The sequence below is a fragment of the Eretmochelys imbricata genome, chromosome 4 (genome assembly GCF_965152235.1).
Source record: "Eretmochelys imbricata isolate rEreImb1 chromosome 4, rEreImb1.hap1, whole genome shotgun sequence".
In the NCBI taxonomy this organism is placed as follows: Eukaryota; Metazoa; Chordata; order Testudines; family Cheloniidae; genus Eretmochelys; species Eretmochelys imbricata.
Genome location: NC_135575.1, coordinates 140,393,688 through 140,464,483, shown reverse-complemented (window position 1 = coordinate 140,464,483; position 70,796 = coordinate 140,393,688). Strand labels below are relative to the sequence as shown.

The 70,796-nt window shown below is 53.1% G+C and overlaps 1 protein-coding gene across 1 annotated transcript; it reads right to left on the bottom strand.

The window, feature by feature from the left end:
- Positions 1–16,492: 16,492 nt before the first annotated feature.
- On the bottom strand, positions 16,493–47,702 carry FBXO41 (F-box protein 41). Its single transcript, XM_077814703.1, has 12 exons — positions 46,984–47,702; positions 37,967–38,171; positions 36,982–37,061; positions 33,071–33,426; positions 30,352–30,593; positions 29,487–29,602; positions 27,952–28,104; positions 21,662–21,757; positions 19,970–20,088; positions 19,368–19,526; positions 17,956–18,071; positions 16,493–16,555 (listed from the first exon to the last, which is right to left on the bottom strand). Exons 1-12 carry the CDS (start codon positions 47,700–47,702, stop codon positions 16,493–16,495), a joined length of 2,424 nt encoding a protein of 807 aa, XP_077670829.1.
- Between the last annotated feature and the right edge of the window lie 23,094 nt (positions 47,703–70,796).

Here is a 70,796-nt window from a genome sequence, read left to right as displayed (position 1 = left end):
AGTTTGCGCAAACAGGACCTTCAGGAGCTGTGACGCGAGAAGAGGTCCCACAATCAGTGGCAAACCAAACCCACCACAAAGCTTTCACCAGAGCCCCCCCTCCAGCTTGGAAACCAGACCGATGTTCCTGCGAGCCGATCCAGCAGCAGGGGCTTGATTCTTCATCACTGAGGTCAAGGTGAGTCTTACCATTGTCTTCAATGGCAGCTGTATCAGGCCCTCGATTCCTGGAACTGGTCTGGCCACAAATAACTTATCTTGGTGCTTCAGCCCAAAGAAACCAGCTGCACGTTTGTTTTGAACCTCAAAATCAGTCTGGGTTTTGGCTGATGGTTCAGGCTGATTATGCTCATCTCTAAAATGCCCTGCAACTAGATAGGAGGGAACCTAACAGGAATGAATAAAGCTATGATTTTGTCACGGAGATCGTGGACGTCACGGAACCCGTGACTTCCAGCGACCTCCGTGACTTCAACCCGTGATGGTTGGGAGCTGCAGGGTCCCCCGCTGCCCACGGGGGCAGGGAGCTGCTGGCAATGCCTCTGGCATTCCCCGGAGCTCCAAGCTGCCACAGGCGGCAGGGTACCCCGCAGCTCCCAGCCGCCGCAGGCAACCCCACAGCTCCTGGCTTACATGGCAGGCGGGGGCACCCCACAGCTCCCGGTCCCCATGGACAGCGGGGACACCCCCGGAGCTGCAGGCAGCAGGGGTACCCCGCAGCCCCCAGCTGCTGCCTCAGGCAGATCCTAGCCCCTGCACAGCTTCCCCGCTGCAGGTGGTGTGGGGACCTGCCGATCCCTATTTTGTCACAGATATTTTTAGTAAAAGTCACGGACGGGTCACAGTGTCCGTAAATTTTTCCTTTTTACCCATGACCTGTCTCTGACTTTCACTAAAAATATGTGACAAAATCTTAGCCTTAGGAATGAATAATAAACAAAATACCCCCCAGGTCTTCAAGTGAATGGCGAATACCTGCATGACATAGAGAAACACAAGGAAATACAGCTACAAGATCTTTGGGACAGAGGCCATCGTTTTGCTATTTGTACAGCACCATGCACCATGAATCTGGTTCCATGACTAGGGCTCCAGCTCTCCCAATTTCATGGGCAGGCAGGTTAGAAGTTTAAGATAAAAAAAAAGTTTTTTATAAAACTGATCAAATTTGACACCAATAAACCATTTTATGATTTTTTTTTTACCTAGTTAAATTGGGACATTAGTAGCATTAAAATAGTTGATTAAAAACCAGTTCTTGCCTCTATTACTGATGCCAACCAAGATCATTACAAGCGAGGAAGGTACATTTGCTTTTTTACCTTTTGCCCTGTTTTTCGCTCAGTTGAAAACCAGGTTGGTCTGTTTCAATCAGTTCCACTCACTGGTTCTCTCACCCCCAGGCACAGTGCTGTCCGCTTTGGGTTGCAAATGCCATGGAAGGGGGGCAGGGATGCTCACATCCCAACAAAAACCTGTTTGCAGTGGGATTTATAAAAATAATCCATGTCACACAAACATGGCTATTGATGGGAAAGTTTGGATCCAAATCAACCTGATATGGGGCCCTGGAGGAGGCTGGTTGGTTGTAGCTGCCGACTCACCCTGTCAGCAGGTGTTAGGACACTGCATAACGCTGCTGAACTTCTGCTGACTTATGGGAGCAGATGTGGCTCCGTAACGTCAACCTAGAGCTGGTAATGGCTCTCTGGGCAGCGACGGTCTCCCCCCGCCCCAGGGTTTGTACCATGCCTACCGCAGTGGGGTCCTGGGCCACGTCCAGAACTCCTAGGCACTACGTTAATACAAATCATAAATAAAACAACAGCAGCAGGGAACAGGAACTGGGGAACTAAGATACGGTGGCCTGGCAGGGAAACCCTACGGAGAACATTAGGCTGAAGTTTATGTCGCGTTATTGTTTATGAGCTGACACACAACTCAAGCAGGGGGCAAGCATGGACACAGTGCAGAGTCCATGGGGTCTGCGGAGGAGAGAGCCAGGGCCCACACCATTTATTGATTATGACTAGAAAAGGTTCCCCCGGTCTCCTGCTGGTAATAGCTCACCTTAAGTGATCACTCTCCTTACAGTGTGTATGGTAACACCCATTGTTTCATGTTCTCTGTGTATATAAATCTCCCCACTGTATTTTCCACTGAATGCATCCGACGAAGTGAGCTGTAGCTCATGAAAGCTCATGCTCAAATAAATTGGTTAGTCTCTAAGGTGCCACAAGTCCTCCTTTTCTTTGTGCGGATACAGACCAACACGGCAGCTACTCTGAAACACACCATTTATATATCCCTTTAAATCCTCCCCTGCTGGAGTGGAAACCCAGACCCAACAGGAGGGGATAGTGGAGGAGAACAGGATGTGAGACTGACTGCAACAGGGGGGCTTGCCCCTCGGAGCTGGAGGGCATGGGGCCAGCCAAGCCTGATTACCCTGTGCTGCGCTAACCCCCTGATGGAGGATTCCCCTACAAAGGGCAGCAGGAAGCTGCAGAAGGGGGATGCTCAGGGATCAGAGATGGCTAGGAGTGAGCAGGCTCTAGCAGAGTCCTGGCTGCTAGGACTGAGACTCCAGCCAGGTAGACTCCAGCCTGGGTGTGGCCAGCCAAAGCCAGAAATGCCCCTGGAAGGAGGAAAAGAAACCTTTGTTTTGTGTGGACTCATGGCTGGACTTTGTTTTGGGATTTTGAGTTCTATTTGGTGTTGGTATTTCTGACTACAAAAAACCTAGGTGACATTATATTTGAGCAGTGGGGAAACTGAGGCAGGCTTCCAGTAGCACGACTGTCAGACATCAGGGGCGCTCTGGGGGCGGCTGGCTCTGTTATGCTGACTATAAATGCAAAGCGAAACAGACCGAACCTGCTTCATTGTTCAAACTGAATGAAACGCAAAAGGCAAACAGACAGAACAGACGGTGAAAAGCTCATGAGGTTTGCACGACTGCACTATTGCAGGGGCGGGGGGTGTCAGTAACACGGGCAGGGAATGGGTTAAGTATCGAGTTTTTAACCTTAACTGTGCCCCTTGATGCTGCATTTCCATCCAACAGCCCAAACTGGGGGGACAGTGAGCAGCAAAATTCAGTATGTGATTAAACCTTTGCATTGACAACGTAGCCTATCCGGTTACAGCTTTATTTCCTTCTTGTTAAACATGCTGGACAAAAGGAGGATCTGATTGGCCAAAAGTGTGGGGCTGATTGACCAGGCATCATAACCACTCACGGCTGGGCGTGTCTCTCGGCAGGTACATTGCCAGAGTGAAAGGGAAAGGTCGGGCAGCAGGACCCCGGGGAGGGGTGGGGGGCAGTTTTCAAGTGACAACCCGCCTTCTCTCGTGCTCAGCGCAAGTGGATGGGCACTCCACAGCTTTTCACTGCTACCCTCTCTCGCTGGCATTCCCTGGACATGGATCTGGGCCCGCACAGCTTGGGAGCGATGGATTCAGGGCAAAATCACCACTTAAGGAAAGCAGCTGCTGGCATGCACAGCGTTAGCTGGTACAGTGAGCCCGCAGCCTCTCCAATTCTCTGGTTTCATGCCACCAGTGGATATGCCAGTAGGCTCTGATGAATGCTACGGACTACAGGCCAAAACCTGTTGCCACTTCGGTGGGGTTGCAGCTGCTCAAATCCTGTCTAAATTTAGCCCTCTGTACCTCAGGGCCAGGAGACAGCCCTCCTCAGCCAGCCAAGAGAACTCATCGGATTGTCATAACAGAGCCAAACATTTTGGAGTAAAAGAACCTTAAAAACGAAGGTTGGCTCATGTTGCCACCTCCTCGCCTTCTCCCACTCCACAGAGCTCATTCCCATTGGCCCCAAACAATATGGCTCTCAGGCTAAACCTAAACGTACAGTTTCATAATCACTAACCAACCAACCATAATTAAAAAGAGAATGCCGCTTACCTTTGGCAAATGGCCTTAAAAACAAAACAAACAAACAAACAAACAAAAACCACCACCAAACTTCATGCATAACCTCAGAAAAAAATAGCCACCATAGACCTGATCAATGGGGCGGAGGTGGGTCTGACATAGCTCTGGGGTGAACAGTAGCTATAAATTACTCTCTCTAAGACAAAAACAAGTCTTTAGATTTTTTTAGCAAGCAAGGACCAAGATCTATGGGAAGCCAAAACAAAAAAATGACAGAGCTAGTGGCCACAGTAAAGGTACCCCGGATATGAGAAATAGAAGAAAGTCACCCCAGAATCTTGCAGGTCTACTGTCCATAAAGTGCTACTTTATATGTAAATACAGTGTATATGTCAATTGATACTCTATAGTCAGATCTCCCAGCTTTGGAAGGAAATTTCAAACTATCTTTGGATGGAAGAAAGGCAAATGCACCACCCGATACAGACGACATCTGCCAGGGATGGAAAGGGCTGCTCTTTTCCTAAGGGTCTCTATTTTGACTGGGTCTTCTGCTGCGCCCAGGGCTCCTGCATGTTCAAATGAAGAGCACAATGGGAGCTCGTCTGCAAGAGCTTTGTTAGGAGGAGGAGATGGAGAAAGAGACCGGCTGGCTCTGGTCACAGGCTACATGCTTTAACCAGATCAAATCCAGACTGTGGGGCTTGAGCCAAGCTCATTGGAGTCCCTGGGAGTCCTTCCTCTGACTCTGCTGGGCTTTGGATCAGGCCCATTGCTGGCACAGATGAAAGGTCCTGCCTATCCGATGGGTGTTTGCCAGCGCACCGTGAAGTGAGTTTGCTGAGCCTCGGCCAGCTCCCAGACGACATGTGGCCATCTCACACTGCAATCTGAGTGGAGGTCTTAGCAGAGAGACTATGCAAAGAGCTGACCCAAAACTTAGCCCCGAGGTGGGTCCCTCTGGCAGCAGGGTTGTGGCACATTGCCCCCTGGCACTTTGCCATGACTGCTGCCCACATGGTACCCAACGTGGGCCCAGGATTCCATACTGTGGGTCTGACAATCCAGCATTTAATTCTCTACCAAAAACCAAAATGAAAATAATAAAAAAAAAAAAAGTCCCACACTCAGCAAAATCTCCTCCGTCTTCCAGCAATGTCGTAATGTGTCGCAGGAAGACAGGATCCCAACAGAGCAATGCCTCACTCATTAAATTCGGGCCTGTGACCTCTGACTGCCATCCAGTGAACGCGCCTGGGAACACTCCTGCCTGGCACTTCTCCACAACAGTGGCTTGGAAATGCCTAGAGTAACTGATCAAGCTGATCTCCAGCTCAGCGGCTGGGGTTGAAATAGATTTTAGGGCCAGATGGTGCCATTAGCTCATCTGGTCTGTCCTCCTGTATAACACAGACCAGAGGATTCCACCCAGTTACCCCTGTATTAGCCAGGCATAAGTTATTGGGCTCACCAACTCTCTTCCAGAAAGCCATCTACACTTGATTTGAAGACCTCAAGAGATCATAGAATCATAGAATATCAGGGTTGGAAGGGACCTCAGGAGGTCATCTAGTCCAACCCCCTGCTCAAAAGCAGGACCCATCCCCAATTAAATCATCCCAGCCAGGGCTTTGTCAAGCCTGACCTTAAAAACTTCTAAGGAAGGAGATTCCACCACCTCCCTAGGCAACGCATTCCAGTGTTTCACCACCCTCCTAGTGAAAAAGTTTTTCCTAATATCCAACCTAAACCTCCCCCACTGCAACTTGAGACCATTACTCCTTGTCCTGTCCTCTTCTACCACTGAGAATAGTCTAGAACCATCCTCTCTGGAACCACCTCTCAGGTAGTGGAAAGCAGCTATCAAATCCCCCCTCATTCTTCTCTTCTGCAGACTAAATGACTAGATGAAGAATCCACTGCTTTCCTTGGCCATCTGTTCCAATGGCTGACCCCCCTCACTGTTAAAAACGTGTGCCTTGTTGCTAATTTGATTTGTCTGGTTTTATTTCCAGCCACTGTTCATGTTATGCCTTTCTCGGCTAGACTGAAGAGCCCTTTAGCACATGATGTGTTTTTTGCTTTCATTCCCGCCCCCCTATTTGCAGGCTCTTGTACATTAAGGCTTCTGTGCAATGGAAGATTATTCCCCAAACTCCTTTACTCATCAAGGGAAAAAAATATCAATGCTTTTCTATTGTCTTACATAATTAGGGAGCCCTGCCGGTCTAACGCCAGCCTTTGTACAATTCAAAGCCGTGCCTGAGTTTGATGTTACATAGCACTACACAAAGCAGAAGACACAGAGCTAGCGACTGGCAGCAGAACTGGGAACGTCAAGAAGCTGTTTAACCCCTTTGCAGAGCTGGTTGGTTTTGGGGGGGGGAGGCTTTTGAGGGAGCACTATGGTGGAGGTTGGGGGGGGTTTCTGGCAGTTAGTAGGGGGCAGCTCAAGGTTGTAACCTACTAATTGTAATGATAATTTGAAGCTATATAGCACTTTTCATCTGGAGATCTCAAAGCGTCATTATCCCCCCATTTATGAATGGGGAAACTGAGGTATAGTTTCTTGTATGGCAGTGAACTGTGGGCACTGAGGAAAGCTGAAGATAGGCAGATTGGCGAGTCTCATCAGCTGCTCCATATCAAATCGACAAGATCAGCAAGGAGGACGTTCATAGCTGAACCCAGCAACTGCCTCCATCAGCACTGGGTCAGGTTCAGAGGCTTTCTTGGTACAGCCATACTATTAGGAGGGAAGACCAATGAACTACGAAACCAAGAAAGGTTGCTACTTGGCTGGTGGCCACATGGAGGACCCCAAAAGCTTCAATGGCACGATAAGATTGCCAGTGATGGACACAGACTGAATATCCGCCCAGACCACCTTAAGGACCTAGCCAGAGATCGATCCAGATGGTGCTTGGATCTGCACAGGGATGACCTTCCTTTGGGATCCGCCTTGATGATGAAACTGAAGCTCAGAACAGGTCCGTGATTTGTCCAAGGTCCACAGCAGAGCAGGGGCCTAGAACCACTGCCACGGGATTCCCGGTCCTGCGTGCCCACCACGGGGCCACGTTGCCTCCTCGAGCAAATCCCAGCCCCCCTGCGCTACCTGTACCTGGAGCCCTTCCTGGATCCCCGCACTGCACAGCGTGGAGACCCGAGGTTAGCAGACAGCATGCGTCTTGCTGAAGAAAAGGTCTCTCCCTCTTTGGAGAATGTCGTGGCGGGTTTGCTTGCGGCCCTAGCAGGTCTCGGCCTCCCAGCTGTTGAGCTCTATAAACAGGCACGGATCAAAATAGGAGACAAAATCTCTGACCAAGTAGCTACGCGTTTCGGTGCGATCCGTGGGGTGCTGACTGTTCTCTCTGCAGCCAGGCGCTGACCCCGTGAGTATGAGCGAGCCACCTGCCTCAGCCTATTGTGCGGCTCTCCTGGGGACACTCCCCCAAGGCAGGAGGTGGGGTGCAGAGCCCAGGAGGGGAGGAATGATAGGGCTGAGTTCAGATGCTCACTCGAGCACCCGTTCCGTTCTGGAATAGACCAGACTGCAGGAAGAGCAGCCGCACAGCCTGAATGGCCAATCCTTTCCATGAGAAATATGAAACAGACACAGAGCAAGGCCCAAACCGCCCCTGGGGCTCAGATAGGAGCTCCTCAAAAGTGCAGACGGTTTGGATTGGGTGTCCTTGTTCAGTCTAGACATGGGTGCTTGTGTTGGCCCGCGCCAGAGTTCAGGTGTGTTTGCATGTGGCATTTTGGTCAGGCCCCGCTCCACACGAAAGCAACCCACAGGGTCCCTCGCACCACTGACACCTCATTAGGCACTGGCAGGCCCCCCAATTTCCAGAGCCGTCCGTTCCCACTGCAGCCAGACTCTGAACGCACCTGCACTCACTGGGACGCTCAGTTTCTGTAGCTCTCCATGGCCTCCTCACCTTCAGCAGGGATCTGAGAAGAGATTTACCTTCTCTCCTGACTTGCCACCTCTCATGAACTGCCCCGGAAGGAACTGACCAGTTCATCCTCTTAAAGAAGGTGGAAACCTGACCGTTCCTCTAAGCCCATGGCAGATCTGACAACATGCAATAGCTGATCTTCTTGCTGATGAGATCTCAGAAGCTACATGTGTTTCCATGAGAGCATCCCGGGTTTCAGCGTTACTCTGAAAATCCAGCCTGCTTCCCCCAGAGAAAAGAGTGCATCTACCCCACCCGTTAGCAAAAAGCTACCCGTTTCCCCCAGCTTTCCCCACAATAGCCCTCCTGTGGCTGGAGATTTACAGCTCAGTTTTTATTTAATCATCGAAGGGGTAGCCGTGTTAGTCTGTATGGAGACACACACTCCTCCAGGGTACGTGGGGAGGAGCGCTCTGGCAAGAATCCAGGAAGGAGAGAAACCTGCAGGCTTCCCGGTGCTGCCTTCAGTCCCCCCCATCCCCTGCAGTGTCTGGGGGGAAGGGAGAAGAGAGGAAGAGCACCTGCAAATCTCAGTTTCATTGTTACAGTTTAGGGCAAATTGACAAGGGTCTGTGTATTGCACAAGTTTGCCTGCCCCAGTCCTTTAGCGATTGGCCTTCTTGCTTCATTGCTCCCGTTCCTCAGCCTCCCTGTATTTCCCAGTCTCAAAGGGTGCTTTCTGCAGGTACGTTTTTTAGGGCTGGATTGCCAAAAAAAAAAAAAAAAAAAAAAGAGTGTGTACGTGTATATATGGGGGGAGGCGGGGAACCCTACCAAATTCACGGTCCACTTAGGTCAATTTCACTGTCATAGGATTGTAAACATCATAAAGGTCCCGATTTCAGTTCTTTAAATCTGACACGTCACGGTGTCGAACCTGTAGGGTTCCGACCCGAAAGGGAGCAGCGAGGATGGTGGTGGTGGGTTTGCAAAGTTCCTGTCCGGGGGCCCCGGTATTGCCACCCGTATTTCTGCTCTGCTGCTGGCAGCGGCACTGCCCTCAGGACCGGGCAGCCGGGGAGCGCCAGAAGTACGGGTGGCCTGGTGTGGTATTGGGCGGCTGCTGGCCCCAGCAGCCGCCGCTCCCCAGCCACCCAGCTCTGAAGGCAGGGCAGAGGGAAGGGTGGCCATACCGCAACCCTCAAACAGCCTTGCAACACCCCGCTTCCCCCACCCCTGGCCACCTCCGTTTGGGTCAGGACCCCCAGTTTGAGAAATGCTGGTCTCCTCTGTGAAACAGTGGAGGGTAAAAGTACACAAAAGACCAGATTTCATGGGCAAGACCAGATTTCACGGTCCGTGATGCATTTGTCACACACACACTCAGAGTGTATGGGCCCTCATGTACTCTGTCCCACCTGGCAGTCTGAGCACTTTGCTACACAAGTTTGGCTAGGACTCAGACCCGCAGCGTTAGGCCATGTCTACCCTAGCGAGCTGACGGTGGCAGGGCTGTACCGATGCAGCTGTGCCGTTCTCAGATGGCTCGTGCAGCCGCTCCTTCCCAACGGGAGAGAGCTCTCTCCTGGACATAATAAACCCACCTCCACGAGCAGCGGTAACTATGTCGGCGGGAGAAGCTCTCCCACTGACAGCCCTGGCTATACCGGTGCGTCTGTCAGTGTCACTTCTGTCGCTCAGCGGTGTTTGTGTCACACCCCTGAACGACATGAGTTATACTGACAGAAGTGGTAGGTTAGACGTGACCTTAGCTATTAACCTCGCCTACCCACTGTCAGGGAGTTGCTTTAAATCAGTGGATTGCACTGTACTCCCCGACCTTCCATTGCTCAAGTTGCAGGTGTAGGGTGTGGAGGAGACTCAGCGCTGGGTGGAGCTGTTTTTAGCCAAGTCCGAGATGGCCAGTCTAGACAGCTGCACAGGCTTGGCTGACTCAGCACTGAGACACCTGCTCTTCACCTTGGGAACTGGATGTGAACTTCAAATTCCCAGAAGCCAGAGACTTGATCGTAAGAATGGCCATGCTGGGTCAGACCCAGGGCGGGTGCAACCACTAGGCGAACTAGGCGGTTGCCTAGGGCGCCAAGTGGTTGGGGGCGGCCAAAAGCACGCTCCGGGGAGGCGGTGGAGCGGAGGTGAGCTGGGGCAGAGGGGCGCGGGGAGGGCCGCCTGCAGCAAGTAACGGGGGATGGGGGGGGAGTGGCACACAGGGGAACTGCTCCCCACCCCAGCTCACCCCTGCTCCGCCTCCTCCCCTGAGCATCGCCCCGCTCTGCTTCTCTCCCTCCCTTCCTTTGTCTGTTTTAAACCTGTTGCCTATTAATTTCATTTGGGGACCCCTAGTTTTTGTGTTGTGAGGCGTAAATAACACTTCCTTATTTACTTTCTCCACACCATTCATGATTTTATAGACCTCTGTCATATCCCCCCTTAGTCGTCTCTATTCTAAGATGAAAAGTCCCAGTCTTATTAACCTTTTTTCATATGGAAGCTGTTCCATACCTCTAATCACTTTTGTTGCCCTTCTCTGTACCTTTTCCAATTCCAATAGATCTTTTCTGAGATGGGGCGACCACATCTACAGGAACTGAAAACCACGCTCCTTGCAGGTTCCCCCTCCTTCTCCACCTTTCATCCCAACTCTGTCCTCTCCATTGAGGGAGCAGGGTGGGCCACATGTTTAGGGAGAAAAACACAACAAGCTGGAGTAGCAGGAGACAACCGGTCTTGTAGGTTTCCTGCCTTCCTGTAAGTGAAGCCTTGATGTAAGAAGCTGGGCCTTGCTATCTGTGAAATAGGCCCCACCCCTGTAAATAAGACCCCGCCCCTCATTACAAATAGTCCGTGAGGAACCGCAGACGAACACAAATCCTCCCTTGGAGTACGCAGCCAGAAGGGACCCCCTGCATCAGGATTGCTGACAGCTTAGGAATAATGTTGCACCACGTGGCTTGTGTCATGAGTGTCTGGGCCTCCATTCCTGGCCCTGCAAAGCCAAAGAGGCAAGGAAGGTGCCTCCCCCACAATCAAGGGTGGTTGTTTAGCATCATAGACAGAGCAGGTCTCCCCTGCCCTCACTAGGCGTCTTTCCCACGTTCCTCAGAGTCTGTGGCACCAGCCAGCAGGCGGGGGGCAAAGTGCCCCGTCTTCTCCCAGTCACAGGAGGGGAGGATTTTGCAGCTGGGGCTTGGTACAGTGGCTGCTCTGGGAAATGATGGTGGGTGAAAAGCCCTGACTGGCCATAAACAACTAGTAGCAGGAATCAAGAGCGTTCACACAAAGGGGTCTGGCTGGCCTGGAACCCAGTCCAATAACTAGACCCCTGCGCACTGCAGGTGGGGAGGGCAGCGCCCAGTTATTCTTCCCTAGCGGCGTGTCTAACCCCGAGCGCCCGGAGTCGGTCTGGAGAGTCACAGCCCCCAACGCTCCTCTTCCCTTGTTGCTCAATCCAGCAACTATGTACCACTCTCCACCCCCCGCCACTCCCACACGTGGGCTTGTCTACCCAGGGAAGCTCGGGTGTGAATTCGGTCAGTTTGCATCAGCCCACAAGTTCTGGGTTGGATAGTGAAAGTTCCACTGTACACAAGTCAAGGGTTCCCTGGCCCTTTCAAGCTGCACACGTATCCTGTGGAGCAACGGGCCCGAGATCTGAACTTTCCCAGAAAAGTCCCTTCAGCCACAAGGGAATTTATAGTCAATGGGGCTTTGACCTGAGGAAAGACTGCAGGGTAGAGGCTCAGACACGCAAGTGCAAGTTGATGGGGAAGTACACTTCCGGGACAAGAAATAGCCAACACTAAAGACACAGAGCTGATTCACTAGTGGCTGATAATCGCACCGTACACAGAACAGTTCCACATTACCCATCACTGTCTCAGCGTGCAGGAGTCTGCAAATCACTTCTGCACGGCAGGGGCACGGTAGCTGCCGCACGGACGTGTCATTACGCCTGCTTAGTGCCAGGAGGCACAATTGCCAAGGAACGGGACAGGCGAGGAGCCCCTTGACTGTCTCGCCATTGAGTCAGCAGAGGGGCAAGCAACAGGGTATTTGAAATGGGGAAAAACTAATCAGTGAATAGAAAAGGAGCACTTGTGGCACCTTAGAGACTAACCAATTTATTTGAGCATAAGCTTTTGTGAGCTACAGCTCACTTCATCGGATGCTCATGAAAGCTCATGCTCAAATAAATTGGTTAGTCTCTAAGGTGCCACAAGTACTCCTTTTCTTTTTGCGAATACAGACTAACACGGCTGTTACTCTGAAGCTAATCAGTGAATGTGACCATTGACTTTACCAACCCTGCCAGTGAAGACCAGGCACATCCCAGGACTTCTCTACACCCTATGTAGTTAGCATGCCCTTAAACACACGGATTGCCATGTCAGCCCACAACGCTGCTCTGTTTAGCACAATACCCTGCTTCTGACATTGATTAAACCTACACTTAACACGTCCGAGGAGGCGGGGACTTCCCAGCCCTTGGCCTCCCCCAAACACCCCTGCCCGCATGTGCAATACCACCCTAGGGCAGGGGGGAAGTGGATTTCTTACAGACCCCAGCGGGGGAGTCAGCTTATTTCCCAGCGTAGCCATTTGTTTGTGAAGATCCCCAGGGTGGAGCCATCCAAAGTGCTCAGCGCTGCAGAGTGCCTGGTGAAGGGCATGCCATGATGTGTTTAGCAAATGATCCTGTAAACCATGGGAAAAAGAGAGAGATGAAGAAAAATGACTTCCCAGGCGAGGAAGTGACTACGGTTAAACCTGGAGTTGCTTTGCCCCTCTGAGAATCAGGCCACTGACGCAGCTGCCTAAAGCCGTGAGTAAAACTAAGTTTGTGTATAAGTCTTTGTGAGATCAGGGTCTAACTCTGGATTTAGTAGCCTAGACCTTAGGTATCCGATTTTTGGCCTAAATGTTCAGAGCCAAGGAACAACTTGTCAGTGCTGACGGGAAATTCTCTTGTTTTCCCTGCCCTTGCAAATTCAGTTCAGCAGTTCACACACAAACTGCAATGGGATCTCTTTGCAGGTTTGGGGCACTCAGCTTCGGGGTTCCAAACTAGGCCCCCGTCTACCAATGGAAAGGCAGAATCGTGTCCTGCCGTGTCCCATTCTCTGACTCTTTCTCTGCCTCTGCAGCAGTGAGTCCCTCAGGCTAACTACACAAGCCGTAAGAAAAAGTGGCCTCTCTTTGAAGTATTTGTCCCATGCAACTCAGCAGATGATCAGTAATGATCCTTAGCTACTGGCTAGAGTGCTTTTTGACTTCAAAGCACTGCAGACATTACTGTAACTGATCAGAAGTTATATAAACAGTGTGGCTTACATTTCATTTTCTATGCCCAAAAGACTGGTTCATTTGGGGGTGCGTGCGTGTGCACATGTGGTTTTTGATTAAAGGATTTCCACAGAACACGAAGGCACAAGTCCGAAGAAGGACTTGAGCCCATGACCCGTTCGTTTTCTAGGTGGGGGAAGATGGCACAGCGAAGTAACAAATTCAAACTACAATGCACGGCCATGATTCACAAAAGCCAAGTGAGGGGTGGAAGGGATGTGTGTCACACACAGACGAACCACACGCCACTGCACCGGGATCCACAAGCAGAAAATACGATAAAAAAAAGCCTGACTTTTCAAAACCAGTAAATAACATTTTCAAAGAATTTTCGGCTCCCCTCCTCCCCCCCCTCCATCCAAACCAGGAAAGAAATTTGCCACAGAACATACCTAACTCTCCCGATGTCAGATGGGCAGGCTTCCCATGTGCTATTGGAAACAGCTTGAATAGTATTAGAGACAGAAAAATTGAGCTAGCAGCAGGAATCTTCAGTCTTCAGACGTGACTCTCAGACAGGATAGTCTTTAAGCATAGTGTATAAACATGCTGAGTATATAATTTTTCTTTCAAGTCTTCTTCGTTTTGTTTACAGAAATAAATACTTACTTTGCTTCTTTTAAGGTCATTCCCTAGTCTCTGCACAATGTCAGAAGGTGACATCTCAGTTTACAGGACTTGTAGCCACTAGTCTGACTTGTGTTAAAAGGTAGCAAAATGTGGCTTTTCGGAGGCTGTGTTGTTCTCCTTTCCCCTGTATTGTAGCTTCTCTCGTTATGCTGGTTGTGGCATCCTTTCCCCCCCTCTGCCTGTGGATTTGCTTAAAAGTCCTCGCTCATTTCCCCATATTCCTTCCCATGCAGAGAGGGCAGTGACAGAACTATAGACTTCAACAATATGGCCAATTGTTATTTTTCAAGAGGTCCAAGGTGACTACAAATCCTAGCATGCAAAGGTTCCAACTGGATGCCGCTAAGAGGCAGGATGGCACACTGCATGCTGGGACTGGTAATCTCCTCTTGTTGCCTCTCTGGCTCCATTTTATGCACATTAAGCGCAGCTCCCCTACTCCTGGAAAGCTACCATCAGCTTGCGAAGTTTGGGTGTCCCTGATCTAGAGTTGTGTGTTACAAAAGCAAACCCTAACTAACCCACCCTGCTTTCAGAGGAGACAAATTAAATCCAGCAGTGGGCTCGAGCCCCCTAACAGCTGGATCTGGATTTCAAACACCCTTAGTTAATGGGCGCTTCGACTGGGGAGTTCGGTTCAGCCCGTTACGAAGGGAGAGCCTGTTTGCAAAATTCAGAGCCGGATGTGGTTTTGGATTTCGAAAGCCTGCCCCTGAAGTGCAGGGGGTTTGTGTTGGAGTTACCAGGGGCGAGGTGGGTTGGATTAAGTGCTAGATTCCTCCCTCCCCACACAATTTTCTTCAGATTTGGGAACTTCTGAGATTGGTGCTCTCATAGCACATCAGTGTGTAGGAGGCTGTCCTGGATCCCACCCACTGCAAGAGGGCCAGCTTGTCCGGCTGGCTCAGAAGGCCTCCGACCATCTCTTCATTCCTACGAAGGGGAACCAGAGAAGGTGCCGTGCCTATTGGTCGCTTGACAAAGGGCGGATGGAGGAGGAAGGTGTTTGGAACCGCCACCGCCCCCCCGTCGTCCTGAGAGAGACCCAACTTCGGCCAAGTCCCACACCGGGTGGCTGATGGCTTCTTGATACCAGCAGCCCAGAGTGGACGATGAGCACCACCTCCACCATCCCGGTCAGCTAGTTTCTCTGCCTCCAGAAGGCAGGACAGGGGAAGAGCACTGTGGGCACGGCATGGTGCTTTCACCACTGGCTAGCACACCGTCTCTCTGTGGGGCAAGGAAGCAGGCTTCTCGATCACGGCTCAAGCGTTGATTGCAGTTGAGGGGGGGGCTGTTGCATCACCCCGGTGACGGCAGCGCTCCTATAGGCATCACCCTGTGGCATGGAAACCTGCTGGCTGCTTCTCTCTGGAAGTGGAGGGTAAAGAGACATAGACCCTCAAGAAGCCATTTCCTTTGGAGGGAGCGAGTTCTCCTGTCTGGTAATAAGATCAACTTTTGCAAAAAGAACAGGTTTGGTACAAACAGTGCCCATGCGTAATGAATACATCAAGGGCTGCCATCGCTGATCAAGGCAGGGGCTTTGTCACCGACAGAACTGTAGATCTTTGGAGATCAGAGTTTCAGCCAATGGATCTTACTTAAAGCTGGTTGGGGAGAGAGGTGCCATGGCAGAAGTCTGTCTGTATTCCGAGCAGCAACGTTGACTCTTCTCCTAGGCGCTAGCCCATCTCTGTGCCAACAGCGGGCAATTTACCCCAGAACGAGCTGCCTTGCGGAAGATGGACGCCTCGCCCTGGGAACGAGTCAGGGAATGCTTGTGAGTGCTTGTGAGGACACGTGATTCCCCTGATGAGACGGTTTATTGCCTTTGCAGGAAGGGAATTTGGCTTCCTTACTGGGTGAAGAGGAGACGAGGCTGGACTGGTGTCCTTGGCGGAGGAGTTCGCTCCATGTCGCCGGCTAGCTTCCCAAGGCGCCCCAAGGGTCACGAGCAAGAGGAGCTTTGTACTTTGTGGCTGAGGTGGCTGTGCTGTTGTGGCCGCTGGCTTGAGGGAGGCACTTACCCACGTTGGGTAAATTAAAAGAAAAGAGCGTAAAATGTACAGTAATGCTGGGCCGTGGGTCGCCCGGTGGCACTGCCCCCGCCCCCCTAAAATGGAGCTCGGATGGGAGTTGGGATTCAGTCGAGCCACACATCAAGAAAGGCTGTGCAGGGAGCTCCGACTTCCCCAGCGCTGTTTACCGATCCCGACGGCGCGACCCTCAACGTAGGGCCGGCGCGGGGCCTGGCTCTACCTCAGTCTTAGACTCATCCACTCAGGTGGCAAGGAGGGGGAAGCTGTGCTTGGCTGGGTCACGTGCCACGTCACTGAGATCCCCAGCTCCCGCTAAACGAAAGCGAGGCTCAAAGAAAGAAATGTCCCCAACACAAAGCTCCTTGGCAACAGGGTGTCCGGCCTAGTTCCTCAGGCAGAAAGAGAGCAGCCGAGCCCTCTCTGGCAGGTCGAGAAGCTACCTTTGTAGCACCGTCACGTCCGCGATATGTTACATACCCTGCCCCACCGAGGGAACGGGTCACTTCCAGTCACCAAGGCCTGCACGAGTTGTGTGCGTTGGCTGGCTCTTCTGTGGCTCCGGGTTTCAAACAAAGGGCGGACGGTGGGTTTGGTTTCACTGTCTCTGTTGCTCAGGTGGACGGAGGAGGACACACGTCGTTGTTCCCTGCAGGGCTAACAGCCTCCTTCCACCTTAATGTGTAAAATCTTTGAGAAGCCGGGTCTTTTCCTCAGGGCCTGGAAGAGAAGGGCGGGGAGGGTTAAATGCATGGACAGCAGAGCGTATGCATGCATTTGGCTAATACTAACGCAGAGCCAATTAATTGTATGGTGCTGTTCACCTGTAGCTCTCAAAGCACTACAAAGGAAGGGGAAATTCAGAGCAGGGGTAACTCCACTCACACCAATGCAGCTGACACCAGCTCAGAATTTGGCCCCATGGACTTTACTATGTAAGAAATATATTTTCAAGGGAAAGAGAATTAACTTAGACCCAATTTTCCCTCTGCAGCATGAAGGAACCTCATCCTTCCCCCAACCTCTTCCATTGCACTGGGCTCCAGGCCCTGGGTGGCACTGATAAGGACTGGACCCAAGTTGTAGCATCTCTGTTGACTTCCCCGGAGGAACGTTCAGTGTGACCGTTTGGAATTGTTACTCTTTGGTATTTGCCTCTGCAGCTCATTAGCACTAGGATGTAAATATTCAGATTCCCCAAGGAGAAACAGAGAATGAAGAAAAGAACCTAGAGAAAAAAGAAAAAGAAAACTCCCCCGAGAACACAGTGCGGGAGCCCACCTCTTTCACGGCAGGGTATGAATAATTCCCCTTGATTTACACAGCTGAACTAGACCCCTGCGGTACCAGAGCTGAAAGGCAAAACACCTGCACATCCAAATAAATCCTACCAGGGGAAGATCCTACCAAGCACTGGTGGCTTGCACAGGAGTGACCCTCAAGCCCTGCACTGCAATCAAATCATCTTCCCAAAGATCAGCCAGAGCTGGGGGCTGAAAGGTGGAAGGAAATCCTGGTTTGCCCTCCTCACCAGCCCTTGCGTTGGATCTCATCTAGGGGCAAGCACAAAACCCGGGGAAGAAGCCCAGCCCAGCAGAACATTACCTGCCCCATACATGCAATAAGCCATGTGCACCCCCAAGAACTGGCCCACAGGGACTCGCTTCTATGTTCTGCATGCTCAGATCCACAAGCACAGCTCCCTTGCACAAACAAATGCAGAGGAAAGAATGGGGCCCGTCTATTACACATTTCTTAACCGTGTTGCTAATAAGGCCTTAGATCACTGCTGCTAAAATCACTCTGGAAGTAAACAGCGCTTCCCCTTATGCTCCTAAGGCAGAGCAAAGGGGGTGAAAATGCCTCCTGAGTATCGCCCTGTGCAGGAGTCTGCCCAACTGGCATACAGCTGTCAGAAGGGCTCTCTGCTGGCCGTGTGCCCAGGCCCTGGTGTGCTGTGGCCAGCGAGTTGGGGCCATTCTGTGCTTTCCACTGCTGGGCGGGGGCCTTGGGAATTGGAGCAGCCCTCAGGCCTTGGTCAATGTCCTCAGTCTATTGACTTGGCGGAGCACAGGAATCTGTGCTCAGAGCCACCCAGGGACCAGCCTGGCTCCCTTTACCTGGAGTTTGTTCACCATCTCCTCAAACATCTTCCGGGCTTCGGGGCTGTTCGGCTCCTTGAAGTAGTCCATAATGCCCACCTGCACCACAATGGACTTAAGGTTCCGGCAGACACCTGGGGCAACAGAGAGACAGCCAGGGTGTGTGACGTGTGGGGAGCAGTGCCCGGCTGCCACACGGATCCCAGGGAGCAGGCTGTGATGGTCAGTATGGCCACAGGGACTTCTGGAGCACCGGCCCTATTCACAGTCAGTGGTACTCGTGCTCTGTCACAAGGGGGATCGAGTCTTTTAAGAAGGAATGGCCCAGCCCATCTGTGCCTCATTAATAGCCTCTGGATGGGGCCCGATAGGGGGCTGCTGGCTCTATAAAGAGCCAGAGAGGAATGGGAAGAAGCTGTGGCAGGGTGATGCCGCAGGCGAGTTGGGGACTTTTCAAGTCCAGGGAGGGCTGGGAGTGGCGTGGCAAAAGCAGGGAAGGTGAAGCAGGAAGGTTGGGATCCTCTCCCGAGAGAATCGCAGAGCAAAACACTCCAGGTGGGAAGGCTGGGGACGGGTTGAGGGGAGACGAGGCTCCCCTTCTGGGAGAAGCCCCAGCACTGAGTATTGTTGTGAATTATATATAAAGATATTAGACCCAGGAGGGGAATGTTTTAAAGATTCTGCACTGGTGGAGTTTATGTAAGAAGCTCTGGAGAGGGTAAACTGAGGCAGGGCACCTGCTGAGCAACTGCGGGCCATGAGGGGGTGGTCACGGTGTTACCTGCCTCAGGAGCGTTTGAAAACCCCACACTTGAGACAGAAAAGGCCCTCTATTGACCTGTCCTGTTCCCCTAGGTATTTATCCCAGGCCTGATCCTGCCCCTGAGAAGGTTTTCTCCTGTTGTCCACTCCAGTTTGTAATGACTCCAAAAATGGTGCACCCACCATGTCCCCAGCAGACTTTTATGCCTTTCATCGTTGGGAAGCGTTTCTGGATATTTCACCTACAATTTCATCCCAGGACGCCTGGCGAAACCGCCTCAACCATACTTCCCACCCTGCTGAGCTGGCCAAGGCTGGAAGTGATACACCCCACCTGCTTAACACTGCTGCGGATCTGTAGCAATGAAGATCTCCAGTCCTCATGCATGTGCAGAGGACCAGATTGTGACCTCCGTTACACCAGGGTAAATCTGGTGTCACTCCATGGACATCAGTAGAATGACTTCAGATTTCTACTGGTGTAAACGGAAGCAGAATCTGGCCCGCAGCCTAGGACACCAGCAAGGGGCTGCGACTGTCCACAGTGATTATTTAAACAGGATGTGTTGTGTTGTTTTGCCCGTTAGCTGCTCCGATGACAGTCCTGCAAGGGGGGCTGTGGCTGGGAGCTAAAGCGAGGCTCCGCGGTGCCGGCAGTCGCTACTCACTGTTGAAGTGCAGCAGGGCTTTGGGGGTGACTGGCGTGGAGGCCAGCACCAGCATCTCCAGGCCCTTCAGGCCCTCCCGACACACCTCCGCCGCCACCTCCTGGTTAATTTCCGTCACGTGGTCAAGTTCCAGCACCTCCAGCCGCATGCAATTCCGGGCTGGCGAGATGAAGAACGCAGGGTCAGCTGGGTCAGCGTTCCCGGAGTCGCAGCACGCAGCGGGGAGACGCAGCCTGGGGCAGGGCCTGGCCTGAAGCTGCCTGAACGTTTTGTGGTTGGGAACACGAAGGATCCGATGGGAAGGGAGGCGGGGCCTGTGTGTTGGCACATGGGGACCAGAGGCGGGACTTGTGTGGAGAGGAGGCGGGACCTATGTAACACTCTCTCTTAAGACTCGGTCCACATGTTTGAGACTCGCCCCGCCCCCAAGCTAAATGCCGCGAGTGGAAATTTTGTGGTGCCCAGGGGAATATCAGAGATCTCCCCCAATACGGACACATCTCCCGACATACATATCAGCATTCCCAGCACAGGAACACGTCCTGCGCCCATATCCCGTTCTACCTCCACTTCGCAGCATGAGTGAGTCGATTTGCATTTACCTAAAGAAGCCAGTCCCTGAATTCCACAGCCCGCGCCACCAACACCCAGCGCTCTTAAATGCGGCCAGCATCGGCCGATCATCTGAAGGCAGCGGTTGCTGAAACGTGTCGGCTGCTGGCTGCAGAGGAAAGGGGAGGAAATAAGGAATTGATAAATTATCCCAGTTACTGTAATGTCACTGAAACACAGTCCTCCGGCACTGGGAAGAGAACTCATGACCTTCTGCTTCAAAATTCAGGCTGCTACCTTTAAAGCTAAGGAAGTAATACTGGTCACAGTCTGTAGCAATAGGTCTTATACCCTGTGTGTGTTTGTCACACTAGAAGGCAATACACGCTCACAGGGTCTGGTGTTCCTTCCAGCAGAGGTCCTAAGTACTTCAGTGACCCATTTCTAAAGGTTTTGTCCACCTGCCCAGCCACTGAAAGAAGTCATTTCCACATGTCTTGATCTGGGTGTGCCCAGCGGCGTATTAACGCCTAGGCTGACAAGGCCTAGGCCTAGGGCGGCAAATTTGCAGGGGCAGCAAATTTATAATAGCAGCCAGAGCCTGCTTCCCCTGGTGCCGGTTCGTCCCCTCCGCCCCCAGCCGCGCCCCAACTCCACCCCTTCCCCGCCCCCTCCCTGCCCCTATTGGTCCCGTTCCCCAAATCCCCGCCCCAGCCCCGCCTCCTCTCCTGAGCGTGCTGTGTTTCCCCCCTTTCCCGCGTCCTTCGCGAAGCTGTTTCGTGCACAAGCACTGTCAGGGAGCAGGAAGAAGCAGGACCCGGCGGCGCGCTCAGGGGAGGAGGCAGAGTCAGAGCAGAGGTGAGCTAGGGGGGTGGGGGGACAATTATTTCTGGGCCTAGGGGTGGCAAAATCATTAATCTGCCACTGGGTGTGCCATAAGTCAGGTAGAGTTAGAGTACGTAATGGTATTGCCTAACATCTACTATGGCAAAAGAAAGGGAAGATTCTCAGCTGCACGGAAGAGAGGAGGTGAATAACCTGACCTAATTTCTACCTCCCCTGAACTGTGCTGTTATCTAAGTCATGCACCTATTAGCACTTCAAGATTTTTTTCTGTACTCTGCAGAGTGGGGAGACCTCCAGAATCTTAATGCCAGAAGATCACAGACTTTAAAAGTGAGAGAAATTACAGTCATCTATTAAACAGTGAGACTCAGCACCCTTCTCTAAACACACGAGCCCATCGGGGCTGCTATTACATAAGCGGCGAAGAGCTCTGGCAGCGGTCTGATGTTCAGGATTGGCCGTGCCCTTCATCGCGGATGCATCAGGGTCCTTTGCAACATTTGCATCGCTGTTAGATGCAGCTGCAGATTCCTAAGATGCTTTAGCCTTTATATCTAGAGACGGGGCCGAGCTCCCCATCCCAACATCCTCCGAGTTCGGGTCCGGGATTTTGGTTCAGCCCAGAGGGCCCAGCGACGACATTTGGATCTGGAACCCAACTTCTTCCAAGTCCAGGGGTGGAGTGGGGACGACGGGAAGAGGTGGGGGGTGGGGCCTTGGGGGAAGGGGTGGAGTGGGGGCGAGGCCTGGGGTTGAGCGGGCGTTGAGCACTGCTGGGGAAAATTAGAAGCCGGCTTGGGGGTCCACGGAAAATTTTAAATCAAAATGGGGGGGGGGTCCTCAGGTTGCTAACGTTTGAGAAGCGCTGAGCGGGCGATTCGGGGGGCTCCTCTTACCAAGGGTGCAGGGGTGCCACTTGCAGCGAGATGATGTCCCTGCAGCCTGCTCCCAGTGCCCAGATGACTTCATGCCCCACAGGGTCTGTGCAACTCCTGCAACAAGACAGAGAGCCTGCTTTAACCGTCCCCAGCAGGGACGCAGCCCAAGGGGTTCTTTGAAATCCTGCAGCGCCAAAGGGTGGAATTGCCTAACGTAGCGTCGGCTAATCTCCGTAGCCCTTGCGTCAGGGAGGGGTTCGTGTCTGGAAATCCAGGCCTGGAGAACAGCAGAGGGTTATTATTAATGCTCCATATTCTTTCTGGAAAAAAACAACAACCATCACCTCTTATTCTTCAGGCCATTTGCAGGAACCAAGTTCTTACCTTTTAATGGGAGAAGATGGGGAGGGGAGGGGGGACCATCAGGGTGACCAAAGTAAGTTCCACCTTACATTTAGCCTGTGCACGTGTGATACCACCAGAAGGAAAGAAAAGGAATTTAGCCCTGGCTTGAGTATTTCAGAGACTGAGAGCCCACGTCGAGGCATTGAGCCAGGAGCCAGCAGGAGTTGGGCATCTCACTCCCGTTTGTCTCTCCCTCCGAGTCGTACTAACGGTCACAGGTCTAGCCAAGCGCCCCTTCGTGGCTGCTCACTCACCAGACTGCAGCCGCTGGATCCTGTGTGTTTTAAGCCTCCAGGATCTGAACAGAGTCCAGTCAATGGCCCGGGCTTGGGGTCCCTAGGTGTACACTCTGTGTCCAGATCCTCTCTCCACCATCTGCTCCTGGGAGTTTAGACCTCTCTGTCCCCTTGCCCAGCCCCTAGAACCAGTGTTAACTTCTCAGACCCGCCCCCACCCAAGCTTAAACACCCCCTCAGCCAAAAGTCCAGGGGTGTGTGCCCTGCAATGTGCAGGCACAAGATCCCCAAAACACTCTTGCTCTTTACTTAAGCTTGAGAAATATGGAGCGAATCCAGGTCACGGAGAACACAACACACGTCCTGCCTGCAGCGCCCCCTCTCTAGCTCACCTGTCCCTTGGGAGCCCGTGGGGGACTGTCTCTATTCAGGTAGGCAGAGTTCCCCTGACTCATCAGGCTGCTCAGAAACTCCCCTCAGCTTGAGCTGGTGAAAATGGCCAGAGACGAAGACCCTGAATAGATCAGTTCCTTTCCAACTGCCTGCGTCTCTCTCTGAGACAGTCTTCCCCCTGCGACTCCTTTTACAATTGCCTGCTTTTGCCACCTTCACTTTGTCCTGCGTAGGGAGTTTCCACTGCCCAACCCCCCCGCCTGCTGATCAACTTGCCTGAAATGGTCTCTCAACTCAGGCATCCTCTTTAGCATAACTACTGTGTGCTCAGAGTACCACTGACAACTCTCCATTGTCAGCCCTGTACCACTGCCCACTGGCATTTCAGCCCAATATGGAGGTAAAAAGGCAACAGAGAAGATAATTAGCTCCCACATTCAAAACGAAGTTGGCAGTTTGGTAAAGATGCATAGAGAGTTCATAATCTCACACAGAATTAATAAATTATACAGAGTCCCCAAATCCCCATGCAATCCTTGGCTCTCTGAGCCTACCAGCAAGGGTGTTAATTAGCCCTAATGGGTTGGGTCTCTCTAGAGCGTACTCTAGGGTGACCACTCTCACGTTCCTGGAATACTGGACGTTCTGGCACTTGCGGGAACAGTGGGGACCTGCCCCTGCCTGCATGACCCGACCCCCGCCAGTGTGACCCCCGCCAGTGTGACATCCTATGCAGCATGTGTGTGAGGTCATGCCGGAGCAGATGAAGCAGTGTGCTATTCAAAATGGTGCCCTCCGGTCCAATACTGGTCAAAACTACGTCCGACAGGGGATAAACGTCTCTGAAAAAGGACTGTCCAGAGTGAAGCCGGACCATTAACCCAGACCAAATTCAAACCAGCAGCCTCCCATCGTGTTACCAACCCCCTGTGCCACCCAGTCCCACAGAGCAATGGAAACCCCTGAGGATCGAGTCCATCCTTCTAATTTTGAATGACCCAGTTCTAAACTTCAAGCGAACCTAAAAATAAGCCAATTGTGTTATCTTGAGCGCTCGTACGTCTCCCACAAAGCCGCCTGCTAAGATTCCCTTACGAGTTCGGCTCGTCCTTAATTAAAACATATGAGTCATGGTGACAGGTGAACATGCTGCCAAGCGCCTCGAGTGCACATGAATATTCGGGGCTGCTGGAGCCATTAAAAGTGAGGAAAGATGCAGCAGCAGATAAATTAAGCGACAGACTGTCATCTCGCATCCCACTCTCATTCATTTGTGGGCCCAGGCTCTGAATCAGGGTCTAACGCGTTTTGCACAATGGGAGCGGTGCCGGAAGAGGATCCAGAGGAAATGCAGCCAGCGCTGCCATCCCAGCGGGTTGGATGTAACATGTCTCCCTCGACAGCTGCATGTTAATGCTGGAAATACTTGTAAGCTTTTTGGAGCGAGAGCCGCCGCTTGCTACGTGTATGTGCAGCGCCGAGCACAATGGGGCCCCCATTTCAGTGGGGCCCTCTAGGTGCTACCCTAATACACAGAGATTATAATGGTACTAGAGGGCAATGGGGAGACTAGATAGCTCAGGGATTGGTAATGGGTTACACAGCCTTTCACTCCGAGCCCCAGGAGTTTGTATGTTGTGACCGAGGGGCAGTGTGGTTTGGTGGTGAGGCTGAAAACCCAGGTGTTCTTGGCTCTGGTTGCAGGTGACAGTGAGATAGCGAATGGTAAGGGGGGATTACCCCACACAACACACATGGCCATCTCCACCACAGGCGGGTCTTCTCTTTCCTGATCCAGAGAGATGCCGTCACCTAGACCAGACGAGGAAGAAACGAGATGACATCACCATCTCCATGGCTACATCCTGAGCTGGGAACCCAAGGTTCCTGCTTCACGCGGAGTCAATTTCCTTTCTCATCTTCCTCTTACTTTTTGTCCTCTCTTTGCCTTCTGTCTCATCAGAGCCCAGCTAAGCCAGCTGGGGAAGATCTAACCTCACAATAATTTGCTGCGACCAGCGTGGCAGACAAAAAGCTACCCCTAAGCAGCCGGGTCCTGGTGAAGAAAGCACCCTACAGACTGGGCAGACCAAAGGAAAGGAACCTGCCAGGCATATGCCAAAGCCAGAGTCCAGTACCGTGTGCTCTGTGCTGCTCTTAGCCTGCCAGCAACGAACTGCAACCCAGAGAAAGAAGCTGCCTTTTCCTCTCTTCCGTTTTCACATACATTTGACTTAAGAGGAGACAGCATCAGATGCCAGCAACAAAGCCTGAGAGCTGCAGCTCAGAACCAACTTCCTTTGCCCCCCAAACAGGGGAGCTGATGCCCTTCGAGCGATTGTCAAATTAGGAGGATTTTTCTCTTTAAAAGATTCTGCCCAAGTACCGGGAGAGGAAGGAAGGACAGGCCTGCAGGTCAGCCTGGCGCTCAGAACTCCTGCCTCTGTCCCGGACTTCCTGCGTGAACCTTGGGCAAATCACTTACTCTCTGTGTGGAACGTCAATACCCGACACCGCAGGGGTGTTGTGAAGAGAAATCCATTAACGGTTGTGGCGTGCTGTGGTACTGTATTAATGGGGCCATGTAAGTACCACACATAGAAAGAAGCAAGTTTATTACAATGGAGATTAACTGTTGAATGCTTTGACTGTCTTAAAATTCTCCCCTTATTTTCCTGTGGGTTCAATAGGTGTTTAAACTAATTCCTTGTTTCTTCGGAACAAGCCAACCCCAAGCCCTGGCCACTGGACCCCGAGCCCAATTCCTTTTAATGCTGGGGAAGAAAAAGGTAACACCAAAGGCCCTGGTTTTCCAGGGATGGTCCCTGATTTCAGTAAGAGCCGCAGATTTCTGATCATCAGGGCCATGTAGGGTCAATTTAGAAGCATCCTTAACTCACCCCCAATTGATCCTCCCCACACGCCCCATCCCCCAGCCAGGGTGGGAAGCAAAGAATGCAGCCTGCTTGTGAAGAGCAGCGAATAGCTCCTCTCAAAGGCAATCTCCTGGGTTGACTCCAACCTGCTTCAGTGTCGTTTATCGTGGTGGCCCCAACGCAGGGACAATCCCGCAGTGCCCCGGCAGGTAAATAGAGCCTCGCTCCCGACTGCTCCCCTGGTGACCCTGCCAAAGAGGAAGGCCTCTGCCAGCTTGCCCAGAAAGCACCTGCTCGTAGTTTGTCACTTCTCCAGCCTTGCCCTCGGCGGGTAGAGCCAGGAACCAGCATTAATACGGGCTGTGCTGGGCCTTATGCGGCCGTGCCAGGAGGGGAGAGCAGCAGAGGGGCTGGCTGGTGAGAGCACTGGGGGCTTCTCCCTGGGATCCTGACTGGGGCAGCGGTGACGGCTCATCCATCCTGTGTGTGCTGCCCCATGTCCCGCCAGCTCAGTGCAGCTTGTGCCTCACCTTGGCCTCCTCCCCCCACAAGCCGCTCCACCCTTCCTCCCCTGCCCCATCCCCATGCAACCTCCTCCTCCAGATCCCGTGGCCGGGGCAGGGCACTGGGTGGGCTCCATGCCCTCGTATCAGAGCAGACTCCTCCCCATCTGTAAGAACGCCCCTTCCTGAGACTGGCCCGCCGGGCAAGTGGTGACATCTCCTGCGGCTAGAGCCTTGCCCTGCCCTTTGCAGGCTGATCCTCCCTGGCGAGGTTTGTGCCCATCGAGAGGACAGGAGCCTGCAGCTGTTCTGTCAATTTGTCTGCTAAGCGCTAAGCAACCGTATGGCACTAGGGAAGCCAACAACCTACATCGTCATCCTCTAGCTCCCCTGGGGCTGGCCCTGTAAGAAATACTGGTGCTACACAGACCCCCCAGGCAGCTGTGGGCGCTAACTTCACCATGCCCGTTGGTAGGATTTGGAGCGCCTCTGTCCCCGTCCGCTCTCTGCACACTGCCAGTGAACACACTGCACCCAGGAAGCGCGGGTCTATGTGAACACGTGCTATAGGACCACAGAGAGGTTGGGCTGGAAGGGACCTTGAGAAGTCACCTAGTCCAGCCCCTTGCGCTGCGGCAGGACAAGGTAAGCCTAGGCCATATCGCTGACAGGGGTTTGTTCTTAAAAAGCCTCCAGTGATGGGGAGTCCACAACCTCCCTCGGAAGCCTGTTCCAGAGCTGAACTCCCCTTAGAGTCAGGAAGTTTTCCCCTCATAGCCAACCTAAATCTCCCTTGCTGCCGATTAAGCCCATTGCATCTTGTCCTGCCTTCAGTGGACATGGAGAACAACTGATCCCCATCCACACCACCAGCGCTCCCAGCCGCAGCAGGCCCTGCAAGGTACTCTGTCAGCTCCGAGGCCGGGGGACTGACCCCGGTCATCGTCGGCGGGATCAAACCTGGGATCTCTGAAGCTTAGTGTATGAGCCTCTACTCCATGAGCTCAAAGCCACATGGCTCTTAGCTAAGGCTGTAGCAGACTCATTAATCTCTCAATGGTCTAGGTGCCCCTAGAGGGGGAACAGAGCGACACACCAAACAGGCCTGGGTGACTCTGTGTCCACCCTCCCAGGGCTCTCCCTGGGTCAGGGACAATGCACCCATGGGTGGGGCGGTGCCCTGCTCTGCACACTGTGGATAAAGAGGCCAGGAAGCCTCGGTCTGTCGGTCTGGTACTAGACAGCATGCCCACAGCAGGAAGGACCTAGAATGCCATCCCTGTCTCTCAGACTGACAGGGCCCAGACATCTCCGATACTACCAAACCCTCAGCTCACAACCCCCCAGGAGAGTCTTTTCAGAGGCTCGTTGTCTGCTGCACCAGGAAGCATCCGGCACTTGAGAGAGGAACAAGGTTCGGAGAGCAACTAACAGATGGCCTGGCTTGGAGAGGTGGGGCTGCATAGGGGCGAGTGCCAGCTAATCCAGGGCACTAGAGCCTCCTGCCATTGACCAGCACAGGGCAGGGTAGTTTGCATCCCCAGATGTTTCGGGCTGGGTCTGTGTATCAGGGCCGGGGCCCAGTCCGACCCAGTCGCCCAGGAGAAGGTCCCACAGACCGGCCCTTGTTCTGGGGATTCTGGAGGCCTCAGGGGTCCCGGTCGGATTCCACGTGGTGTGGGCTGGCTCAGCTGTTCCCAGCTCCTGGCTACCTCCACCCCCGTCTGCATAAGAGCAGCAGGACAGACACCAAGCAGGAGCCTGAGGACTAAGCCCCCAAGTCCCAAGCAACGGCCCTTCCCATGCACACGCTCTGAGCGGCAGGCAGCCCGCCTGCCTCCCTCCAGCGTGTGCCCCATGGCGAGGTCCAGTGGGCCCAGGACTCGTGCACGTACCGATAGGTGACGGCTTGAAGCGCCCGGCAGTAGCAGCTGGCCAGCCAGAGGGAGCGGTCCGTCAGTATGTTGGGGCAGTGGGAAATCCGCAGGATGAGCAAGTTACCGCCCGTGGCCTTCAGCAAGGACTCCAGCCCGGCTTCGAGGCAGCCCCTGAGGAGATGGAACCAGCGGGGAAGGGGGAGAGAGAGCTCAGCGGCGCTCACTGTTACCCCTGCTCTCAAAGCTGGGCTAGACCCGGAGTCCTGGGACGAGGCCCAGCGTGGGAAACGTAGACCTGGAAGCCCAAGGCCAGGCCAGAGAGCAGCCGCTGGGAGGAAAGGTGTAGCCCCTTTCCTTGGGATGTTTCACCTGGGACTGAGCAAAAGCCACAGGGAGCAGCCCTGCCCTGGCCGGGGGCATGGACGAGGGTCCAGATCCTCAAAGGTATTCTGGTGCTGAACTCCCAGGGATTTCAATGGAAATTAGCTGCCGAAGTACCTTTGAGGAGCCGGGCCTAGACGACATAGCTCGCTCCCACCTGTGAGTGCAGCCATGCTGTGACGAAGGCCACCTCCTCGTCCTCAGCCTTGCTCGTCACGTTTGGTTCGGGTGGAGGGGGCCCAGGCCAGGCAACAGTACGTGGGTGCTCCCTCTCCCCCTCCCTTGCCCTGTCTGCCTGACCCAGACTCGCGGAATACCAAGGGCAGATCCAGACCCCATAGGAAGGGTCTCAAGCTCCCTGGATTAGTTTGGGTGACCGATTTGCTCCTTCTTCCTTCCCCTGCCTCATTGCAGGCTGTTTCTCCTCCATCCTCGCCTTTCCCGCTCCTCTTCTCCCGTCCCAAGACGTCCTGGAAGCAGGACACTAACACCCTCACCCCAGCTGGAGACAAACACTGCCAAGGTCTCATTGACCTCCGCTACACGGATCTAAGACTGGCCTTTAATGCACCTTCATCAAACCTGTCCCTCAGTCCTGCCTCCACCATCCCAGCCTGTCCCCGGCCAGCTCTGTGCCCTTCAAGCCCTGCTTTGTCCAGACAAATATTACAGCAAACATCCCGAGCTCCTGCCAGCGGGAGTTTCAGTCCTGCCCGGTGATGGAATATTAACGGGGGGGACCCTAGTATTTTTGATGAGTAGGGACGGTGTTTCTGATAGTGATAGCCAAAGCACTAAGGGAGGGGTTCTCAACCGCGGGTCAGGGCCACCCTGCCTGTTCTGTACCAGTCGGGGGTCCCATGGTGGTACTGGGATGGGAATGGGGGCTCTGGTATGGAAGAGGCTGAGATCCACCAGCACTAAGCAATCCCAGGGACAGGAACCAAAGCACTGATAACCGGGCTCTCTTCAGGGCAGGGGCCCTTGTAGCCAGGAAGCTATTAACGTTCTCCCAGTGGAGCGTTAAATGGAAAAGCCAGAGGTACAGAGACAACAGAGACATGGTTATTAAAAGGTCAGCGGTGCCGCCCCTGGGCTGGCAGACGAGATCCTTATGGAAACGGATGGATCGGCTTTGGAGGTGGAAAGGGAAGTGTCTCGCGGGGGCTCACCGGGTGCTTTTCATGTACTCCTCCTTGCTCTCCTTCTTCCCTCTCAGCCGCGGCTTGAGGTTCTGCAGCGTGAGGGAGTGCGTCTGGGTGCACCATTGTGACAGCATGCCCAGGAACTGCAGGGGGAAGCCAGACCCCCCCACCTCAGTTAGAAGGAGACACGCGCCGGGACAGGAGAGCCTGCAACCAGGAGAGACAGCGGTGGCCTCTCCCCCTGCCCCAGGGTGGGGATGGTGGGACCAGAGCACCACACATGTGCCCTCATGCCCAGGGTATGTCTACGCTGCAAGCAAACACCAGGTCACCCGTGGGGCAGCCCAGCGTGCCGGTTGCAAGGCTAAAAATATCAGCGTAGACATTCCCGGTCGGGCTGGAGCCCGGGCTCTGACACCCGGCGAGGGGGGAGATTCAGCCTGAGCCGGAACGTCTACACTGCTGTTTTGAACCCCGCAGCCCGAGGTCAGTTGACCCAGGCTCTGAGACTCGGTGCCGTGGGTTTTTCTTTGCAGCATGGACGTACCCATTGAGGTACACGCAGCTGCCATCACAGACCTCGGAGACAGGCCCAGAGGACAACACACACACACACGTGCATCTACATAGCGGCGCACACGCCAACCCAAGGCTTTTTTTGGTAAAAGAAAACGTTTCAGCTACTGAAAAAACCTGGTTTTCATTTATCAAAAAATGTCCATCCCGATTTCAACAGAAAACCTGGGCTCGGAAACAAAGGGCGGGGCTACGTCAGCTTCTAAGACATGGACCCCACATTGCTGCCCTCTCTGAGGTTTTCATAGGCCCGGCTCTGCCCCGGGGCGTTCCCTGTGGGGCCTGGCTGGAGCCCCACAGCTGGCTGGCCCTTTACCTTCGATGACACCCTGGCGTTCTCCAGCAGCACCCGGGTCCACACGGCAGGGTGGCGCGCCACGAACTTCCAGTCCTTGCAGACCTCAGCAGCCTTCAGCAGGGTCTTGGTGTCGAGGTAGGTGAAGATGCAGAAGAGAGCAGCTCGCATCTTGAGGATCTCCGGGCTGATCACCTCGTTGGAGCGGGACGGGCTGCCTCTCTCGGGCCGGACAGCCTTCCCGCCGCCCCCCTCGGACCTGGCTGTGTGACACACACCATCAGCGGGGGCATTGTGCGGGGAGAGGGAGACAATGCTGGGGGTGGGGGTGGAATTTGTGGGTAAAGTTTTCCCACGCTTTTAGCAGCTCCTGGTGCCTCAGCGTGCATTCAAAATAATAACCCTTCACCCTCCTCTAGCACCTTCCCTCCGGGGATCCTGGAACATTTTATAAACAACAACAGATGCCCCGGGAGTTTGGTCTGTATTGTTATTCCCATTTGAACAAGGGGGAAACTGAGGCACAGAGCGGTGCAGTGACTTGCCGAAGGTCAAAGAGAACGACGGAACCCAGGAGTCCTGAATCCCAGTCTGTCCCCTCCCCACCATGAATGGAATCAAGGAGTCCTGAGTCCCAGCCCCACCTCCTTCCCAGGAATAGAACCCAGGAGTCCTGAACCTCAGCAACCTCCAACCTCCCCACAAATGGAACCAGGAGTCCTGAATCCCAGTCAGGTCCCCACTCCCCCAGGAAAGGAACCCAGGAGTCCTGAATCCCTGTTGGCCCTCTCCTGCCCAAGGAATGGAACCAGGAGGCCACCTCCGTCCCCCCATGAAAGCAGCAGGGTATGCCAGCTGGTCCCTGCACTGCCCCACCAATGGGCCTCAACCTCAGCCAGGCCCACCCTGGGTTGCTGCGGCAGCCAACCAGCGTGCCAGTGGGGGGCAGATGTGCAGGCGGTTCTTGCAGAGCAGACCCCTCCCCTCGCAACTCATCTCACTCAAGCCGCGAGCAAGCTGGGCTGGGGTTCAGATCTGGGGTGCGGCCGTGAAATGCTCCCTCTCCTTTTAATGATCCCCCGGCCCGTCCTCCTCCTCCCTGGCAGAGCGGGCCTGGCTAGTGTGGGTACTGCACCAAGCACATCTCCCACTGACGGGAGACCCCAGGCCATTTCATAGGCACAAGGCAGCAGAATAAAGGGCCAAATCCAGACCTGGTGGAATCAATTGCAACTCCAGTGGCCTAAATGGGATGGGAGTGACAACTGTTTACATGAGCTCTGAATCTGGCCTTGTGGCTCAGCATTAGCTCTGGTGGCCTGGACCCCCCTCAATCGTCCCCAACACACTTTGGAGGTGCAAGAAAAAACATTCCTGATGCCCCGACTTGTAGTGTTTTAGATGCTCCATCGCCAGGGTGACCGAGTTCAACTCTCTGGCAGAATGGTGTTCAAAAAGCCAGGGCTCTGATTTACAATGCTAACACCTCACATTCACCGAGAGAGCCTCTCTCCTCCGGGAGAATCCTGCCCACGCTCTCTAGATCACTTCACTCAGCCCCGGCATGCAGCCAGCTCTAGGGCAGAACACAGCAGCTGCTTAGCAGCATGCCACTACAGTCAGGGACATCCAGTGTTAGGCAGGAGGTCAGACTAGATGATGGGGACGGACCGTTCTGGCCTGTGAAGATGTGAAGAAGAGCATTGTATCTTGCTGAAGCTGCAGGGGGAACTGAAGGAGGCAGAATGTAATTATGGGGATTTGCGTTGTTTTTATGGAAAGCACCACGGGACCTTTCACAACCACAAAGGGTTAGGAACATTGGCGTTGCTGGCCTGGATCCAGTCCAGGGTCCATCTAGATCACTATCTCCAACAGTCACCAGCTCCAGCTGCTTCAGAGGAAGGCGTAAGAACCCCACACAGCAGGTATGGGATAATTTGCCCCAAGAAAGGTCTTGTCCTGGTCTCTAATAGCCAGAGATTGGTTCAAGCCCTGAAGCAGGAGGTCTAATATCTCTTCCAGTGTTTTTATCATTCGTTATGCAAGGTCTGGACATTCCCAATAGCCATATCCCTCTTTGCAACTTGCTAAATTCTCGACTCTCTATCAATCAATGGGGTGACCTCAGCCAGAGACCACGTGCAGCCCAATCTCCCTTCTCTAGGGCAGGGATCATATTATAGACTTTTATCCTGTCTTCTCCTATTCGTCTCCTTTCTCAGGTAACAGTCCCATATTTTTCCAGGCCCTTGATCACCCTTCTCTGACCCCCTCTACCCCCAATTCTGCAATATCCGGTGTGAGATGGGGTGCTCAGCCCTGCACCCAGTCTCCAGATGAGGCCGCCCCATTGATTTGGAGAAAGGCATTCGAATATTTTCCATGATATTCTCCACCGCACTCCTGCTTCATGCTATTGCCTTGGTTGTGATTTTTGGCTGCAGTGGCACGTTGAGGAGAGGTTTTCACTGAGCTGCCCACAATGGTGCCCAGGCCCCTTACAAGAGTGGGTACAGTCCATTGCGTAGCTTAATGTGCATTACTTCAGAGCTCGGTTTTCCATCTCCCCCAGACGCCGGTACCTCCCCAACCTTCCCCAGGCTGGAAGTGCAGGGTTCAGCAGGAAGAGCGCCCCCTACTGAACTGCCACTGCCAGGGTTTCCCAGCCTAGTGTGGGTCAGGGTCGCCCCTATGTCCGGGCAGTGGGGTTCCCCTCACCACCAGGATGGAGACTCACCCGTCAGCTTGCAGCTGTTCAGGGGCCTTGCCAGGTTCGCCTCCGGTGGGATGCGGCGGTCTTGCTCCCACACCTCAGCCTCCGACTCGGTTGTCCTGGAGCCCACGTCCGAGATGTCCCCCTCCTCCCCCTCCGTGCTGTCACGGTAGGGCCGGCGGTGCCAGTTCTGAATGGCCTGCCTGCGGAGCCCCGAGCTGCGGGCCACCACGGGCCGCTCGAAGCTGCCGTCCACGCCCCGGCTCTGCCCGCTGTGGTAGGGGTGCCCGTCGGCATTCTCCTCCGGCTGGTACAGCTCGGCGCCGTCGCTCTCGTAGCAGCCTGAGCTCTGGGAGACGGCCTTCACCCGGCTGGAGGCCCTGCGGGGATACGCAGCCATGAGGCGGATGGTCTTTCCTACCTGGGAGGCAGCAGGGAACTGGATCCAGAGCAGAGCTCCAGGGACAGTGGGGTGGCCTCGCACCCTGTCATAAATATAAAGGGAAGAGTAACCACCTTTCTGTATACAGTGCTATAAAATCCCTCCTGGCCAGAGGCAAAACCCTTTCACCTGTAAAGGGTTAAGACGCTAAGGTAACCTCGCTGGCACCTGACCCAAAATGACCACTAAGAGGACAAGATACTTTCAAATCTGGAGGCGGGGAAAAAGCCTTTTGTCTGTCTGTGTGATACCTTTGCCGGGAACAGATCAAGGATGCAAGCCCTCCAACTCCTGTAAAGTTAGTAACTAATCTAGCTAGAAAATGCATTAGGTTTTCTTTGTTTTGACTTGTAAATTAGCTGTGCTGGAGGAAATGTGTATTCCTGTTTTTGTGTCTTTTTGTAACTTAAGGTTTTGCCTAGAGGGATTTTCTAGGTTTTGAATCTGACTGCCTGTAAGATTATCTTCCATTCTGATCTTACAGAGTTGTTCTCTTTTCTTTTTTTGTTCTTCTAATAAAGTTCTGATTTTTAAGAATCTGACTGGGTTTTTTGGGTCGTAAAATTCCAAGGCTGGTTTGTGCTTATCTTGTTTTTTCTCAAGCCTCCCCAGGAAAGGGGGCATAAGGGCTTGGGGGGATATTTTGGGGAAATAGGAAAACCTGTTCTTTGTCTAAATCACTTGGTGGTGGCAGCGTACTGTTCAAGGACAAGGCAAAGTTTGTGCCTTGGGAAAGTTTTTAACCTAAGCTGGTAAACATAAGCTTAGGGGGCCTTTCATGCGGCTCCCCACATCTGTATCCCAGAGTTCAGAGTGGGGAAGGAACCCTGACATACCCCAAACCCAAAAGCCCTGCTTACAGAAGAGCCCCCTGTTTATTTCAGGCACATGGCAGGGCCTCTGTATCTCGATGGTGAAGACGTTGCTCGGGGATAGCTCATCTGGAGCAGGCAGGGCTAGCAGTCCCCGTCAGACGCTCCCAGCCAGCAACTTCCCTGAGTTTCTAGGACGGTTTGCCTAAAGCTGCCCGACATTCCCCCACCTGGCGCTGGGGAGCCCCCAGGCCTACGAGGCAGCCGGCCCTTTGCAGCAGGTGGCGAGGGGGCCAGCCGATTAGCTGTAGAGAAGTCAGGCTCGGGGCCAGCCTGGGAGGCACGAACCTGGTTTAACTGGGACTTCATTGAAACAGAGGTTGTGCTGCATTCGGTTCCCCTAGTCCCCTGCCCCTGCCTCACAGGGCATGTCTCCACTGTGATCCCGGGGTGTGAGTGCAGCCCAGCTTTCATCTCCCCAGCCGGGGTCCTGGAGCAGGGAAGCCGTGGCAGCCCGCGCTTCAGCATGGGCCACCTGGATCCCTGGGTAGCTCCTGGTGGGGCTTGCCCATGCGGAAGGCTGCTGCCAGGAGCCGAGCTAGCTGGGCTCCATTGACACAAACGGCAGTCACAGTGCAGACAGACCCAGAGAGGGCGGCGGTGGGGTCTAGACAGCACTTCCCAGAAATGAGCCATTCGCAAAACAGGCAATGAGGGGAAAGGGGGCACCTGGCCAGTCCATACTGTGCGGCTCCAGGGAATTTGAGGGGGGAACCCAGAGGCTGGGATAAAGGGCTAAACTCCCCTCAATGCCGCCATGCTTACAGTGGCCAAACTTAAAGAGCTAGTGAGCCAAACGCATCTCTGGGGTGACGCCACTAAATCAAGGGAGTTACGTTAGGGATGAATCTACCTCCGTATGGCAAAAAGAGGCACGCCAGCTATTTGAATGTCCAGTAGCTTCCCGGATACGGACAACTCCCGGTTAACAACAACATTTCCCAGTGACTTTAATGTTAATGGGATTCGGATATCAGCGTGCTGCTTACGAGCGGCACTGTGTGGACGAAAGGCCCCAGCTGCAGGCAGGTTTGCAAGGCTGCAGCCGGCGAAAGAAGTGCTGGGATGTACCTCGCTTGCCTGCAACCCGCAAACATGCCTGCGGCCGGTGCTCCGCATGTCCTGGAGCTTCCTCAGGGGCTGCAGCCCCGCAAACCTGCCTGCGCACAGGACCACACAGGAGTTAAGGGGCTGCGAGCTGGGAGGGGAGGCTGTGGGCAAGGCAGTAGTGGGGAAGGGGACTGCTGCAGCCTGGGTGCCAGAGCTACATGGTATCTCTCCCTGCACTCTGCGGGATGTGCCCTGCCAGGAGGCTGCGCCCAGGGAAGGAAGTGCTGGGATGTGCTGATCCATGTCCCCCAGAGAGGGGCTACCGGGCAGCTCTGTGGGGCCCCTAGCTCCCCTGCTTCCTCTAGAAAGCCTGGGCATCTGGGCTGCAGCCCCTGTTGCTGCCCTGCCTGGATGCAGGTTGGCAGGGTGGCAGCCAGGGAGGGCACAGCCCAGCACTTCCTTCCCTGGCGGCAGCCTCGCAAACTTGCCTTCACTCACTGGCAGCTGTCAGATAATGGCAACTTTCTGCTGGTAACCGAGGGGTTGGTAATGAATGGAATCCACTGCATTTAAAAAGATCTGACCAGACGGTCAGTCCTAGAGCAAGAACCAGTGAACTGAGTGTCCTGTTCTCTCTCTCATTCCCGACACCTGAAACAATGGGAACCACCTCTCTTGCTGGCACCTGGGGTCACCTACTGAAAGCCCAGATCCCAGAGACCAGACCCAGCTGAGGTGTGTGCAGAAAAGTCTGCTCTTCCAGCTACACCATCACATTAAACCTTTCAGAGACACCACCCTGATTCAGATGCAACTTCAGCCTCACGTCTGGGTCAAATGCACCTTAACTGCTTGGAAACACGCTATCAAAAGAGGCCGGATGTCAAAACCTCCCTGTCCTGTTCTAGTAAAGATTTCTGACAGCCCAGTCTTATACCTTGGTGCCTCCCACAAGATCACAGGGAGAGAAGAGAAGAATCAACCCACCCACCTATCCCCATTTCAGATTTCCGACTTCAAAGCATTTGTACAACTCAGCATGGCAAACAGCTTGAGATCAGTTATACAGACATGTCCAGCTGTGACATTCCCACCCACCCACCAATGGACTGGGCAGACCTGCAGCCATCCAGGTCCAAGCTTGAAAGAAAAGGAAGGGCAGATCAAAAGGGAAAAACCGCCATCCTCCATGCTACTCTGACTGGCTGTGAACCCGGGAAGGCTCCGCACATACAAGGAAGCTGGGAAGCAGAATTTCAGGCTGTCGCAGAAGACAGTTTCTGGGTGGGCATTCGCCAGCCGCCGGCAGAGAATTCCCCTGGAAAGGAACCACAGGCTTCTTCCAAGCCCTAGTGACCACCAGCAAAACACACTCAGCCAGCCCCACCATCTGCTGCAGAGGATGTGAGCCAGAAGGTGCCCATGCCACGTGGGTGCACATTCATGGGCGTCGTGGGCACTGATCCGGCTCAGCCTGTTTGCTGCTGGGAGAAGCTCCCCCATGGCTGCAAGAGAGATGGGAAAAGGATACTGGGCGAAAGCCAAGGCCAAGGCGTATGGAGACTGCTTACCCGGTGCTCGAGGACGATCTCTGATTGGACTCCGCGTAGGAGCTGTGGGCAGCTGCCCCGGGGCCGGCGTGCCTGTCTCTCTGGGGCAAAAGGAAGGAAGAAAAGGAGACCAGACACTGAAAGCCTTTCCAACTCATTCAACTCGGGAAAAGCCTCCCCCAGGGGATACCCTGACTGACTGCGTGTGGACATACCATGCGCTGAGAGGTGACACTGGTGTAATGATGCCAGCATCAGCAGATCACCAGGGTGCAGTGCAGCATCTCCAGCAAAATAGCTCCTTGGCCAGCTGAGCCATGTGGGCAAGCAGGGTGGGTTCCAGCCCAGGCACAACTCCCAACACACCTTGGAGTCTGCTCCCCCGTCCAAAGATGCAGGATGAGACCAGCAAAACCTCCCATTTATACAGCGCCTTGCACTTGACAGGCTGGGCGTGACTTGCCCTTGAAATGGGGCCACTTCTGGGGTGGAATGTGCACGGCATTTTGCACTACCCAGAAAGGGGGGACTGACGAGTAAATTGGCCAAATAAAAATCCACACGTGTTTTTTTCTCAACGTAGAAGATGGTTCCCTAGGTTGGAAATTGGGGGTGGAGCCCGGGGCGAACAGCCCGGGTATAGGAAGAGCACTAGGGGAACTTTAATCATAGATTCGGCGGGATGGAAGGGACCTCAAGAGGCCAGCTAGTCCACTGCGCCAGGCTCCTCAAGTAGCGGTGGGGACAGGGGCTCTGCACTGAATCACTGGCCTCTCGGGAGCCACCCCCACCACCCGCCCGCAGAAACAGAATGTTTTCCAGGGCGGTCTCCCATCCAACCATTGCTCCCACTCAGTGTTGCTTAGCTTGCGATGCAAGCAGCCCTTACTACACAATAGCACAGATGAGAGAGAGAAGGCTGGCCAATGCGCCCATGGAGGAAGGTGGCTTCCCAGAGGGCCTGGCAAGCAATAGACGTAATTGGCATGACGCGAAGAGGAGATACCGGTCTGCTGGCGCCCTTGGAGCCGGGCACGCTGCACCTTCCCAGGCTGCCGTTGGGGGTGGTGCTGCAGCTTATGATCTGGAGCTGCTTCTCCGCCCGGTCGGCCCGGTCCAGGAGCTCCTCGATGAACTGCTGCAGCCGCACCTTGGCGTTGGCCTCGCGGGCCGCCGTCTCCTTGAGGAACTGGTCTATCTGGACGACCTCCCTGGCGCAGGGGAGACAGTGAGAGGCAGAGGTGAAAACGCCGAAAGGCCGCCCTTCCCCTGGCGGATCCCGCCTCCCTCTGCCACACGGCAGCTTGCAAAGCTCTGGGAGCCAGGGGAGTATCACCAGCCCTGTTTGAACAACCAGGAAACTGAGGCACAAATGTTAGTGGTCTGATTTCCAGAGATGCCACGCCCCTGCTGCCTCCCACCCTCGATCAGCCTCATCCCATCTCCCATAACCCCATCCCAACCCTGTTCCTTGGCCTACCCCACAATATAACCCTGCCCAGGATCCCACCCCACCCAATCTCCTCCCACCCTGATCCCCTTCAAGCTTCGCCCCACATGCCCTTGCACCTGTTCCAGTTCCCTGGGGTCTGGCTGGGAGAGGAGGGGGAAAGGGAAGGGGATAGTATATTGAGGTACATTTCCAAGGGATTTAAGCTGTACATCCCCAGTGCAGGAGTCACCCAGCTCTCTGGATTCTTCGGGCCTGAGGCTAAGAGGTACAGAGAAGTCAGGGCTCCTGCCGGCATTGGCAGGAGTCACAGGTGCTCAGTGCTTGAGTCTAAACGAACCAGCCAATCTCTTTGTCTGTGTGTCATGAGAATCCTCTCCCTCTGTGCTCAGCAGCAGTCGATCGTCCAGCCAGGGATGACGAGAGGCACCCAAGAGAGACCGCGTTAAGTGGGGACGAGCTGACCTGGAGTTGTCTCTCCTGAAATATATCCCTGTTCGCTCTCCACTCACCCGTTTAACATGACACCTTAATGGGGCTAATTCCACCGGCTGCTGTTCATCCTCCCACAGACTGGCCTTGCCAGGCCCATAGCACCAGGAATATACTGGCCAGCTTCACCTTCTGTGCCAGTTTCAGACAGGCAGGGAACACGGGGTGCACGTGAACCCCTGCATCTTAACCTGGAGCCAGCTCTGCCCTGCCAGTGACCTTAACCATCCCTCTGCAGGGTTTATCACCTATGGAAGAGCTGCTGTCACGCTATTTACCTTCTGACGGATTTAGGCGGAATATTTCAACCCCTGCTTTAGGGAAGGGAAGACCAAGGCACAAAGTGGTGAAATTACTTGCCCAGCAAGTCTCGGTTGGATGCAGGAATCCTGGTGCCTTGTCCTGTGTTGTAGCCATTAGCTCACCCAGGAGATCTGCAATGAAGCTGGAGGTGGGACCCAGAGCTCCTGGCAGACTGGATTTCTTGGGCTGGGTCATCTCGGCTCACTGAGATGCGTGGTGGGATTTATCGCACAGTGAATGTGCACAGCCGTTAGTTCTTCCTGCACCGAGGACTCTAGACGTACCGAGGAGACCAGTTATCTGCACCTCGCTTCCCCACAAGCCCTTCTTGTCGCGAAAGGGGCTCGTGTCCCCAGCTCACTTCATGCACCTCCAAAGCTCCCTGGCATATTTACCCCCTGGCCTCCTCTCCCCAACGGCACCTGGAGAACCGACGCTTCCCTGCAGCCTCTGAGTTAAAGCCCAGAGGCCACAGGGCTCTGGCGTTGGCAGCATTCAGCATTTTACTAGGCAAATGAGCTGCGTTGCTCCCCGTCAGCCTCCCTCCTCTCTGGGCAGCTGATTGAAGCTAGAGGACTGTCTGTGCTCACTTCCCAACCCCAGCCCCCCCATGCCCTCTCACCCGCTGCTGGCCTGAGAAAGGGGGCAGAGCAGAGACCAGGCTAGCTGGGAATGCCAAAGAGATCCAATGACAGGTTTCAGAGTAGCAGCCGTTTTAGTCTGTATTCGCAAAAAGAAAAGGAGGACTTGTGGCACCTTAGAGACTAACAAATTTATCTGAGCATAAGCTTTTGCGAGCTACAGCTCACTTCATCGGATCCAACTATTTCTAGCACAGAATGTGTCTCACGCCGCTCTGGGCAGAGCCAGGGACAGCCGAGTGGAACTGAGAGGGGATGGGAGCTCTCAGAGTTAAAGGGGGGCGGGGTTGTTGAATTTGAGAGACGTCCTGTCCTCCCTGCTCAGTTCCCAGGCCTGGAGGCTGAGGGCCCTTTGCTAGGCCACAATGGACAGCTGCAGAGCAAACAGCTCCCACAAGCAATGCGGATGGGCCTCACCTCCCAGCAGGGACCATTCGGACAGATGAGAGCTCACTCTCCATGGCCAATGTACCCCTTAGCCTCTCTGCTTTGATTCCCCACAAGGGGCCCATTGCCACAGGACCAGTTGTGTCAGGGAATTTTGCAATATGGACTGAGGTCCACCAAATTTTTTCCACCTAATGACCTCCCACTGAGTGCATCTCCGTGGGCAGACGGCAATTGTGGCTCGGAGGACCCTGCCGTAAGACCCCCGTGACGAACCGATCGCTGGACTTCCATCGAGCGCGGAAAGCGCTTCTCCCACCGCTGACCAGCGGCCAAGTCTGGGGTGGAACGCAGCAGCTGTTCGGCAGCACTGAGGAGAAGAGTAGCCCCTTCTCCAGCCGAAACTGCGGGGGAATCCAGATTGGAATTTGAGCAGGCTACGAGGGCCAACCCTCCCCCCGGGAAAAGGGGTGGTGTGGGCACCTGACGTGAGGGCAGCACCGCGCCCCCCTGTCCCCGAGCTGAGGGCGCCGGTTCAGCAGCCTCAGAGGGGAAGAGCGCTTCCGAGTGAATCACCAAGACCTGCGCTCTTGCGTTTCTTCCTGGCAGGTCTCCCGTCCATGCACGGACCAGTCAGAGGGAGGGCGGTTGTACCCCACCCTGCCTTCACCTTTCCCCTGTGAACACAGCCAGGAGACTTCTCCAGCCAGATCGGCTGTGTTGGGAGGGCTGAGTTGGGGGACATTCAGCATCAGATCGGTCCCTTCTGTCAACCGGCGGCACTTGGCTGGAACAGAGGGCTCGGAAAATGAGACCTGCTACTTCTCACTCATAGACTATCAGGGTTGGAAGGGACCTCAGGAGGTCATCTAGTCCAACCCCCTGCTCAAAGCAGGAGCACTCCCCCAATTTTTGCCCCAGATCCCTAAATGGCCCCCTCAAGGATTGAACTCATAACCCTGGGTTTAGGAGGCCAATGCTCAAACCGCTGAGCTATCATCTCATTATGAAGCAGCTCTGGTTGCTGAGCCCTGGATTCTGCTCCGTTTAATAGCAGAGCAACAGGAATCACAAGGGTCACTTCACACCTCGCCGATGGGGCCAGGGCAATGGGGAAGGCTGTGCACAGATGCTGCCTAATTGCCCCCTATGGGCCTGATCCTGCCCCCCTGCACTTTGGACCCTGGCTAGCTGTGTCCCTCACTCGCCAATACACAGAATCAGGGGCTTGGATCATCTGGGGCTCCGTCACTCCGGCAGCACGATGCCGTCACTGAGGTCACAAGCCTGCGGGAGCCAAGCCCGTCTCCGACACCCACTGCGCCAGCCCTGGCCGGAAATTCTGGCTCCAGGTAGAGGGTGAAAAGAGCAGCTGGAGCAGAGAACTCTGGAGATGCCAGGTTATGAAAATGCTACAGTCAAAATCCCCTGTTGCATCCACACCCACCCTCCCACCCACACACCCAGCATGATCTCCCGCAGCAACAGCCTCCCCGCACACGACAGCGGCCACTGGAGTCACGACTGGGCTTTGGGGTGATTCCTGGAAAAACACCGCAGCGTCGTTTTCACATCAGGGCTCGGAAGGGTCAGAAGGTTCGTGAAAAGCTACAGGGCATTTCCAGGCTCGGTCTCTGGGTCAAATCCAGCCTGGATCAGCAGTGCCGGCCATCGCGGGTGGACTCTGAATTGAATCAGTCTCAGTCCGGTTCCGAGGGGACCTGCTTCCCTCACCTGTGGAGGCAGAGCCAGGCCCTCTACCCCAGAGTGGGGCCAGCCTGGAATATCAGGGTTGGAAGGGACCTCAGGAGGTCACCTAGTCCAACCCCCTGCTCAAAGCAGGACCAATCCCCAACTAAATCATCCCAGCCAGGGCTTTGTCAAGCTGGGCCTTAAAAACTTCTAAGGAAGGAGATTCCACCACCTGCAAATGCCCCTCTAAATTAACTAAGCACAGATGGGAACTGAGCACTGGGATATGTTCTCATAGCCCCCCCCCAGCCTCCCCGTGCCCTTTAGTATCCACCTCATCTCCCTTTGGGGCTCGTTCCTTTTAGCTGCGCCTCCGAATCTTCCACGCCACGCAGCAGCCCTGCTGCAAAGGGAGTGGAGAGGCTCAGCGTCAGCCTGACGGGGTCTCTCCGAGCCAGATGCCGGGCTGGGGGTGTCTAGCTCAAGGCAGGGTGCGCCTGGCAAAATGCGGGTACTGGGGCAGAGGTTCTCTCTTAGTTCCGTGCTTGACCGGTGCCTAGCTCCGTGGGGTCCTGCTCCGCGGCCAGGGCTCCTACGCGCTACGGTCATGGATCGTTACAGGGTTTGGTGGCTCAGTGTTGAGTGGCCACATGGTGACGCCTGCCCCAGGACATCAGCCAGGAAGAGGCCTCCACCCGCGGAGGGCAGCTCTCTCTCTGCCAGCAGCAAAATGCTCCCGGAGCCAGGCTGTGCTGAAATGCGATCGCTAGGTCTATCCACAGCTCCCACTGCTGTCGCGGCTCAGGGCTTGAGCCACAGCCCATCCAAATCAGCTGGAGTTGCTCCCTCGCCCCCGTCGCATCCAAACGAAAGCTTCACCTCCGTCAGCCCCCCCCCCCCCCCCGGCCCTGCAGGCAGCAGCCTCCTGCTGTGACGCAAAGAGCCACGCCGTGATGTAAACAGCACCCTGCCCCGACGTGCATCTCGTCACGCAGCCAAGCACAAGTGCATTGTGACGCATGCCGCAACCCATCAGTGCATCGCGCCGCGAATAGCTTCCTGCCACAACTGTGCCTCCTGGCCTGACGGACGTGCTCCAGAGGACGTCCCCCGGGAGGGAGACTGGGGATCAGCCTTGGCGTTTGAAAGGAAATTTACAGTCAAATCCCAAAGCCCGGAAACAGACCAGCTTCATCTCAGGGTCTGGCTTAGTATCCAACACAATTACCTCTGTGTGCATAGATCACGGTAAAATATCCACTTGCCTCCCCAGCGCTGCACTGCAGAATCCTGGGAAAACTCGCCTGTGATGGGAGCTTTATGTAACAGGAAATGCACCGGCAGAAACACAGCACGTAAAGGCTCTCGCATCCCCTTTAGCAAAACAGGTTTTTGTCCCCCTCCGAATAAATACCTTCCTGGAGTCGTCACGCTAGACTAGCCAAGGGACCCTGGAGAGGAGCCTGCAGCTCAGACTGGAGCTAGATTCATAGATACGAAGGTCAGAAGGGACCATTATGATCAGCTAGTCAGACCTCCTGCGTGACGCAGGCCACAGAATCTCACCCACCCACTCCTGCCAAAAACCTCTCACCTAGATTGGATGCATTGGAGTGACGATACACAGGTGAGTAACCCCCCTGGACTTAATGGGACTCCTTAGATGTGCGTTTGCAGGATCAGGGCCAAGCAGTGAGGGCTTGCCACACGCTCCAAGATTATTAGTGGTGTTATTTATCATTTATTCTGCAATAGCAGCTAGGAGCCCCAGTAATGGGGTCCTGGTTCATTGTGCCAGGTGCTGTACATTTATATTGCTATTAGGCAGGTGTATTGCGGTAGTGCCTAGGAGCCCCACACCAGGACCCTATGGGGTGAGGTGCTGTACAAACACAGACCAAAAAGATGGTCTCTGTCCCCAAAAACTTACAGTCTAAGGATAAGGCCAGAGTCCCACGGGTTTGTATTTGGAGGTTGATGGGGTGAAATAGGGGAGAGACAAAGGGGATGGGAGGAAGAGGGAGCAGGGCTGTCATAATTATAGGTGATTATTAATTCGTATTATTTTTCTTTCCACCTAATCAAAGAACAGGGCCCCTTTCTGCGAGGTGCGGTACAAACCTCAGAGAAAGAGGCTCCCTGCCCCAAAGAGCCTGCAGAGTCTCCGAAAAAGAACTAGGCAAAGAACCAATGAACTCTTCAAGTGGGAGTGGATTAAAGATTGGAGGTTAAAAATGCACTCACAGTGCACCCGCAGTGTAAGTGGGGAAAAAAAGGGTCGGGGAGGGAAGGGCTGGCAAGCACAGAGCAGCTGGCAGAGAAAATAGCGGAATAGGTTAAGTCTAGCCAAAGGGGTTAATGGGAGAACCCAGAGCCAGTGATAAATGAGGAGGAGGTTGAAATGAATGACTTGAAACCGGCTAAGATGTCGAGCCCTTTTTCCAAATGCGTCATTCCCCCCCAAAAAGTAGGAGCAATTGGGAAGAATATTAATATTAATCAGGTCAGGAAATATTTGGAAAATGGGCCCATACAGTAACTTCTGGCCCAGCTGCCATGCGTCTTGGGGAAATAGTGGAGGAGCTCACTGCACTGCTGACAATTACTGGGGGGAAGGGACCAGAGGACGGGAAAATCAAAGGTAGCGTTGATATTCAAACAGTGGAAGAAGAGAGACCTTGATGATTACTGCCGCATCTGTCTACGTTTATCCTTAGTGAAGCGATTGAACAAATAACCATAGTAAAAACAGATCCCGAGTACACAGGATAAACAGACTGGCGAGCCATAAGCAGCATTGAGAGGTTACAAGGAATAAATCAAGCCCAACAACCTTGATTGGCTTTTTTTTATAGGATTACAAATTTATCAGAGGATGGGAATGCAGCCGATGTAACGTACTGGGATTTTAGTCAAACATTTTATACCTTGGCTTGTGAAATCTTACTTGAAAAATTAATTTAAGCTGGCAGGGATCTGAACACTGTTGCACGGATGGAAATTTGGCTGGAAGGCCATAAACAAAGGGTAATGATATATGGCAATGTAGCAGATTAAGGGCGGGATGTGAGAGTAGGGTACAGTAGTGGCTGACGTCCCATCTTATTTGACATCTCCATTAATGATGTGGAAGAGAGAGTAGATGTCACATTAGTTAAATCCACAGATGATCCTAAATGAGAGGCATTGTGACATCCGTAAGGACAAAGAACTAACACAAAAGGACCTACCAGGTTAGGTCCTCAGCTCGTGTAAATCAGTGTAGCTCCTCTGAAGTCAATGAAGTTACTTTGATTTTCACCAGCTGAGATCTGGCCCCTGGAGAAGCTGGAGACATGAACAGGAAATACAAGGGAATAGATCTGGGGGGGAAAATAATCCAAAGGACAGATCTTTGTTAGGAGGGTGAAATCTGGAAAGCAACTATGCTGAAGCAGCCCTCAGGTGGGAAGGGGAAAGCAGAACAGACCTGAGTTTATGATGCAGTACAGCAACACCCTCACAAATGGTGGACCCCTTGGCTCTATGCACAGAGACATCTCATTTCAGCACAGGGATGTCATTACAGCTAGTTGGAAATTTTTTGCCAGCGTTTGTATTTCAATGAAAACTGCCTTTCGGAAGAAATGGACATAGCGCAAGACAATGTCTAGCATTGGCAATGTTTTTTCAGGTTTTCACGGCAAACGTTTCAGATTCCGACAACTGAAAAGCAAAAGCAAATCAGGTTTGGCTTTATGTGTTTTCCGTTTTCCTCTGAAACGTCCACTGTTTTTCCATCACAATTTCGGTGCCACCAAATATGTTTCAGAAGAACGTAGCACTGGAAGGGGTCTCCTGGGCCATGAAGTCCAGTCCATGTTTTCCCAGGCAACCCTGTCATATCATCCCGTTTAGAAACTTACCAAGCACCGTCTTAACTCTCAATAGGTTCCCCCCACTGCCTGCTGCTATTGGGAGTCTGTTCCAGACCACCCTCCTCTGATGGCTAGAAACACTTTTCTAATTGCCAGCCTTCATCTACTCATGGCCAATTAATTCCCATTTGTTCTTGTGCCACCATTCTCCTTTAGCTGAAATACCTCTTCTCCCTCCCTGGTATGTATCGCTCTGTATTTCATTTTCTTCTACATTGTTCACAAGAAATAAAACATATTTCCCAACTAGCTCTAGAGGGAATACTTCTTGGCTGCAGGGGGCGCTGTGAGGAATATTGTATTGCATGGTGGGCATCATGATTCCCAAACCGGGGGGGGAGTTCAGAGAAGTGCAACAGAAACCATCAAGAGGCTGGAAGGACTGACTAAAGGGAAGAGATGAAACAGATCTAGTGTGGCTAAGCAATGATTCCGGGCAGGGGACTAGATAGCCCAGGACCTGCAAGACTCGAAACACGCAGAAGGGGAAGAAGATAGGGTGGTGCGAGGGCTATGACTGGGCTTATGGGAGGAAAACAGGAAGGCTTCAGTCAAGGAAGTCCTGCTTGTCAGGGAGATGGATCGAGCTGTGAAATAGCCTCAAAAGAGCGGAAGCCACATTGCTTGGGACATTTTAAAACTAAAGTGGACTGAACACTAGACAAGCTCCTCTAGTGGACCAACCCTGCATTGGCTGTGAGGTACAGGTTGGACGAGCTCTTTGGTCCTTTGCATCTCTAATATCCGAGCATCAGAGCCTTAGCTGGTTTAAACGGGCATAAAAAGAGGACTGGACATTTATATGGCTAACAAAGTATCCACAGTTATAATAGTTAATGCTAACAGTCTGGAAGGGGTATGAAGGCATTAAGTTTGGCTTTACCCATCGAGATCCAGAAGGTCTAGTATGACAAGTGCTACATTCTTCTATGGCACCGCTTATTGAGGAGCTGGCCTGTATTTCTGTGACAATGACACACACACACCCTGCGAGTGGAAACATACACACACACAGAATCACACATGAGCACAGAGACATGTGCACTGCTGCGGACACATGAGACCACACGGAAGCACATTAGTGTGTGCAAGGGAGCACACGCATGCCTCCCCCTGCAGAGAAGATGGGGCAGAGACTCACTGTTGTTTGCGGGTCAGCTCCTGTTCCTTCTGCACCAGGTCCTGCTTGAGGGAAGCCAGCATCTCCACGCTGACGTCCACCTGGCGGGAGAGCTCCGTCGCCCGGTCCTCCAGCTCCTGCTTCTCCCGGCTCAGCCTCACGCTCTCCTGCTTGGCCTTCTCCAGCTCCGAGCTCTTCCGGTCCAGTTCCACCTGCAGCCGGCCCACCTGCGAGGCGATCTTCTGCTCCACCTCTTCCGTCAGCTTCTCCAGCCGCTTGTCCACCTCCAGCTTCTCGAAGGCCCGGATCTTCAGGCGGGTCAGGCCTTCCTCATAGGCGGCGTCCACCGCGGCAGCAGCAGGAGGGGTGGTGGCCGAGCTCATGGCCTTGCGGGTGAAGATCTCAGTCAGCGGGATCTCGATCTCATGCACGTAGCGGGACGCAGAGGAAGAGGTGGGCTCCAGCTCGTCGGCCGAGATGAGGTCGCAGGCAAAGCGCTGCTCCTTGCCCTGGAAGGAGGTGCTCTCGAAGATCTCCCGGCGGGCAGCCGGGGTCAGCAGGGTGGCGTCGGACGCCAAGGGGAAGACGGTGGCATCGCAGATGCTGTTGGTCTTGGAGAGGACATAGAGGGTCTCATAGGTGTGGTTGTACTCCAGGTGGGCCCGCAGTGAGGAGAGGCTCCGGAAACGCTTGTGTTCCCCGCAGCGCGGACAGCGGTAGGGCAGGTCCAGAGAGGCCATCCCTCAGCCAGAGCCGCTCCGCCTGACGCGCGCCCCTCCGCAGGAAGCAAGCAGGGCCCCTGTCATGGTGCAGGCCAGGGGGCGGCGGGGGCACAGGGAGGGGTGCTGGCGCTGGGGGGAAGAGGGCACTGTGGGGCGGGGCGCTGGCTCCACAAGGGCATTTCCGGTTAAGGGCCGAGAGGCAGACTTGGCAAGCGGGTGGCCCCCCAGCCCGGTGAGCCTGAGGGAGGTCCGTGCACCATCGGGCGACGCCGGCGCCGGGCACTGAAAGAGAAAAACAATGCCAGCAGTTCATGGACAGTGCTTTCCTCTTCCCTTCCCCCAATCACTCCCCCCACAACCCCTCTTCTTCACCCCCACAGCTACCACTTCTTGTTCCTCTCCCTTCCTCCGGGACACCTTAGCTCTCCCGTTCCCACCAGTCCTCTCCCTCCCCAAACACCTGTCCTTCCTATTCCCTTGCCTCGGGATCTCTCTCCTTCCCCAGCTCCCCTCCTGGGTGGCTTTGCCCGCAATGTGTAAAGAGACAGCCCTCTCTCCCCCAGGCTGGAGGTTTTAAAGCCCCACTCTGTCTGAGCATGTTTGCCTGAGATGGTTTCCTAGAAGATCTGTTCTAGTCAAACCGGGAATTGTTCTCTGGCCCCCAGGAGGTCAGACTAGCTGACTGCAATAGCCCCTTCTGCCCTTGAGTTCAGCCAGCCAAACGTTCGCTCCCCGCCCGTGGGCATCAAACCCCTCCCTTGCGCCCGCCCCATCGGGGGGCTGCGGTGCCACTTACAGAAGGCAAAGACAGCAGGTTCAGATGTAGTCGCTAGAACCCGTGAGGCCAACATCCTGCTCCCAAGCACGAGACTCAGAAGAGGAACATGGTGGAGAAGAGAAGGGGGGAGGGATAGCTCAGTGGTTTGAGCATTGGCCTGCTAAACCCAGGGTTGTGAGTTCAATCCTTGAGGGGACCATTTAGGGATCTGGGCCAAAAATTGGGGATTGGGCCTGCTTTGAGCAGGGGGTTGGACTAGATGACCTCCTGAGGTCCCTTCCAACCCTGATATTCTGTGATTCTGAGAAAGATGGAAAGCCTTTGATAACAGTGCCCTGGGGAGAGGGGGGCGCTGTCTCAGGGTGAGCTCTGGCTCCACCAGATTCAACGCCAAGGATGAATTTGACCGAAGGTGATCCAGAGACGACCACCAGGCACCAACAAATCAAAATCTCTGGAGATCTGCAATGGAGGGCCCAAGAGAAGGGCTTTGGTGGTTCATAAAGTAAATCTCTGTCCCTCACCACAAAACCTGCACACAAGGTGCTGCAGCTGATGTGGGTCAAGATTGAGACATATTGATAGAGTAGGTTGTGTGGGGAGCATAGGGGCTGGAATGGCAGCGGGCTGAGAGTCAGGAGTAAGGGACATCGGAAGAGCTGTGGGGGGCACCCAGGAGGGGCTGCAGATCAGGAGGAAGGGGCATTGGCAGAGTTTTGGGTGGGGAGCCCAGGGCTGGGATAGCAAGGGGTTGTGGGTTTGGATTGAGGGGCATTGGCAGAGCTGTGTGTGAGAAATACACCATTTCCTAAGAATAATGAGGCAACTGTTACCACCCCCGCTGAGGATCTGTAAGGAAAGCATTATTTACCAAACTAAATGCTTCTTCCCTTTCGGATGAGGGATGAAAGGAAGGGAATTTAATCAAGTGTGAAATTGACATCTGCCTTGGGCAAATACACCAGGCCCCCCCTTGATCCTTGTTAACTAATGCTAGGGAAGCCTCAGTGTAGATAGCTATCCGAAACCAGTCAGAACTGATCACGCGCCGGCACTGGAAATGCATTCGTTATTCAGCTTGGCTTCTCCTGCATGGCTTCTTATTCTGGGCACCGGAGGGATTTTCTTTGTGACATCAGCCTTGAAATTAAGGATGGGAGTGACCTATTGGATCACTAGTCCATCCCCTTCAGCAGGACCGTCCCCTGCAAGTCTACTGTATGCTACCTTCTCGTGTGGAACTTCACCCAGTCCAGCTGCAAGCATCCCAAACAAATGGGACTTCCACCACTGCCACGGGAGGACTATTCCACTGCCTCATAGACATCAGAGCCAGGCTGTCCAGCTTCCTGCTCTCCAGCTGAAATTTCCCTGTGCTTGATTTCCCCCGCAATTGCCTGTCTCCCTTTCCCCTTCCATTGGGTGCACACAAGCCATAGTCCTTCTTTTGAGTCATCTGATCCTTTAGCTAAGTGCAAGATAAAAAAATACCCAACACCCTTGGTGAACATTGACCATTTATTCCCGCTGTTTGCTTGTCTGCCTCAGCCCATCCTGGCATCAGCCACTGGCCCCAGTTGACAAGGCAAACGCTGGCTCGTAGTAGTTGTTACATTTGCCTCTTTAGAAATGGGGTCCCTTGGTTACTTATTTAGCCCATGCTATTCCCGTACTGTAGTCTTCTCCTCCAGTGGCTAACGCCCTGACACACAAAGAGGCTGTATTCATGCACATGGGCATTGTATTATAATGAGGAAGACTCTAATATGTTGGAATGAATGGTAGCACACCTGAAAAGTCCTGGAGTGATAGCCCTGGAGACCAGAATCCTCCATTTCTGGTACAACATGGGCAGTGACAATGCCAACTCCCTGTGCACACACATAGCCCCTCACCCTGACATGGTGGGAACACCTCTAAGAGTCTGGAGAACTTGGTCTCCATGGGTCTTTGAGTCCTCTGCTGAGAGGGCCAGTGCCACACCCCAGTTTGACGTGAGCACCTGTCCCCTCTTTGGCTCTACAGAACGATACCTGCCAGGACATTGATTGTGGTACAGCCACAAACAAACCACGCAAACACCTGGTAGGCATTATCCTCCTTGTTCATCTGAAACCAAGCAGGACCTGCCCTGGATCTCAGTGCCCATCTGAGGGAAACCGTGCAAACAGAGGAACCTGACCTGACTGCCAAGGCTCGGTGGTGGTGGACACTGGGGAGCTGTTCCTCCGGCAAGGAGGGGACCCAAAAGCTGCTGCATGATCCCAGAGCCTGCCTGAGCTCTGGACACCGCTGTCCTCTTTAGAAATCCTACAAAATGGCTGAGCCTGGCCCAGGCCCTCTTGGTCTTGCCCACCTTAGATGCTGCTAGCCATAATAACTCCAATGGGGCTATTCGTGCCCCAGACTGTACGGGGAATTCCCATTACGCTCCATGAGAGGGATGTGTGTGGAACAAAAAAGGCTAGAGCCTGGCCCCTCGTGAACTAACACCTGCTCCCTGGGCAGGTCTAAATCAGTGCCCTGGGGTGGGGTCAGAGGTCACTATAGTGCTGGAGGGGCCATTTTATTGGATGAGAAGTAAAACTGAGAGCCTGACCCCTCGTGCTCATTAGATATCCTGCAGCACCTAGGAACAATAAGAATGATCAGACAAGGGCTTCGTCTGGTTCGGTATCCTGCCATTATGGCTAGATGCTTCAGAGGAAGGAGACAAAATATCCGTAACAGAATAACCTGACCAGATGAGAGGTTTCTTCCTAGTCCCCAGACAGTTGTGGCTTATGCCCTGAGGAATGAGGGTATGGCCGGGCAGCCGTTAGAATTTGCCTGCCTACGTAACCCTCCCTGCAGTTCTAACTGGATGCTATTCTTCCCTCCCTCCCCCCACCCCCCACCTTTATATAGTGTATACTGGTTCTCTGGGCTGTTAAACAGCTGTCATGTTCTGCCTCAGAGGAAGCTGCATTTTGGTGATGAATTAAATTCTTCTTCTCTCTCTCTCTCTCTCTCTCTGTGTATATTGCCTATGTTCTGCAGGCAGTCAGTAAGGACAAGGATGGTCTAGTGATCAGAATGCTAGCCTGGCAGTTGGAGACCAGTATTCCTTTTCCTGCTCTGCCACAGACATTCTGGGTGACCTTTGGCAAGTCACTAAAGGTAAAATTTTCAAAAGGGGTTCAGTCCCATTTTTAAATGTGACAGGCACGTAAGGCCCAGTTTCATCGATTCCAAGGCCAGAAGGGACCACTGTGATCATCTAGTCTGACCTCCTGTATAACACAGGCCAGAGAACTGCCCCACAATGATTCCTAGAGGGTATCTTTTAGGGAAAAGATCCAATCTTGATTTTAAAATGGTCAGTGATAGAGAATCCACCCCGACTGTTGGCAAGTTGCTCCAATGGTTAATTATTCTCACTATTAAAAATTTACACCTTATTTCCAGTCTGAAATTGTTTAGCTTCAACTTTTAGCCACTGGATTGTGTTAGACCTTTCTCTGCTAGATTGAAGAGCCCCTTATCAAATATTACTTTCCCATGGAGATACATATAGACTGTCATCAAGTAACCCCTTAACCTTCTCTTTGTTAAGCTAAATAAATTGAGCTCCTTGAGTGTCTCACTTGAAGGCAGGTTTTCTAATCCTCTAATCATTCTTGTGGCTCTTCTCTGACCCCTCTCCAATGTATCAGCATCCTTCTTGAATTGTGGGCGCCAGAACTGGATTTAGCATTCCAGAAGCACTTGTACCAGAGCCAAGTACTGAGGTAAAATAACTTCTCTACTTCTAGTCAAGAGCCCCCTGTTTATGTATCCCTGATCACATAAACTCTTTTGGCCACAACGTCACACTGGGAACTCGTGTTCGGCTGATTGTCTGCTATGACCCCCAAATCTTTTTCACAGGCATTGTTTCCCAGGGTAGGCTCCCCCATCCTGTAAGTATGGGCCACATTCTTTGCTCCTAGGTGTATACATTAACATTTGGCCATATCAAAACACACATTGTTTGCTTGCACCCAGATTACCATGTGATGCAGGGCACCCTGTATCAGTCACTTGCCCTCTTCATTATTTCCCACTTCCCCTATTTTTCTGTCATCTGCAAACTTTATCAGTGATGATTTTATGTTTTCTCCTAGGTCCTTGAAAAAGAAACATTAAATAGCAAAGGGCCAAGAACCAATCCCTGCAGGACCCCACTGGAAACTCACTTGCTCCATGACAATTCCATTTACAATGACATTTTGAGACCCATCAGTTAGCCAGTTTTTAATCCATTTCATGTGTGCCATGGTCCTTTTATATCGTTCTAGTTTTTTGAAACCAGATGTCAAGAGGTACCAGCTCCCACTGGGAATTAGGTGCCTAAATACCTCTGAGGATCTGGGCCTGAGGAACTTAAGTGCAGGGACTTTAAATGAAACTTAGACCCTAGTGGTGGGACTTGAAAATTTCACCTTGAGCCCCTCTGTGCTTCAGTCCCCCATCTGTACAATGGAGTTAATAGCCCTGCCCTGCCTTGGGGAGATACATACACTAATGATACTAGGGATACTATGATGATACCTTAGATGATCATAATGATCTGTTCTGGCCTTCAAATCCATGAACCTTACAAAGTTTGGGAGATGAGCTATCCAGACAGGGGGATATCAGGTTATCAACAGCCAGGTTCAGTGCACAGGGCCCATGATTGGATGTCAGGACTTCTGGGTTCTATTCCCAGTTCTACCGCTGGGTGGACCTCGGGTAAGTCACTACCCATCTCTGTGCCTCGGTTGCCCCATATGCAGAACATGCATCCCTTTGGAAAGTGCTCTGAGCGCTACTGATGAAGCCCGCCACGTAGGTGATGGGGATGGCGAGGACTCATACATTTCCTTCAGGATGGTTTTGAACACAGATTTTCCATAGGGGTCTTTCAGCCCCGCTCAGACGCATCCACCTGAAGGACAAAGCACAAGCCGGCCATTTCCTATACACTCCCCACACCACCTTCAGCCCCAGAAAACAGCCAGAGACTGTACCGGCTGTGTCTGCAGGGAGGCTTGTTATTAGAGGTGAGGGCTGAAACTCACAGAAGAAGCAGGTTGATTTGCCTGCAGGGCTGGGGAAGCGTTAAACCATTCTGACAAGCAGAAAACAATGTGCGTGGGCACGATGTGGAAATCTCAGGGGGCAACGGGTAGGCCCTGACAGGGAGCCAGCACAAACAGAGGGCTGCCCTCATTGTGCGTCTAACGTACAATTTACGTCTCTCCTCTCTGCGCGCTTCATCGTCCACCCACTGGGCTGGAGGGAATCTGGGAGTCAGGGGGTGCACAAAGGCCTGAAAGGACCATTTTGATCATTTAGCCTTACCATCTGCATAACGCAGGCCTGAGAACCTCCCCCAGAGATTCCTGTCTGAGCTATAATCACCATCGTTTCTGCTGCTAGGGCGGTCCCCAGGACTCAAACCCAGGACCTCTGCCGCCACAAGCAAGAGCCAGACCCCTAGGCCAGGCGTTAAAAGAAGCCCTAAACTCTCACACACAGTCAGGGGTATAGTGACATACACAACAGATGTTCTCAGGAGCTTGCTGAGGACAGGACTCAAATTCTCAGGCCTTGGGTATTGTTTAGGTTCAAGGACTGGAGCACATTGCCCTGAGGTACCTAGCGGCTCTAGTGAGGTATCCACTGAAGGCATTGGGGCCGCCTGCCATTGAAGGTTGCCCAATCTACGTTGGCCTACTGAGAAGCACCTGTCTCATCATGCAACCCCACTGGAATCCAAGACATTTCCCTGTGGTCTCATTCCAGGTTGAACTCTTTCGCGGGGCAGAACGGACTCAATCCCCACTCCCACTGGAGTCAGTGGCAAAACTCCCATTGACTAAAATGGAAGCAGGATCAGGCTGCAGACTAGGGTTCCATGCCAGAAGGAACAGTTCTCCTCAGGCCGGTTTTGCATTAGACCATGGTTCCTTCATTTTTTTAGCCGGCCTCCTGCCGCAGCCAATATCTGATGCTTCAGAAGAAGGCGATTTTCTCCTCGTCCGACTATAACGTTTGCCTGTGGGAACTCATCCCTGTGCAGAGGGCCAATGCACCAGTCCATTCACAGAGCTGGGCAGGACACGATTTGCTCATCTGACAAAATTCTTTGAGATATTCCAGGATATTGAAACATTTTTCCCACCTTGAATTGGGACAACAAGTAAAAAAATCTCAAAATTTTTTGTGAACCAACAAAAACTTGGATTCGGGCTCAATGGCAGAGGTGCTGACTTTTGTTTTTGCCGGTGGGTGATTCTCTCCACCTCCTCCCTGCCGTTTGAGTGGTGGGCGGGGCCTTAGGAGGAAGAGGCGGAGCAGGGGCAGGGCCTCAGGGCAGAGCGGGAGGTGCTGTCACAGTCCAGGTGCCGGGCCCACAAAAGATTAATCTGGCCCTGCAGGTGCTGAGAACCCTCTTCTTTTTCCAGGGGGCTCTTGAGCCCCGGAGCACCCACTGAGTCAGCTCCTATGGTCAATGCAAATGTTTCATTTTGATTTTGACCTTTTTTATTTTTAAAACCTTTTTCTCAGTCTAAATTCACTAACATCTCAAAATAAAAAGCAAGTTTGACTCAAAACCTCCAAAGCTTTTTTGTTTCAAAAACGCTAAAGCAGGGGCGTGTTTCAACGCTTTTGAAACTTCCCCCGCCCTCATATCTTTGTGAGTCGGGAGATTCGTTAAAGGCGACCCTGTTTCACGGAGAGTTTTGGTTCTGATGAATTGACATTTTTGGCACAATACGGTTCATCAAAAAAAATTCCCAGTCTGCTCTCTTGCATAGGTGCCAACTTTCTTCTTTCCAGGTGGGTACTCCACCACGAGGCCCCGCCTCTTCCCCCAAGGCCCCACCTCTTCCTGCCCTCACTCCGCCCCCTCTCCCCAGCGGCTCCCACCCGCTGGCAAACAGCTGATTGGAGGGTGGCTGGTGGGTGCAGAGCACTCACTATTTTTTGGTGTTTGCTCCAGCCCTGGAGCAAGCACGGAGTCAGTGCCTATGCTCCCTCGGCCCCAGTTTGAACTCAAGTGGGTTGGAGGAGGTGAAGAGTTTTGGTCTGGCATTCTCTGGCCTGTCCTAGGCAGGAGTTCAGACTAGAGGATCACAAAGGTTCCTTCTGGCCTTTGTGCATCCTTTGTTGCGAGGCATGAGTTTCACGTTCTACCCGCTTGTACAATGCTGTATTTGGGGGAGGGATTCCTTCTTGACCCCTGCTATGACCATCAGAGGCTTGACACAGGCTGATTACACCCACCAATGTTGCTGTTGACACTGAGCCCACCTGGAAGATCTCACACCTTCAAGAAGCAATCAGCCTCTGTGACGTTATTGACTTGAACTGGGACCATATAGAACATTGTTGCAACCAAGGTCCTGTAGTGGCACCAAATCTTGTATAAAGGGGGTCAAATAAGGTGTCTAAGATGAGGTTATGGTTTGCTGGTTCGGATTATGCTGTCTGTTTGCATGTATCATTTTTGTATTTAAAGATATAAGTATTGGCTCTATACTGTCTGTATTCCAAACTTTATGCGAAGAATTATCCATCAATGTATATTTCCAGAGCCCCTTTCTTCTAAAAAAAAAAAAAAAAAAAAAAAAAAAAAAAAAGCCAAAGCACTTTGCAAACTGACCAGAAATCACTCTGCCCTCCAAGGAAATGAAGCCTCATCCGGGGTGGAGCACAACCTGTCGTACATAAGGGTTTAGGACAGGGAGTGAAGGAGAAATGGCCAGATTCTCTGCTGCAGCGAAGGTGTGCTTAGCACTGCAGAGAGGGGAGTTGTCAGGGCGTTGGCTACAGATTCTCTATCCAGCCCCAGGCTGGAGCAACAGGGGTACAAGAGGTTCATGTACACTATAAAAGGAAGCAAGGCAGAGCGCTAGTTTGTTTCTATGTCCATATAACATTGCTGAATTACGTGCTACTCAGTTTGGCTGGCACAGGCCCAATTAGGGAAATCTATCTCATTGCGACCTCTCTCGGGGAAGCTACGATATTCGATTGCTCTGACAGCTGATTAGTAGGGATGGTGACTCTGCCTAATGGGGATGCCTGTGGGTGATTTTCTGGTACTAAGATCCACATGGGTCTCTCTTTTGTGCTTGCTCTTCCCTAACAGAAGATTTCAGACCCTACACAGTGGTCACACAATCTGGGAGTGGATGACCTACCGCCCCTCTGCCTAAGCTATTTCCTTCAATACTATTCTGCAGCAGGGAGTTCCAGAGGTTAATCATAGTGGTGTGACAGCGATTCCTAGAGTTAAGGTTGTACAAGCATTTCCATCTTAACCTTTGGGATTCCTTATGACCAGGTGTTACACATGCCCAGGCCTAAATTTTGGAAAATTTTACCTTTCAAGCTGAAATTCTTGGCGTATTTTTGACCAGCTGTAATGCTGTCAAACCTCCAGGGCAGGGTACAAGATAAGAAATTTTGGCAGGAAATCACCATCCCTGTGAACTGGCTAAGCATCCTGGTGAATGCTGGGTTTGATTGGACCAATTTATGGCCAGTGTGTTTTCTAGACAGAGTCTGCGCACTAGGCCCATAAAACGTGATACTAAGTAAAGCTTTTGTGAGCATACTCACCTGCTCAGGAAGTGCAAATATTGCGAGATTAGGAGCAGGGCAGCTGGTAAGGATTACAAGGAGAGGGGCTCCCTACTACAGAGCTTGCTGGATGTGAAAGATGGTGTCCAGCCAGAGAGCATGAAATCGCAGACTGTGGAGTTGGTTTTGGTTTTTGTTGTTGTAAACCTAGGTGTACGGAAAAGAGCCTGAAACATAAACCCTTGTATCACAGGCTTGAGGCCTGAACTAAAGTAGCGGTCAAAGCTTTGCTGACATAAAGCAGAGTCAGGTTGTGAGCAAGAGGCAGGCCCTGCTCACAGAATTTGGCAAGAGCAGGGGCTGATTTTGCAGAAATACACATTCCTAAGAAGTGCTTGGCACAGAACATTCATGCAAACAAATCCCAGAAAGGTGGTACCAGAACACCTGGAAACCAACACATTCCCCAAAGAGAACAGGAACACAGTGGCCTATCTTAAAGATAAGGTCAGGATGACAGCCTGATGGATGGAGATGTTTTGATCAAACCAACATGAACAAGATAATGGGTGGTGGTTAGCAATGTTAGAGGGTGGCACCTAGCCATGTCAGAGGGATGATACGTATCTTGTTTGTATCGATGTATAAAGAGGTATCTCAGAGGGAGTGTCTTTGCCTGGCCTAGGGGGGGAACAGAAAGTCCCGCCATTCACTGAGCTGGTCCATTGTTAGGGGCATACATGTCGTAGTGGTCCGGCAGAATCTGCAAGTTACTAGCACTGTGCTTAATTGGTAATAAACCTGGCCATTTGCCTTCATCCCTTAATGGATCTTGTGGTCATTGGACAGTTCAATAGAGGTCTGCTGTGCTAGCTACCTGCACAGAGCTGGGACAGCACACAGCGAGAACACACACGCAGCCATCCATGAAAAAACTCCATTAAGAGAATGCTAAGGCTGCAAGGGTGAGCATTCAAAGTCAGGAAAAGCCAAGGTGAAAGTTGCAGGCTCCCCCTTATTGTGGCCCCTCCTATTTTAGGGGTTTTCTCAGGTGCCCATCATCCTGGAATCTAAGTCTGTGGGGGGCGTGTTGAATGAAGGGATTGAACCCATGACTCTTGGGTGATGTGATGGCCAAAACCAACGGATCGTCCCCACCTGCGAAAATACCTGAGGGTTGGGAGCTTCAGTGGCACCCAAATCATTCCAGGGAGGATGGGGGGGAAGGTGGATTTGCCCCCCTTGGAATAGGCACGGGTTCTCCTCCCCCAGAAGCCACCGATCCCCCACAATCCACATGGCTCCTGGGGGATCTGCCAGATACCAGTGGCCGGCTCCTGGGAACCCTGTTTATGTCTTCCCGACAGCCCAGCTCCGCTGGAGGAGTGCGCCAAATGGCTGCAACATGGCGGTGGTGGAGTGGCTCTACAATGTGGGCACCTGGCCTTGCCCCACCTTAGCCACAGACTGAGAGGATTTGCCTGCCCGGGACAAGAGCTCTGGGGTGGGGTTGAGAACTGCGCCGAGGGTCCCCACAGCGTGGCAAATATTGCGGGAATGCCTGGGCACACTGGTGGCATCTCGCCACTGACGTCAACAAACCTGCCGCACCATAGCTCCAGGCTTTCTCCCTTGTGCCAGAGGCCAGGTCTTCTGAGGCTGCACTCCCGGATCTGCCAGCTGCTTTCCCTCAGGCACATGGCTTTGCCTTGTTCTCCATCCCAAATATCATCCACAGAGCAACGAGAGGGGGCCCGGCGCCGCGCGCCCCGTCACTGCTGGGCTCGTTATGCCGAGAGGTGCGGGTGATTGCGTGGCTCACATGGCTCTGTGAGACCGAAGGGGGCGGCGACACGCAGTCAACATCACTGTCGGGATAAGTCAACCACCGGCCCCCTGCCTATGACAAAAGGGGCTGTGAACCCACCCAGGAGGGCTTTTGTTGAGTGTTGTGGGCCTGTGTATGGGAAGGCAGAACACACAAAACTGAGGCCTGGTCTATACTTAAACGTAGGTGCTCAGGGGGGTGAACAATCCACACCCTTGAGTTCTGCAGCTCTTCAACCTAGACATGTGTAGATGCTTCCATCTACCTAGCTACTCTCTGGTGGCAAGGGGGAGCTCCTATATTGATGGAAAACCATGCCCATCACAGTAGGGTGTGTCTACACCATGGGGTGATGTCCTAGCTATGCTGCCACAGTCCCTGTACGATAGGCCTGGCCCGAGAGAGACTCGGCGGCAGGAAGAAAGCCAAGTAGCAATATGTATGCATGGTGTGATCCTGGGGGAACCCAGAGGAAGGTTCTAGCTAACGAGGCTTGGGGCAATCAGCAAAGAAGCTGTCCCCTGGGTTTTTCTGGGTCCTCCTGCATTTGGAGGAGCAGGACTTCGGACATTCCTTGTAAAAACCAAGGCTGCATCAGAGAAAATACTAGCCTCCATCCATTTCTACTTCCAGCCACAACAACCTACTAGACTTTACATTTTTGGTTAGCTGCTCAGCTCAGGAAGGGTAACCCTCTCATCAGCTGTAGTATCTAGAGACCCCAGCTGAGATCAGGGCCCCTTTGTGCTACAGCCACAGAGTAAGAGATGGTCCCTGTCCCGAGGGCTTCACAACCTAAACAGATAGGACTGGAAAAAGGTGGGAGAAAGAAAGCATTAGGATCCCCATTTTACAGATGGGGAACTGAGGCACAAAGATTCAATGAACTGGCCAAGATCACAGCAGGGTTTTGGAGAACTAGAGGGCATTCAGAGAGGGGTGACAAGAAAAAAATCAAGAGCTTGGGGAAACCCTCTTGTGAGGAAAGATCGAAAACACTGGGATTTGTTACTTTGAGACAAATAAGATGGAGACATGAGAAGAGCCTATACAATCATAGTCCAGCGAAGGGAGATCCGGAGCTTCTGTTCTCCCTGTCTCGCAAGAACAAGGGAACAGTCAAATACAATACAATAAAAAGTGGTCACATTCAAAACCGATCAAACACAGTGTGTAATTAGACTGCGGAACTCATTGCCACAAGGTGTAACTAAGGTCAGGAACTTAACCAGGTTCACAAAGGGACGGGACATTTATATGGATAACAACTCTGGATATTCTTGTTATAATTAACATTAACCATTTTGGAAGGGATATTAGACCTCATGCTTCCGGATTTAAGCCAATCTCTAGCTATTAGAGATCAGGGCGAGGCCTTATGTGGGGAGCAGATTATCCCACATCTGCCATTGTGGGTTTCTTACACCTTCCTCTGAGGCATCTGGTGCTGGACCCTATCAGAGCCAGGATAGTGGACTAGACGGACTTGGGCTCTGATCAAGTCAGGACATTCATCTGGCAAAGCCAGGATTTGGACCCAGACCTTCTGTGTCCCAGTCTGGTGCCTTAACCACAGATCTATCCTTCCTACTCAGAGCCTAATGAATATCCTCCAGAGACACCCACTGTACAGCACCTAACATAAACCCAACCAGCAATTAGGGAACGTTTCCAATATTAGAAACAAAACACAGGCAGACAAACAAGCCACAGACAACAGCAAAGAGACAGGCCTAGACTATCCCCCGATCCCAATTCCCCTAGACTTCAGAGTGCCCCAGATCCACACCCACATTTTGTGGCTTGAGCAACTCTCAACTTAATACCATTAAGCGGGGAAAAAACTCCCCCTCCGAACACCCAGCCTGGTGATCTGTATTGTATGGTTCATAATAAAGAAAAAAATTACAAGGAACCAGTTTTTCATCCTAACCCATTTTGGAGCCTTTATAGGGCTGGCTCAGTTGTTTATTATAGACAATAATATGCAGGAGCTAGACCCAAACAGCAGCTAAGAACAATCCATTCCCTTCCTCAGCCCTCCCCTACTTAAACTAACCCCTAGGCCCACCTCATCACAGATGGGGTAGCACTCACACATAACAGCTCCCGCGGCAGAGCTGGGCGCTCCCTTCCCACCTTACACGGAGTCACAAGAGATTTGCTTCCTCAGTGCAGCGTCCGTCGCCTAGAGGCACTGGGCCAGACCTGCCACCCGGTGCGTGAAGGACAACCTCAGCGGGCAGAACCCAGACTGCTGGGCGGTTGGAGATCCAGAGCCAGGGATATAGGACCCCCCAGGGACTGTGGTACCCAGGGAAGATGGATGGAAGTCAGTGGTATCTCTCCTGTGGTAAAGCCTTGCTCAGGTACAGCTGCCTCTGTACAGCTCAGGTACAAGCTGTACCCACAGGGACAAAGGATGGCAAGACGATTCCCCCGGAGACTCATGCAAGTCTTGAGCTTGCTGCCCAGTTCCGCTGCGAGCGCCCGATCCTTGCCCCAGCGCCCAGGCTGAGTAACCGGGTGCAATGCTCGAATCGCCACAGTGGCTGTAGAGCAAGAGCTTAGCCCCAGCCTGGCCTTCCTCCAGCGTGACCACCCCCCCACCCCCGGCTTCCGGTTCCAGGGTATGCAGAGCCCAAGGAAGGGATGCCAGTGGCCAGCCTCCGCTTCCCCGGCCCATGGTCAGTGGAACCTCATTAGCTCCATGGTGCATGCGAGGGTGGAGAGGGTTTTACCAGCTCGAAGGCACTCAGGACACATTGTGAATGAAGGTTTGTGCTTGATCCCTCCATATCCTGGGATGTCCCCTCCGTACTCCTGACCAGGATTTTGAGACAACCAAAGCCTCAGACAATCCACCCCAGATGTTACCCAGAGGCCAGGGTTTCAGGAGTTTAGCCAGGGCAACTTATCCAGTTGAAGTTTCCTTAGATCAGGGGCAGTCAATAGACGGACCGCCGGCCAAATCAGAACCACCAGATGCTTCTGAACGGACCCCAAAATCTTTTTTATTTCCTTATCATCATCATCATCATCATCGGTATTATTTTTTAATTATTTTCTCTGGAGTCTGGACCTTGACATACCTTGACCAAGGAATTTGGACCTTGACAAAAAATAAGTGCCTACCCCTGCCTTAGATGTATTTCTCAAGAGCCTGCAAAGTCCCTCCCAGACTGCTGACAACCCACTATTGCTAAGAAAGTCCCTGAGGCTCTGGAAAAACACCCGGCTACATGTTTATTCCCCCCTGGTGACTCCAGATCAAATGTACTCCTTTTCTAAGCCAGAAAAAGATCCTTCTAACTGCTGGTGCCAGCAGCACCCAGCACACCAAGGCCCTGCAAATCCCACCGAGCCCTCTCCACGGCCCACACCAGTGCCGGCAAGGAAGATTTTGCAACTGGAAATGGGCCAGCCAGTGTGCTGGGGATGCACAAGCCAGAACAGAATCCAGCTTCAGGAGCTTTGTGTGAGCAGGGCTGACCGGAGTGACAAAGTTGCCTGTGTCAGTCCAGTGAGCAGGCACGAGTGGAAGGTGCAGAAGGGGCCATGTCTTTCCAAACATGCCAGCGCTTCCACCTGGGCTCTGCCCCCAGTTCACAACTTCCAGCCGGCCAGGGAGCGAGGGGTGAGATGAAAACTCCCAAGGCACCAAATTCCATTCTGGATGTACACAGACTCTAAGCCCATGGCTCCCATTCATCAGCCTTCACTGCTTTCTCCTGCCTTCCTCTGCCCTGCACTTGTTTAACCAAGGGACGCCCTGGGGAGTCTAGCTTGTTAAATCGCCATAAGAACCTTTCACCGAAAAGCCGCTCTGCTGATGTGAGCTGCTCTCTCTCGCAACCCCCCATTTCATTAAAGCAATTGTTCAAGAACTCTATTAATCTCAGTCTCATCTTATTTACGGGCTCTCTCTCCTATGTTGCGGACACGTCTGTCTCCCAAACAGTTGCCCATGGTGATGGATAGATACAAGACCGGCTGCTTCCAAGCATAAGTTTCCATGTGACAACCTGAGTTTCATCGTTAATTTCGGGGGAAATGTACCTCAGTCCAAATTCTGGGGATACTGCTCTAAGTGATTTTACTTTGGCTCGGCGAATGCTTTGGGAAAATGGGATCAGCTCTCCCATAGAAGTCATGAGGCTTGGGAGATCCATTTTTAGCGAAAACCATCCAGGGAAAGAAATAGCCCTATAATTTATGCTGGAAGAATTTATAGCATGCCCCCTGATATTTGGAATTGTCCAAATTGGACACTTACATTCTGGTCCTTCACCAGCTTGATTTCATATTTTGGGGGAGTTACACAAATCAGCTATTCTGCATGGTAATATACACCTCTACCCTGATATAACACTGTCCTCGGGAGCCAAAAAAATCTTACCGTGTCATAGGTGAAACTGCGTTATAGCGAACTTGCTTTGATCCACCGGAGCGCGCAGCCTCCCCCGCCAGCGCTGCTTTACCATGTTATATCTGAATTCGTGTTATATCGGGCCGCGTTATATCAGGGTAGAGGTGTATTACTGTCACATGAGTTCCCGCTTGCTACAATCTGCTGGTGTGACTCCATGACACAGAATACACGGCCTATAACTTTATTTTAATACAGTCTTTCCTACTTCCGGATGCTCTTTGGCTTTAATAACCGTTACAGAATTCAGCATGAGGCTATGGACATTTTATGGCCCAGTTTGTAATCTCCATCAGCACCAATGGAGTCTTTATTGGTTTATGCTGGTGTAACTGGGAGCAGAATCTGGCTCGTTTCCTGTATCTCGAGAGACAACAAGATGCGAGTGCTATCCTCCTATGGGTGCAATGCACAGATACTCATCAGAAATGGAGATGTACATCTTGACCATAAAAACTGTCTCTTCATAACATGAATAATGCTCCGGATTTAATATAATCATGACGGGAGTCATTCCTGCCATTAACAGCATGGAAAATGCATTACCCTGTATGCATGCAGACTGACAGTCCCAGCTCACTACCCCAGGGATAAACTGGTCTGAAAACGAAATTAACACCCGTATTATTCTATCAGTTACACCTGAGTTTCACCACCGATTCGGCCTTAAAATCGGCTATGTTTTTAAATGAACCACCAGTGAAGCAGAGAATCATGCAAACCATCCATCTAGAAATGACTGCCTGGTTATTAATTATTATTATTATTTTTACAGGCAGAAGGGGGTGGAGGGGAAGGAAGAAAAGACCTTGGCTCATACATCCAGCATGCGATTGCTGCTGGTTACCCCGGCCCCTGTTTACCTCCATTTCTTCCCACCTTCTGGAGGCTCTTGCAAAAATCATGGTTCATTCCACCCCAGGGTAAAAATCACCCCAATGTCAGCACACAGGCAGGGTGTGTGCGCGCGCGCGCTGATCTAATCTGAAAATTAAATCCTCGCTCCTCAATCCGGTCTCCCTCTGGTGCATTTCTCCCGCACACGAAACGTGCCCATTTCCCACCCCCGCCGCCAAGACATTTTAAACCAGCTCCGGATCGGGGCGCCCCTTACCTGCTCGAGGGGGCGGGGGAGTGCAGAGCGGGGGCCCCCCGAATTCTCCCCGGGGAGCCGGGCTCGCGAGGCCAATGCCCGGGACGCTGCTCAATCCATACCTGGCCCCGGCTCCCCCAGAGAGGGCAGCAGCCGCCGGAGCCGAGAGAGGGTGGGACGGGGACCCGCCAGCGAGGGGACCGCTGGCCAGCGCGGTCCCCAGCCTTTGTCGGTCGGCGGGCGATGGAAGCCAGGCAGCATCCGAGGGGCTGCGGGGCCGGGCACACACCCACCCCCCGGAGGAGGAGGAGGAGGCGGGTGATTAATTCAGCAGCGCCCAGCTCGCTGCAGAGAAGCCTCCATTTCCAAGCCAGCAGCAGCCGCGGCAGCGTCGGGGCCGGGGAGACCCGGGGCCGGGGCAGCAAGAGCTCCGCGGTCGCCCCCGCATCCCAGCGGCCCCTCCGCGGGACCGGGCAGCCGGAGCCGGCCTCTCTGCCGCGTGTGCGGCTCTCCCCCGCCCGGCGGCCGGCCTCTGCCGTGCTCTGCCCCCGCCTGCTGCAGCGCGGTCCCACCCCCGGATCATCCTCCTCCCCCCTGCAGGGCCGCCCTCCCTGCCTCCCTCCGCCTTGAGATCCACGCTAGGGACCGTCGGCAAACGCGCCAGGCCATGCTCGGGGAAGGTGAAATCCCGCCCCCCCTTTGCGAGGTCCCTGGCGGGGCGGGCTGGGTGCAGGGCGGGATCCCCTGCAGCTCGGAACAGCCCCTGCCCGGTTCTTTTGTACTCGGCTCAGCTGCCAGTCATCCTGCTTTAAGTGTCTTGTTGCTCATTTATTTGCCGTGTGTCCCACTCGCTTGCCCAGGTGCGGCTTTGCCTGATTAAGCGACGCCTGGCCTCAGTGAAAGGCTGGGCGGTTAGGTCACAAGGGCGGTGTCAATAATGCAACTCCTCGCCTCTCCCAGCTCCGGGAACCGCTGCCCGGGGAAGGAAGGTGCCAGGGAAGGGTTAAGTGGCATTGTTGCACTGCAAAGGATAAGGTGTGTGCGGGGGCCCTCTGTTGGATGGAGGGTGGGAATGTGTGTCATAGGGCCCATATTGCTCTACCTTACTGGAGATTCTCCGGTGTATAGGAAATTATGGTGGTCATCTGCTGCAAGTCACACCGTAGCCAGGGCTCAGATCCTCCTGTACACAAGCACAGGAACCCTGGGACTTGAGCTAAGGAGAATCTTCCTTACTCTTAATCGTGTAGAGGCCTATGGGACACGGTTCTGGTTCCCTCCAGTAGACGGCAGCGAGACAAACACAGGTCACTACAGTGATACTATTTAACGCTTATATTGCCCTTCCCTCTCCCAAGCACTTCACAGACATTCATTTATTTTTGGTGCTTTTGATCCACAAAAGGGTTTTGCCACCACTAGGTCATTCACCCTCATCCACCCTGCAAAAGGCGATCAGCGTTATACACTCCTTTGGGCAAGTACCAGGTCTTTTCTATTTCAGTGTAAAGCATGGAGCACACCTACGATACAGTATAAATACATAATGAGGACAACAATGGTCATTTATAATTTCCACAGTGCACAGGAGACCTGGGACCTCATCCTGATTCTGCCACTGTGACCTTGGGCAAGTCACTTCTTCTCTCTCTTCTTTGGTGTCCCCGTCCCGCCTGTGTCTATTCAGACTGTCAACTCTGTGGGACTAGGTCTGTCTCTGACTGTGTCAGTCCAGCACCGGGCGTCCTGATCTCAGCTAGGGCTCCCAGATGCTGCTGTAATGCAAACAATCAACACCACAAACCCACAGAGGGAGCGTGGCTTGAGCAGCCTGCATAGGGTGATCACAATTCCATACGGAATTGAGGCCACAGACAGCTGCTCCACTCCCACCGGGGGGCGTCCTACATCAAGTCTGCTCTTTATTTTCAGAGGCCTCTTCTCCAGCAGAAGCTCACTTGGGATGTAATTGACATGGGGGTTTATATAGCGGAGGGACCGTCAACCCCTTTACACAAGCCGTGCCCGCCATCTAAGTGGCGTGTAACTTCCCCACCGGGGCCATATGGTTTTCTCTGGCTCTGCATCTCCCAGGTCTGCTGCCTCCATAGATAAACTGCTTGCTCCGCTTGATGGCCTCAAGACCTTTGGGAGGCTCTTCTCTTTTCCTGGGATTTAGCCAATAAGCAAACCCTGGTCTGTTCCCCATGTGCCTGGCAGCCAGACAACCGGGGGCTGCTCCCAATGCATGAAGATCTTCAGAAAGAAATGACAAAAAAGCCCATTTGAATGGGGGAAAAACCCCCACCCTACCTCTCTTTCTCTTTCCCTTTGCAAGAGCGTCAGACCAAATCACTGCCCAGCCTCAGGGTTCCCAACAGAAGCAGTGGCCAAGCTCCCATTGGCTTCAACATCTTCCCGTGGCCCTGACTGATGGCTTCATGCAGTACATCGCCGCCTTGTGGATAGCTTTTGCAGTGAGGCCAAAGACAGAACCAGCAGCCAGCCCTGGAGAGAGAACTGCACAGAACCCCCCTGCGGGTCAAGGTGGTGGCAGGGTGCATTGTGGGAAGCTTGCACAGCCAGGGCATCATAAGGTTGCACAGCCAGGGCATCTGCATCCTAAGGTGCAAAGCAGGGGTGGTGGTGGGGGGGCCTACGTGGGCCCTGGCCCAACCACTTTTTGGGCAGGCCAAACCTGTGTGGTGCTGTGAACCCACACACTGGGTGGTGTGTGTGTGTGTGTGGCCTCTCTGCCTCCCCTTTGCCCCAACTTTAAATAGCATCCAGCAGCCCCTGCTGCCAACACATCCGCAAAGGCGCATGGTCCTGGGGTCCCGTCCAAAGGATGCCCGGCCAGTCTTGTTCCCCCTTAAATCAAAGCACAATCTCAGTCCCACCCACAGCAGCACAAACCACTAGTGGCCCAGCTATGTCCGACTCTGCAATCGGGATCTACAGTCTTTCTACTCCAGTGACAGATTTCTTCCCTCCTGCTCCCTGGAGGGATGAAGCAGCATTGATCTCCTTGTTAGTCTGTCACCACCAGTTCGGGATGGTGCAACATGCCAGTAATGGGCCTGTGTGAAGCACAGACACCTCTCCAAATCCCCTAAGGGACATCAGCCCCAATCCTATAGCCTTTGCTAAGGCATTAGAGTGCAGCCTGATGTAGGGCTAGGAGACAGGGCCTGTTATCAGGAGCCCACCTCATGATGGTGGCCAAGCCAGTACTGTCTGCTGGGCCAGGATCCCAGGCAGGAGAGGGGCACCAAGCCAGGCATCAGGAGCAAGGTGGGGCGACAGTCTAGCTCTGTAGCAGTAGCAAGCCAGAGCCTGCACCGTCACTCAAACAATTCTCCAGGGCCAACGTCCTGGTTTAAATAATTGGTGTGGACCAATCAGGCAGCTGCAGGTGTCTGTCACTCTGGCCTTTTCAGGCGGTACTTCCTGTAGTGTCTAACCCTCCAGGAATTGGTGGGTGATGCTTTACCTAACTGCCCAGTGGCAATGAAGAGATGTCATTTGCCTAGGATCTCACCTCCCCCCCTGTTCTAGCCTTGCAGATGTTTACCGTTCTCTTCTCTGTGCCTACTTGAAAGAAGGGCAATAATTATCTTACATCTCTATAGTGCCTTCTATCACACAAGGCACTACCCCAAAATGCTTTGCTGTGGGGATGGATCAAGTTGTCCCAGTGCAGCCACTTCTGGGGTGGTTATTCAGAGCCAGAAGCACTGTACAAGAAGTAGATTTTTTAGGAGGGTCTGTGAAGGAGAACTCCTCCATTTGAAACAGTAGGAGGGAGTTTTTAGGGAAACGGACAGCAATTTCGGAATTTGGCCATGACACCGAGTTTTATAGCCCTGGCCCCTCTAAAAAGTGCCAGGAGATATTTTAATGAAAACCAAGGCTCTGGGTCAGTTGTGATTGTTAAAAGACCTCTGGTGAGTTTTGAAACATTTCCAGCCTGATAATGGCATTCCACCTGCAAAAAGTCCCACCCTGGTCTTAGTTTGGAGAACTTATAATTCACTACCCCTCTGTCACAGGGTGGCACTGGCCCTTTAGAAGGGAGCAAGGTCCAGTGTAAATGTGACTGATCAGTACCAATCAGTTAGGTTTAACAGAGGGCACCTGGTCCACAGTTGGGAGGAAGACTTGGTAAATCAGAGTTGGCTAGCCCCCCTCAGGGAGATGTGCCAGAGGCTGGAGAGAGTTCCTAGGAGAAGGCTGGAGAAGGGTTTGCTGGCTGACCTCCAAGCTGGAGAGCCAAGGCTGAAGGTGGCAGAGCAGTGTAGCAGAGAGAGTGGCCTGCTGATGGCTAAGCTGGAGAGGGCTCAGCTGCTGACTTCTCCATGCTGGAGACCTGCTCCCAGAAGAACAGTGGGAAGGCCTGGGGAAGCGAGAGATGCTCCCCCGGTGAGGCTGATCCCCCAGCAGGGAGGCTGTGGGGGTTCCTGCTGGGAAGCGTAGGGTGGCACTCCAGCTGGAAGGGCTGGGGGGTGGCTGTCTTGCCAGGAGGGGACTGAGGAAGTGCCCAGAAGACACCAGAGCATGGTATGTGCCACGTTGACTGTCTAGCTAGCCCAGGACTTCAAGGACTACATGTGCTAGATGGGCTGTGGCTTGGAACTTCTGTTATGGACTATTTGGGCCATATTGCAATACATCAGCCCCAAGGACGGGTAGGGCTGAGACAAGAAAGCTTGCGTAGAGTAATTGGGGACTCTGAAGGAGGGAAACCGAGGCAGACATACTAGTCATGCTGCAGCCTGCTGCACGAGGGTACCTCAGGCAGGGTTGCCTTGCTACCAACGCCTCAAACTCAAAATTGTGCCACCGTTAAGTAGCTGCCACATCCCACCCCAGAAGTGGGTGCATTTCAGCAGTGGGTGAGGCGTTCCCTGCACGGTCAATGACCCAGAGCCAAATTCTACCTTCAGTTACACCTGGCCAACCCCAATGACAAAAGCTATAGAAATAGAAGGGGCGACTGGCAATGATCATGATGTCACAATGCAGCATTGCAGCGTGAAGATTCTGGTCAATGGACAGACAAAGAGAGGAAGGCAGCATTCTTGGCACGGAGGGGGCAGCTAATGGGGGACAGAGGACGCTTGGATGGGAGAGGGGCATGCGATGCTCTGAGCCCCTGTGTGATACGGAGACACGTCACGTGCTGTACGACTGGTTGGTGGTTTTGCAGAGCTTTTCGGGTTTGGCATCAATAATGGATGTGTTTCCTGAGGGGTATTAATAAGGGCTCATGCATCATGCATGACAGACTTCGCAGGGAAAGAGTGATGATTGTTTACTGCTATGAAAGAGGCCGGCGGCCTGTATCCTGCCAGGGTGATGGTGTTATTAACGGCGCAGCCATACCTGTCTCACCTGTGGCTGGGATCTTGTCACCTCACCTATGCTAAGCACTAATGGGCCCAATCAGCACCGGAATGGGAGACCGGGAAAGAAAAACCAGCTGCTGCCTCAAGGGCCAGAGCCAGTGGCGCTCTTCTCTTTGCCAGCGCTGAAGTACTGCCCCTGGGTGGTGCTAGGGGGCGCTGTGCTGCTGGAGGCACACCTTGCAGGTGAGACATTAAAACTAAGGTCCTGACCACGGGTGCCATGGATCTCTCTGCAAGAGCAGAGGGGTTCACTGGGGTCCTGGCTGAATTCCGTTCCACCCCCCTCCATTCCCTCAGCTGGTTGAACGGGATGCAGGATTCTTCACTCCTGGGTTTAACTCGTGTCTGGAGGGTGACCAGCATATAGGAGGGGAAACTGAGGCAGCTTCCTGAGGCTTGTCAAGGGAAAGGGGTTGGTTCCCTTCTGTTCTGGATTTTATTCTCCCCTTGGTATCTGAGCATGGTGGATGGAGGGCCTTTGGCAGCTGGGCTGGGGCTTTGTCAGGCATGTCTCAGTGTCTGGAGAGGGGACGGGATGAGCCCATGGTCCTGAGGATAGGAGAAGAATTGTGTTTCCTAGACGACAAACACACACTAAAGGGCAAAGAACCAAACAGCAGAGAGAAACCACAGCTTTCATCTCTGGCGCTGACTTTCACTTGCAACCTCCCTGCTGGAAAAACGGGCCCGGCACACGATTTTATCAGCCACTCCGAGCCCTGGCAAACTTGTGCCAGTGTCGGGCTGTTCAGGGCATTGTTTTTAGCTGCTTCTCTGGTCAGGTGTTGTCAAATAGACAGTCTTGGCCAGCTAAGCCAAACTCTTAAACAGAAGGCCGAAGAGAGAGAGGAAAGGAAAAGGACACATGGGGTCTCGGGGCGGGATGCGAGTGACAGTCTCACATCCCAGGTGATTGGGATTTAGCCCATAAGGCTGGTGATGTCAGCTGGGTCCCACTCTTGGCCCGGTCTGGTCAGG

Bases quoted from the DNA above. Each gene is read 5' to 3' on its own strand.
- FBXO41 (XM_077814703.1), bottom strand. From the start codon at position 47,702: ATGGCCTCTCTGGACCTGCCCTACCGCTGTCCGCGCTGCGGGGAACAC. The intron at 38,172-46,983 runs GTGAGTCTCTGC...CCCCTGCGCCAG, and splicing joins GAGCTGACCCGCAAACAACA to GGAGGTCGTCCAGATAGACC. The intron at 20,089-21,661 runs GTAAGAGGAGCC...TTTCCTCTGCAG, and splicing joins GTGGCACCCCTGCACCCTTG to CCAGCAGCCGACACGTTTCA.